The sequence below is a fragment of the Pleuronectes platessa genome, chromosome 7, assembly GCF_947347685.1.
Source record: "Pleuronectes platessa chromosome 7, fPlePla1.1, whole genome shotgun sequence".
NCBI classification, from domain to species: domain Eukaryota; kingdom Metazoa; phylum Chordata; class Actinopteri; order Pleuronectiformes; family Pleuronectidae; genus Pleuronectes; species Pleuronectes platessa.
The window spans coordinates 18,756,326-18,828,414 of record NC_070632.1 but is presented as its reverse complement, the minus strand read 5'-3'; the positions used below and the strand labels follow the sequence as shown (position 1 = coordinate 18,828,414).

Sequence of the window (72,089 nt, the reverse complement as noted above, 5' to 3'; positions counted from 1 at the left end):
ATTCTACACTCTCTTTAACTAGGCAAGTGCAGGGACATTTATGATGCCTGTCAGCAGGGCAACTATTTCAGTACATAGTTCAGGCACTGAAATTAGGCACTGAAATCTGTGTTGTAATTCTGTACTGTAGGTACCTGCTAGTTTGGGACTGTGTAGGATTTCAGTACCCAAACCTACTTTTGAACCATTGTGCAGACTTCATTACACAAATCCACTTGGCATGTGCCAATGCTGTGTGTGCAGAATACATTTCAAAGTAAGAGATTAGATACACACAGGCCACATTTTCCAGCATTCTCCATCTGTCGTGAGGTTGCTTGTGGAGCTTCTGAGGCCCCATGTATAATTCTGACAGGTACATTTCCCCATCCCACATGCAGCTGCCAATGAGCCCGTCAGCAAACAAAGGAGGAGTTGGCATATAAGAAAGAACAGCTGGTGAGTGCCCATATACCGGCCTGCTGATTTGCCAAGGCCTCTGTGGTACACATATGTACTCACATGGACACGCTCAACCTCAGACATCAGCCCCCACAGGACCTTCAGGCTGCATGCCGTCTTAATCCTAAATCTGGGTTCATATCACCACCACCTGTGTTGACATACTTTCATCCAAAGGGCAAATCAAGCAAAACATACAGCGAGAGCTTGCATGTAATTGGATGTTGATGGGTAACGTCAGGGAATAGTGTGTTATGACAAACATGTAAACTGAGTGGCTGTGGTCAATGTGAGCGGATTTTCCCTGACTTTAGGACTAAATGCTATACAATGAATAATTTTTTAACTGGCAGAGACAAAACTGCTCCACAAAAGTGAAGCTAAAGCATCATGATAGCCCCCTGGTGGCTGGCTTTAGTATAGGTCATGAACCTTGCCTCCTCCTTGTTTGTGGATGGGACATGGATTTAAAGAAAACATCAGTGAGTTGAAAGATACTAAATTTGCTGATGGGTTCTACTGGGTGAATTCTCTCTGCTTTTATCAACTGTCTAGACCTTTAATGTTAGACAAAAACATTGAGCTACTGTGTATTGATGAGTGCAGCTATAAATATGACTGTTGACAGTAGAAGTGACTGATATCTCGTAATAATTACCTGAAAAATAAGTGGTAATATCACAATCAATTACAAATTGAGGCTCAAATTGAGCAGCTCTCACAGTATTTCAGTCCTTGTTTAAACTGTATATCTCCATCAGTCACCTTCTGCTCCAGTTTTTCTCAGCCAAACACAAACTGTCAAAATCCCTCTGTATTCACTCCAACTGCCGGTCCCAGCCAGGTACACAATCCTGTGATGCCACATTAAAGCTGCCAGAGTCTGGGGATCTGGAAAAGAGACGGGGGAGCAGGAAGTAGGACACGCAACAAGAGGGTAAAATCAGCTTAGAGAATTCCCTCTAGGGGCTCTGAAGGTATCTTCACACAGGCAGTTGCCACACACTAGCCCACACACACGCTTACACACACGGATGCAAGGCACAATGGCTTTTGTGATCCATTAGAGGAATGATAAGAGGGGTGTGTGGCAGGGAGAACACTATAGATCTCAATGCAAATTCTGTGTCTCCTGACAGAATGAACAGACTATTCGTTAGGGGAAAGCATGCTGCTGCGGCGGTGCCGGGCGGCTTCACTGGGGCGAAAGAGGAAGACTAGTAAACAAGAATTAAATGATGCCGGGTGTGCACTGAGGCTGCCGGCATGACATTTCTGCTCCGTGAGATTAATAATGAAGGAGATTACAGGCACCTCGATGGGGACACACAAATGAGACAAAACCCAGGAAAATTATTAGAAGGCTGACAGCCCATGTCAAATAACACAGAGCCCCAGACAGCTGTTGTGAAATTAATATTTTATGGCCTTCCATCAAAGACCGCAAGGAAAGATCTTGATACTCACTACGTGGTTAACTTCTCTATATTGAACGTATGTTGTGGCTATCAGTTCTACCATCGTGTCAGAGAGATTTTACTGTAAAGGGCCGGTAGAGCGAGTTATATCAATTGTGAAGGATACAAAATGCTGCGGTGTTTTTGTAAGTCTCACTGCTTCAAGCTAATGTTTTGTGAATTAAATAGGACACCAGTCACCGAAGGAATCAAACAAGGCAAGGCAGCAACATCTGAGGAGACAGTGAAGGGGCAACTGTGGGTCAAGGTTTAAAAAGTTTTTCCTTTTAAATTAAATTTAAATCAGAATTAATGAGACTTTTTCCTCTTTTGCGGACTGTTCTCATGGAGTTCCTCCAGGATCCATTCTTGGACTAATCAAGTATTACATTGATTATTTGGCCTTGATTTGCTCAAAGGTCCACAGATGAAACCTTACATATACAGGTCATTTATACCTAATGCTCAAAAAGAGAGCTGCAGACTGCTGGTTAACTCATCATTGTCCTAAAACCATAATCCTTGGCATGAAATCTTTTATCAAAAAAAATCTGGAGAACCTGAATAACTGATGATTCTAGTTTGTAAGAGCGTAGAATTGAGTAATATTAGATACCAACTGCTCCTAGCCGTTGTTAAATGCTTTATACACTCAGGGAGCTCTTTTTGCATTTATCTCACTGTGCTACAAGCTGCACTCGGTCAGATGTGACAAAGCTAAAACCATTATACACTGTTTACAATCAGTCTGTGGAAATTCTTGAGCCGTCATTATTCAAAAGTAGACTTTACACTTTCCTTTGTTTTGCAGATAGGGGCCTGATGTATAAATCAAATAATGATCTTGTGTCACCAACACTTAAACAATATGTGTCACCCTGCAGAGACAGTGCCAGGGTATAGGGCATCAGTCAGAGGTGACTGCTCGATTAAAAAAAAAAGAAAAAATAAGCTTTTAGACAATCAGTATTCTCAGTCATAGAAGCAAAAAATAATGACTATGTCATGTATATTTTGTATGCTGTAATATCTGATGTGCTAAATCAGAAAAATGGTTGGAGGCATTACAAGTCTGGTTGCGTTTAAAAAAAATATTATTCTTATCATTTACAACTGGCTAAAGCAAACTAATTTGAACACAGACAGCATGCAGCGTTTATAGCCTTCGAAACAATGTGGTGATGAGGAATCTTGATGAAGACTGACAGGGGGAAAGAGTCAAACAGATATGGATGACAAGTGATTTTAATTTGCAAGTTTTAGCTTTGAGTGTTGATTTGGATTTCTGACAGACACACTGCACATTCCACTCCCATAAAAAGGTGGGGAAATAGCTCTCGATTGACATTTCATTGAACAGTTTTACCTCCCCTCTTCCACAAGAGGAGGCTTTGTTTAAGTTAAGCCCGAGCGGTGTCACAGCAGAACAGGGTAACTTGTTTGTTTTCCCCACTTTAGAAGACATTTGAAATACTGCACCAGCTAAATGGGTCTCCACAGTAAAATAATTGCCTCCTTTGCAGATCTGGCAATTCGCTATGATAGGGTCTGCTGAATTGTAAGCCATTACGGTCGCATGGCATCTCTGGCATTTGAGCGTGAGGCTAAATGTAAATAACTGATGACTGGCGGTGATACACGGTTATGTCAGGCTCCATTGCAGTGTAGCTGGAGGTCATTCAGCCTGGCAAGCATTGTTCATCACCCACTGTATTTGCGTTGTTACGACGGGAGATTGAATTCATTGCTTTTTATTTGTCAAATGCATTTCATCTCACCACACTATGAACCTAATAATGCATACAGCAATGCAGCAGGCTCTAGATGTGGCATGGTACAGAGTGTTAAGTATTACTGCACCAAACACAAAGGGGTTAGAAGTTAAATACATAATACAAGAAGCACTAAGTGTAGGTACGAAGGAAGAAGACAAGCAGATGGGGAAAAGGTTACAATTGTGAGGAACAAAAGGCCTACAGACATAGGCGATATTCTAAGTATTTCTGTTATTAAAGTACTACTACTGCATACTATTAGTTAGTATTTCATTACAGAGAGCACTCATATCATTGCTACACAAACAAATCTGAAAGTATTGGGTAAATTTAAAAACAAAACAGCCATCATCGACAGACACCTCTTGTCTATTAAACCTCCAAGTATTGTTGCTCGAGTTCCAAGATCTCTAATAGAACGCAAATTCTGGAAAGCCAATGAGTGGCAGCACTGGCTTTTGTACTACAGCTTGCCAGTTCTGAAAGGCATACTTCCACAGAGGTATCACTCTCATTGAGCATTACTGATAGAGGGCATAAGCATTCTGTTGGGGTCTGAATTAAATGCTGAGCTGATAAATCACGCACATGACGCATTAGTGTACTTTGTTCGAGGTGTGCAGTCACTGTATGGGAAAGAGCACATGACATTCAATGTTCATTCACTACTGCATTTAAGCAAAAGTGTTGTACACTGGGGTCCTCTGTGGGCTCTCTCAGCCTTCATGTTTGAAGATTTCAACGGGTGCCTCCTGAAACAAGTAAAAAGTAGTCAAGCTATTCCACAACAAATATGCAAACAAGTGGCATTATCCCGTGCTTTCCCCTGTTTAGCAAAGCAGGCAGATATTAAAGATTTCTGCAATTAAATGAGACAGGGAAACCAGCATGTCAAGAAGTATAAAAAGTTGACTGAGGTGACTGCCCTTGGTCCACCAAATGTGAGATTAATATCTCTTGGTGACCAAGCTGCTCTCCACACAGTGAGAGAGGTTCCCACAAACTCTGTGGTGAGTTACTACAAGAGAATTGCTGTAAATGGTGGTGTTGTTCATGGTGATACCTACAGCAAAATAAAACAAAGACACAACTCTGTTGTGCTTTTGAAGGATGGAAGTATTTGTACAGTCTCACACTTTATTGACATGGGTGATCAATGTGTATATGCCATAGGAAAATATGGCAATTGTACAGTGCAGAAGTTGGCCAGAGGTTCTATAATCAGAACTCAACTGAGCTACATGTCCACTGTTCACTTTCCCACAGGCTTTCACAAAGCCATAAATGCCACTCTGATAGTTAGACCATGTATGTACATACAGTGTCCACAGTCCCACTCGATCGTATGTCGGCTACTGAATGTGTATTACTGTAAATGATTGAGTGTTAATTGTGAAGGTGGAGTTATTGCTGTGGTGTTTCTGAGCAGAAAAGGAAATATTTGTCGAAATTACTATTGAAACAAATTAAATTCTAATTCTTATTCTAATGTAATCTGCTGATCTTGTGCAAAATTTAAAATATTTCTACAACAAGAATGGAATGAATATGATTGTATATAATTGCTCCTAAAATGTTAAACAATATTTTGCATGAAAACCTGCTTTTAGTCAACTCGTGATTTCCCTGTAATTTCATTGTCAAATCATGTTGTTTATTTGAATGTCTCACATTTGTGGCACCTCAAGTAAATTTTGTAAGTATTTTCTATAATGTTTGCAACAGTTCAGTTTCACTGATGATTGTCCAACTTATATAAGTTTGATATTATATTTTCCTACTAAGGATATTGTATGCAACATTACTGTCATATATTGTTCTTATAAATACCCAAATCATACAAGTTTCATTTTGTTCAAATTTACTAAGGATCTTATATCTGGTTTCACTGTTGTATACTTTACATACAAGTTTCAGACAGAAGACATACAAATTTTATAAGATTTATCTATGTCTTTTCCATATGGGTCATATCATTGCTACACAAAAAAATCAGAAAATATTGGATAAATTTGAACGTGGCCTCGGAAATCTCTGGATTTTGATTCATGGGAAGGTGTTGAGGAACTTTTAATAACCAAACAGGAAATATCTGTTTGCAATTTTGTATGTGCTGTTAGTGAATCTTATTTACAGAGCTTGGAGCTATTGTCACACAAAATCCGGAAGAACTAAACACATTTATTTCAATATTTGCATGAATTAGGATGCAGGAGTTGGGTAGAGGACTTTAACAACACTGTCATTGTGATGCTGGTAGAATGTGTCCGAGGGACAGTTGCAGGGGAAAGGACAGAGGGATGGAGAGGACGGACTGGTGAACTGTGTAAAAGTCTCTCTCTACTGGAAACAATTTGAATGATGTCATGTTGCAGAATGTAGTGCTGCTTCCAATTTTTGCAATATAGAGTTCTCAATTTTGGTTTCACAACGTGTTTCATCTGCATTGTGCATCTCTTCCTGTTAAGGTACATGTTGTCTAACAACGTGCACGGCAGAGATTCTGGGGTTCAAGAGTCTTATTGCTTATATTAACTCAAATAAGTTATCTGATCAAAACCTTCCCCAATACCATCATATGCTGAAAATCTTTTGTTTGCATTGTTTTTCTGACTCTCATCTAAAACTGCCAAAGCGGGGACCTGAACAGGATGAAATATTCTGCTCACTGGGATAATTAATGCAGTGCATTAGTCCAACAATATGACCACACATGAATGGCTATCAGGCCCCTGTGTGTGTCTGATCATCAAAAGAAATATTAGCCGAGCTATTCAGCACTCCACCGTTGAATGGAATCTAATATGCCTGCAAGACCTTTGTATAATAATGTGAGGTGAGCATGTGTGAGGAAGAGACAGAGGACTGTGCAGTAGAGAAAGAGGCTAGAATTCATATGCACACTACAATATTTGATCAAATGATATCATATTGAACAGCAAACAATGGCCATCTGTGCCATAAAGCCTGCAACGATACGACTGCTGGTCTTTAGTCTGAGTAGCTGCATGTTACGTCCATGTTAATGTTACCAGAAAAAAAACACGGACTAATAAAAAGGGTTTATATTGGTTGAAGTGCTAAAATTTTAGAATCCACTAAAGTAGATTTCCCTTTGTGTTTATAATATGAAAACCCTGGGGATTCATCGGTTTGAAAAGAGAAAACAAACAAAGGAAAGAACTCCTATCAGAGCCTGTCAATATATTTTAAATCACTTTATATTCAATACAAACAATGTTCTTTATCAAATCATGCAGTAATAGCATCTACAGTATTTTGAAGGCAGCCTGGCTTCATAATATTGCTGCTCTTCTTTCAACAACTCTTTATGGCTAGGTTAATGATATTGACTGATATCACAGACATATCTTTATGTGTGTTTATACTGGCCGGTATGCACCAGTATGAAAACTTTGATCTTTGAGAGTGAATGAAGAAACGATGTGCATTTATGTTTAAATTAAACATTAAAGTTTTTTTATTTTACATTCTATATATTTGGTTGTATTTTTGTTAGCTTTTTCTTTTTACTCATACATAATAAATTCTATGGTCAAACTGTAAAATATCAAGCTTCAGTTACATTTCCTCATCGTAACACCTTAGGAATCATTGGCAGTTATTTTTTAAATGCAATATGTAAAGTCGCCCACTAGGAATGAGATCATGGTAGTTGTTTTTCCATTTCTTTCCCCATAATCTACTTGGGTCATTGTGTTGTTGGGTTTTTCCTGTCTCATATGCTTCGCTCCAGAATAGCAGAGACGGACAAAGCCACGGGTGAAAAGGATGTGACCCAATATAAGGCAACCAAAATAAAATATCCACTTACCTCGAATAAAATCAGAGATTTCTCTGGGTTTAAAACATTGTTGGAAACACTTTGGATGATTCGGTGTTGGCATTGGCCTTCTAAAAATCCATATTTGTCGAGCTTCACTGTTTCCCACATCACAATATTTAGTTAGATGACTTGTTATTTCGAGAAATCCCATTAGAGAAGTGAGTCTGATGGAAGCAGGATTAAAAAGTTGGCTAATGTATTCACAAATGTTGGCCAGCTTTTTTGTTTTTGCTCCTGCCAGAAGTTTTCAGTTCGTCCTGCCTGTTGCAGTTTTAAGTTAAATGAAAACAGCCTTTTCTTTGAGCATCAATGTGCTGTGATTTATTAGTTAATAAGCAAACTGCCTTTGGAACAACATAAATTCTCAATTGGTCCATATAGCAACCATTTGCTGGCTAATACAGAATTAAAGTTTATTGAGAATATTGATTCTTGTCAAATTAAATCACCATCTCATAGGAAGCAGCAGAGAACAGAACACAATGTCAGACTGAATAATGGAAGGGTAATGAAATGACTCAATATAAATATCAGACTTGTCCATTGTAGGAAGAACAACTGACTTTTATCTGTGGCTGCGTTTAGATTTCATGAGGAAATGAGGTTATTAGTCACAGTTACACACCAAACCATATTACCTAAAGATGCCTGATCACTGCCTCCCTTATCTTTTCATATTGGCAAATAACAAATGTGCCCTGTTTCCTTAAAGTGCTGGCCTAAACAAAATCACATGCACTTCAGATAATTAAAACACCCTACTCTGTGATGGCTGTGTACACCACGCTCCCTATAACATGACAAATTCTGCACTCCACAAGCAAATTTAATTGATTACACTGCAGCACAGCAGTGCACTTTCATAACTATACTTACTTTATGAGAGTCTTTGTTCTTTCCGTGATCATATCCCCAGGTGCCTAAAGAGCAGGGGCCTAACCTGCGGAGTTTGGAGCTCAAGTGTTACCCATGTAATTATTCTCTCAATGAAAACAGAACCACCGCAGCAGAATACACCAGCCAATGACTTTAAGTGATATTTACATATTGTATTAAACCCACATAGCAAAATTGCTTTGGCCCAGATTTGGCCCACACTGCCACTCTGTCATCTGGCCCACATGCCGTGTGGAAGGTTGGCTCCTCCACTCCTGTTTCCCAGATCTGGGCCACATGTAAATCATTGCAATACTGCAAGTCAACCATAATGTAGGTGCTTAAGGTGGCCCCAATTTGTTTTGTGCTATTTAGGCCATAATCACCTTTCACCACATGGGCCACTTTTGGTCCACATCCAGGTTACACCTTGCCTAGAGCCTTGCATGTTTGTCGATAAAGGCCAAGGTTTGTTTTAGGATATTTTGGCCACCTTTGTTCTTTTACAAGATGACCACTTCAGGCTCTGAGCCGCAAGTAGGCCAGAATTGTCACATCATTGCCTGAAGTGGCCAACATCCGTTTGACATCTGGTAAAGTAAGTAAGTAAATGGTTCATGGACAAAAACAACTCAAAATCCAAAGGAAACATTGTCGAGATATTACACAAATGACTATAACCTAGTTTAACCAACAGAAAAACTATTATTGGGAACGTCTTGCTCATCTAACCTTTTTGGGTCCATGCATTCTATAGGTACCAGGTAAAGAATCAGTAATCCACCGGAGGCAAAACCTTTACTGCTCGTGTTCCAATGCAGATGGGATTTAAAAAAAAAAAAGGGAAGATGACAGTGATGTATAGTCTATTTGCTGCTGGGAGCACTGGTACATTTTGTGGTGTGTGTGTGTGTGTGTGTGTGTGTGTTTGTGTCGCCTTCACTAAGTATTCTACTGCTCCACTTTTGGAATCCGTAGCCCACTGTTAGTGTGATTGCAGGGGTTGATATCAAAACTTGCTGCAGACTGATCTGTGATGCATGTGTTGCTCCACATTACCTCAAATAATGACCTTTCCCAAAATGTAACGGGGGCGATGGATGGAGCCAAGAGACTGGACAGGGATGTAGTAACAGCATGCTGTGATATGGCATTCTGAAGCCCCTTTCTCTCAGTGTGTGTGCGTGTGTGTGTCTGTGTGTGTCTGTGTGTGTGTGCGTGCGAGTGCCAATGCAAGGCATTTATCGATGAAGTCTAAAAAAAAAAGCAGTCACCCTCATTGGCTTTATCCACTCTTCTCCATCACAGTATTTTTTTCATTATTAAACTCAGCACTGTCAAATGGTCTGCAAAGCAGTATGAAATCAGTGGCCATGAATCATCAGGCCTGCACAGAGTTCTGTAACCCACTGTAATAAAGTATAATGATGCACTCCAAACTCAAGGTCAGAGAGATTCTGCCGTGCAGTCAACTGCATCGACCTCCCCTTTAACTTCACTTAATCCTTCTGGTGTTCACTAACTTCGTGTCCACATCTTATTCAACTCGTGTCTAAGGCAGCGCACGTTATCACCTATAAGACCTGTCTTGTGTTCTCTTGTGATGTCAGTGATACTCAAAAGGATTTGACATTAAAACGATAAAATGGTGAATGCACATCTTAAAAGAGAGAAGAGTGGTTTGTGCATTAATGACTAAAACAGAGAGGATGTTTTGAGTCACAGAAGTGATTTTAGTTGATCTCATTGAGAGGCACTATTCAACTTTAATGTGCGCTACTTTTCCAAGTTCATCGAAAAAAGGCACCAGATGTGAAGCAGCAATTACCACTGACACATTAGAGAATCAGTGAAGCTATGACTTACAGATTTGTGAAGGTAGCCAGTAACGTTGGACAATAATGGCCTTTCCTAAAAACTAAATATATTCATAATTACAGAAGCATTAAAACCAAGCTGCACTGGGTAGCAGATTTAGAGGAGCTGAGCATAACACTCCTTGTAAATGTGACAGTGAGATTAACCCTTGTCTTTTGTGTAAAATATGATCGCCCACTAGATGTGTTATTAAAAATCAGTGTGCGCCGCCAGAAGCAGTTTAGTGACATCATGCTATGTTTGCACGATTGAGGTATTATTCATATTTGACATTCCTTTCACTGATGTTTGAGAAATTATATATTTGCAAAGTTAGTCAATGCATCTTAAGTAAGTGAACTTATTTGCTGTTTCTCAGTGAGCTGAAAGAGGCACAGTCTGGTGAGGTCATTACTCATTGGCTCGCTCGCTGCAGATGCTCTGTGTATCATCCCCAGCTTAACTCGCCTGTGGCGAAGCCTGGAAGTTGTAAAGAGCTGAGCTCTGACCAGCTGTAGGCCTCCTGGCAGGATTCTCATTACTCACAGTGCAGGTGTCCCATTACCCACAATGCAACGGAACAAGCAAAATCGCATGCCACCCGATGCCGCAGCGTATCGACCACTACAAACGGCAGAAGTCCAGAGATATGAGTTCACTTCACACGCTACATGCTACCATTTAATTAGGAAACACACTGGGAGCCAATTAAATCAATGTGAAGACAAGTCCAGTGATGAAATTCCTTCATGACAGGACTAAATGGTGAAATACACAAACTTTAACTGATGAGCTCAAAACAACCATCAAGTTTTTACCATCTTCTCAGAGGGGCAGACCTCATCATAACACCAGTGATTTCAGCTGTAGCTGAGGGCCTTTCCGCGACGGGCACTTCTCAGCAGTCAGACAGACCTCGGTCAACCCCCCCACCCACCGAGCTACTGCCACAGACTGGATCTAATTCTATGGGATACAGGGTGGCGTATGTTTATAATGTGAAACAGACCCTATGAACCTGCTACCAGACATTATTTATTAATTCTCAAGCTCAGCGAGGTAATCACAGACACAATTGTACAAGTCATTTCTATTGGACACAGCCGCTGACCCACAGGACATGAATACGGTAAACAGAAACTTTACTGAATGTTAATGGAATTCATAGAGACGATGAATGTGCGGCACGGAAATGTTATTTGTATACAACATAGAGTTTGCATGGTTGGCCGCACATGTCAATCAATTCCTACTTTGGAGACTGGTGAAAAGAGCAGTGTGAGAGACGCTCAGTTTCCCACTTTGGGGACGTATCATTCGGGCATGGTACTTAAAAATTAATTTACTAATTACTAGATAGCCTCTAAGTAATCAAGTATCAATTTTGTCTAGTACCCGTGGACCTTCATTAATCCCACATTAAAGCCTTGACGATTTCAATGGCTGAAAAGATAACGTGTAGTAAAATGATGCTGAAGCCTGGCTACAGTTTTGTTTGGTTGTTTGCAAAAACTGAAGTAAACCAGTTGTATAATTTGAGGAATTATTTGAGCTGAATGTTGCAGAGGGTTTTTTGTGTAAGCCATATTCAAGATCATCCGTTTGCAATATGGGTCTATGAATAATGTACGAGCATATCTCTGTTTACTTCTAGCAGAACTACAGTATTTTTTAGGAAATATTATACATAGTTTAATTGCAATCCAACTGCGTGTTTGAGACCATAGCAGTATGTGCAGCAGTTTGGTTCGCCCATTTTGTGAATAATGAATTGCAATTAGCGCACTAATTATGCTCTGAAATATTCCCAGGTTTTTGCCTAATAGGCCCCCTAATGTATTTGTTTGGGGTGAAAACGAAACAACAAATGACACATAAAACAGGGGGTGTGAAATAAAAAAACATGTCCAAATGGTCCACGGAAGAAATAACAGATCTCTGCCAGCAATGATTGCACTACCACATCCAGCAGAGAGTCTGAAGATGAGACATTAAGCAAATAGTGAGACAGCAGAAGATTAGACTTTTCATCTCATCCCCAAAACTATTTACTTGTGCAACTTTTGTGTTATGTTCACTGTGGGATGTTAACACTTGGCTATGAATCTGGTTTTATGGACGATGCTGCGATGCTGGAAATGATCTGAACGTGAAACAACAAACATGTGTGTATTTAATCAGAACTGAACAAGCAGTTGTTTCGACCCATGAAGTTTGCATTAGAGTTTTTCTGCACTGCCACAGACACGACATCGCTGTATGTTCTCTCCTGCTGTATTGTGAGGCTACGTGCTGTCGTCTGAGGTGATCAGCATTCACCGCTGCTTTCAGCTGCTCTGCCGTCCAGCGTCAGGCTCCAAAGTTCATAGTATATGCAAAGATTATCTGAGCAAAATATCACAGCTGAGTGTTTTACCTTGATTTACATTTAAGTTAAAAGGTCTCCCTAAGACAAACAGAGCAGCAATTTGGCTTTTAAACATTGTTCTTTCATAGAGCATAGCAGCTTGGCAGTACGGATAACAGGCAGCAAGGTAAGCTCTGTCAGAGAACACTATTACTATTATTATTATTAGTTAGTTAATGTAGTTAAAATGGTTTAGTCTTGCATAGATACACAGAATGGCGTTGCATGCTTTCCAAGAGATGGGGAACTGTCAGTAGATTTGACATGTCATCGTCAAAGAAGGATCAAAACCGAGAAGTGAGGCAACAGAAAGCTGAGAGGGAGAAATAGGGCCGGCAGTTAGTTCACAGCAGAAAACACTGTTCTAATGATCGTCCACCACAGTTTCACTGTTTCTTTGCTAAACAAAAGTCACAAACATACATGTTGCAACACTTCCTGTTCTCGTAAAAAAAAAGAGGCTGTAGTTAACGTAAAGAGCTTCAGGTGATGGGGAGTAGTCACTATCTCTCTCTCTTTCATACATCCATGGTCAATGACTGTAATTTTTGGTAAGAATTAGGTCATTCACACTACAATAGAGCTACCAGTCAACACATTACTAAGCTACGGGTGGTGAATTGGGTTTTTGTCGGCTGGTGGTGGGTGGTTCCTGGGGGACCTAAGCGTCTGGTTTGGCTTGTTATCGTATGGATTGATAAAGTTTTAATAACTTTCACAGTTAAATTAGAATTATGACTTATTAAACAACATTTCTAAAGTCTGGATTTAAAGTACCCCATTGAGTATGTAAAGAATTTCAGGGGAGGTGTTAAATGATTTCATGCACCATTATTCCCTATCAGCGGACCCACTATTGTCTTCTGCTTGATTAACCCATTAAGATGTAAAGCGCCCTAAGAGCGTTCTAAAACCCTGAGATTTTAGAAAACTTGATTTTCACAAAAACATATTCTTCTCAGCCTCTGAAGCAAAAAGAAACATGAAACCAAACAGCCTTTCAAGCCATAGGTTTTATTGTAAATCATTGGAACTTTGAAAGCTGGATGGGACTGGAAACAGCATACAAACATTTCAGCCCTGTTTGTTTATTTTTTTCTTCACCACTAGCTCAAAGTGATACTGCTGGCTCTTACTCGCCAAATCCTCTGCCTAACCCTCCGCCTCCTCAAACTCTCACTCTTAAGGCTGAAATATGCTTCTACGACTCCGTTACAGACGGACAGACGGACGGATACGACAGACTCTTTTATGGTTCTCTGAAGACTGTGGGTGCTGAAAACAATTCACCTTCAGCTTCCACACACAGTCAGCAGGGACTCCCGATACTAAATACTACCAAGTGTTTGGTTCTAACCTGACAGTATTTGAGAAACAGTGTCATGATAGGAATTAAAGTCGTGACAGCGGGTTTTTGCGCTGTTACCACCACTGTTAGCCGTGCTAACCATGCTAACTGTGGTGGTAAAAGCGCAAAATGTAAGGCCGTTAAAACTGTATGTGACCATACAAACATGCTGTTAGTGCTCTAACCAGCCACCATAAGCCGGACAACTCCGCTGGCTTTACACACTTGTCACATTAATCCTAGAAACGTAGAATTGTAGTTGTGTTTGGGTTTATTATGATATAGGGAATGAAACAGGAAGTTTGAGGTCCGGAAATGTGAGATTCCGGAAATGATGTCGTTCGGAAATGCTGTCATTAGCGGACCAATCACAGGCTATCCCTAGGCTCTCTGAAATGCCGACGTGTAGTCAGAAAAATCCGAGGTAAACGAAGAGCTCTCCGAGGTGCCCGGAGAGGGCTTTCCACGGCGGCTAAGCCGTTCCCATATGTCCGTCTCAGTCAAAACTGAAAAGCATATATCGGACTTAAGTCTTGGCAAGCGGGTCGTCCAAGTCCCGTCTTCCTTTAATGTGGTCTCTCTCGCTCAGGTCGTCAGCCATTGTTTGAAACTCAACTTTAAAAACAGTTTTGCGGACTAAGACTGCAGAAAAAATTAAACAGAAGGCCCCTTATCAAAAGGCCTTTTATCTTCCTCAGTGACTCAACAAACATATTACCGGTGGTTTGTCTTAAAAGCGACATAATTTATAACATGTTTGTCTCATCTGTCTCTAAATGGTGATGCGCGCAGACATTGCACCTGGTCTGAAGTGGAGAAGCACACTTCTGTTGCATCTGGCCTCACAGAAGCTTGCTCAGCAGTAGTGGTTTGTCTGTAGCCTGCACAACAGCACATCGGGTATTGAACCAATTACGACAACATATCAGTTATGATATCAAAGATCAAAGCTTCCATCAGTTTCTGAAGTGACATTGAGAGATGATCCGAGGCAATTAACAGTTCACATGCCTCTGAAATTAGGAGGGAGGGGGGCACTATGGAGTAGTTTGCACCATCATGTGTCAAGTGGATCAGTATGTCGATAAATATGGGCCTCGTTGGATGAATAATGAGAGAGAATTTGTAGTTTTTTCTGTTCAGGGAATCCTAAAGGTTATCCGCAAGCATAACAGAGACGATGCTTGTCTCTGTGTGTGTGTGTGTTTGTGTGTGAGAGAGAGAGAGAGAGAGAGAGAGAGAGAGAGAGAGAGAGAGAGAGAGAGAGAGAGAGAGAGAGAGAGAGAGAGAGAGAGAGAGAGAGAGGCCCTGGAGAGCAGATGAGCCACTGCTATCTGTTTGACATTTCTGTCAGTACCGGTATTTGAACTGCTGGGAAGCTCTGACAAATGCCATGGCTGTCACAGGCTCAATTTTAATTACACCTGACTGGGTCTTTTCTGGGACACGGGGATGAACTTAATTAGCTAGAAAGCACTCAGGCTAGTTCTGGCACTGGTTGGTACAACGCTCACAGCTTCTTCCTCGGTGGCTTTACATTGGCATTTTAATGGTCTCTGTCCACATGAGCCCAGAGAATTATCAAATGAGGGGAGAGCAAATGGTCTTGGAGGACGGCAGGAGTCGAGTTTCAACACCAGCTTGGATGCTTATGTTTGGTCGCTGTATAAACTGAGATACTTAAGTGCCACAGTCTGTAATGGAAATGCTGTAGAGTGCAACCTCAAAATCGAACTGAATGCAATACTGTGGCCCTGAAAAAAAGTTAATTGGTAGAGTATGGGATTATGAAGTGGTTTCATAGTGATAACGTGGACCAAAACAATGGCCCTTTTTAATTTTTAAAGGATTTGGATGGGGTTTGCACACATCAAGTGATTAGAACTAGGACAAACAAATTGTAAGAATAAACAAGAGAAAACCAATGAAAATAAAATGAAAGACTTTAAAAATAAAATTGTATCTGTATAGCTCCAAATCACAACATAAATTATCTCGAGGCACCTATCAGAGTAAGGGTAATCCCTTTTACTGTCATAATAATAGTAATGATAATGACAATAATAATAGTTGATTAGTAGTTTCATATCTGGATCTGTGAAGTCAGAGGTATTTTCAGAATAAGGACAGACAGGAAAAACTATGTGGGAGAGAAAAGACAAAGGTAATCACATTCAGTAATGTAATATATATATATGTGTGTGTGTATGTGGTATATTGAGAAAGAGTGAAGTGCTCAGAGCACCATCAGTGCAGGGATGGTGCCACTATACAGTACCCCTCTCCCTCCTAATCTCAGAGGGATGTGAACTGTTCATAACCTCGGATCATCTCGCAATGTTACCAAAATAAACTGCTGGAAGCTTTAGCCTACAGTAACATAACCCAGGGCTTGTTCAGGACTCACCTTTCCTACGGTTTGTTTAATATATGAGTCAATAGAATTCTGGTCAAGGTTCCTGAAGCACTGGAGGTCAAGTTAAAGCTAGGGTTGGTAATCCTGGGAAAAGCTAAAAGAGCAGGCTACAGTTTCTAAAAACGCTACCGATACATCATGACCCCTCCCATTGGCCCTCTTGTCAAAGCCACGCCCCCAAAACACATGAAGGTGCAATGACTGACCACTGCTAGAAGCAGCAAAGTTTTTTGTGATTCGCTCGTTAACTTCTGGTTATTGTCTTGTCTCTCGGGCTGAAGTCCCTGGTCATACATAGTGAAAGCATGAGCAGGGGAAGACACAGGCAGGTAGATCGATAAGTGACAGACACATACACCAGCCAATCATATCATTTTTAGATATGATATGACATATCAATGTTTTTCTGTTTGTGGTTAGGGTTGGTAACTGTGTATAGGGTTAATTACAGTGCCCTGATGTGATATATGGAATTTACACTACCCATGGTGTAGTTAACAGCTGAATCTTGCACTGAGGGGGAGTTTAGGTGTTAGTGGTTGTGCAGAGGGTCGACAGCTCTGCTCTCATACGTGTATAAGTCACCGCACTCCACTGGAATTCTAAGACAAAATGCCTATGCATAACAAGAACAATTTATATTATCAGCATGACTTGGGTCCCTGTACATTTTACTACTTCCTTGTAATGAAACAAGTTTTGAGTTCTTGTGGAAAGTACAGAACAGTCTTCAGGCAGTGCTGTATCCGTAACACTCCAATTTCAGCTATAGCACACTGACAACTTAAGATAATACAGAGTATCCCAGTAGCTATTCCTTTGCATGTGACAAAGCAATAGAGATGATGAAGTGGTTGGAACATTTTAATGAACACAGAGTCATCCAAGTGGAAGGTGGTTTTAATTAAAATCTCCTTGTGTTTAATATTTGAACACATTCACAAAGGGGAGAAAAAAGTAAGATATCTGAGGTGAGCATGTGTTCAGTGATCAAGTAAGTCTCCTTCACTTCACAAAACTGGGCTTATCCACAGTGATTTTCAATAGTCTTGTGATTTTTTTCTTTCGTGATGCGACGGCATTCCCAGACACTCCTGACCAGCGCTTCTTTATCCATTGTCTCCCAGCACCATCCTCAAACATCGGAGGAACAGCACAGACTGTAGCTCAGTTTCACACAGTTCACACTACTTCACTGAAAAGTGAAATATAAGAATAAATGTGTTAAACACCTACGACGCGTGCTGGAGCTTGCTGAGTTTGGCATCATGTTGGTTTTATATTAAAGGTTTGTCTGTATTGCGGATATTCATCTTACTTCACACTCCATGTAGCTTCAAGTCTCTGAATAATAAAAAAAACATGACTCAGTGCCATGTTATACCAAAAACCAATAATTTATTATCATTTCTTTTGCAAAGTTCACCATTATCACACATTTTACCTGGCTACAAATGTGCCAACTACACATTACTTGTAATGAGACCATCGGACATTTACTCCAAACAAATACAGGGGTTGGTTTAAATTCAAATTTACAATTTTTCAGTGAAAAATGAGGCATTTGGAAATATTATACTGTACATGTAACTGAACTATAATGTCTGCTGATAAATGGTAACCCATCATATTTCAACATTTTACTTTTTCCATTATCCAGTAGCTGTGTTCTGAGTCCTGCTCAGTGGCAATCATCCCAACACCAGTCCGTGACAGCAAACATAGTTCAGAAACCACTACAAAATATTTCAGTTACGAAAAACTCAAATTATACAATGTATGAATAAGGCTGAGTAATATCTCTCTGTCGCACAATGGTATAAAGAGAAGGTTTATTGTTCGAGTGTGAAATCAGGCTGCCACACCAGCGTATCATTCGGTTTATGCTGTTAAGGCTATGGAGTCAATATTATGCAAAAATACTGGCATGTAAAGCATATGAGCAGGTCCATCAGTTTTTGAACATGTAGAAAAACTATTACCGGAAAAAAAGTGAATACAAAATGATTTTTTTACCCAAAGCTGCAAACCAGACAAACACATATGAAGTGCTGGCGATGAGTCAGGACACATGAACAATTTGGACATTTGAGACATAATAAACTGAGAATGACAAAAGTAAACATTTGAATTGACCTCAGTCTGGCAGCTTCCTAAGTTTTGTTTGTATCTTTGTTGGAAGTGGCTGAAGATACAGAAGTTGAACACATTCAAAGTTTCCTGTAGGGTATCCAACTTTTAAAAGATGCTTTTATAAAATTGTTGATGCTCATAATACAAAAGTTTTCTGTTGACCAAAACCTTGTGTTCAGCAAGCTACAACCTCTAGATATGGCAGTGTGAGGTGAAACACTTCATACGTTTTAGGGAGTTTTCCCCTCTCATATCCCTGCAGAGTAACCCTGGGGTAGCACGTATGCGTTGGGACAACTCATTCACGTTGAATAAGTTTGTCATCATGCGCTGCCAAACTGCATCGCGTTGTGTTGCTTGTGAGGCATCAGCCAATCAACTCACGTTAATGTGGAAGAGGAGGCAGAGGCAGCTGGTGAACCTGGTGTGTCTTCATCTGGTTGTGGATTTTATTTCCTGTGCACTTCTCTTTAGCATTACACTGACTGAATCGCAGGGTAGTGTGAAAAATGGCTAGGTTGTGTGTCCCAAGTATGAAACTGTGATTTATTGTCATCATGACAATGGCAGCAGTACCAAGCGATTGGCATTCCCTCTGCCAAGCATTAACACAATGCATACGTGTGAGTCCAGTGTTACAGAGGAGATGCTCTGAAGATTGATGGCGGGATTGGAATGCATTTGTTATTACGTTATTTTGTATTTAATAACAGTAACAATTGGGTCAAATGTAGTTGTTGAATACATAAACATTTCATAACTGTATTATATTAGTTTGTTGGCGTAAATTCTTGACCAATGAAACTGTATTCAAAATTAAAATGTCTTGAAATTCAGTAGGTTTTACAGATTAAACAAACTGTCATAGTTAAACTCAGCGTAACTGAAACCATTTAAGCCATCATATATTGTTATACCTGTGTGTCTGACTGTCTTGACAGGTTGGAGTTCTGAGCTGCGTCAATGCACTGATAGCTTGATATGTAATTTCAACTAACTCTTGACTTTGTGATTTCAGATTTAAAGGAAGGGTCGATCGTACCCAGATATTCCCTGCGTTTTGCAATTGGCATGTGAAGGTAACACACAAAGAAGATGTTCACACAACTTTCAGGTATATGGTTACAACATAAATATGAAAATAGAATTGAAAAGTTTGAAAAGATAAATGTATAGTGTGAAGTAATAAAATAATTGTATAGTCATAATTTCATAGAAAAATGTTTTTTTTTCTTCACGCAGAGTGATGTGAAAAACAATAGTGGAAAAAGCATGAAGAAAATGCCATGACACCACTGATAAATTCTTTACAAAATGCTTTTTTGGGTTACAAAGTGTGAAAAATATTCATATTGTCCTCCATAAAAACGCCACATTGAACGAGGCAAGTATATTATACCGCATGGGGTAGAATGTGTGTGTTTTTTATACAGTAGTGACTGATAGGAAGGCGTTGTGCACCTTGGCTCCCTCAGGGGCCTTAGTACCATGAGTCATCAGCTCCTGGATGGTCATCCAGTTGTCAAGGATCTTCTTGTTGCGTTTCTTCATCATCTTCTTGTGGCTGAGCTCTATGATGCTGACTTCCTTGCGACCCTCGCTGCTGCTCTGGGGATTTTCCTTCAAGCTTTCCAGTCGACTACGCTGCATGAACTCCCGTCTTTGCCTCTGTTCTTTTGCCCTGACCAGGTGCTGCTTCCTTTCCTCTTTACTCCAGTACCTTCCCATCTTCATTTCACTCATTGCATCGTCATCTGTAGTCATCCCACCGCTACGCTCCTCTTTAATCTTCAGGGCTCGCTCCCTCAGGATCTTGTCTCTCACCGGCCTCTTAGTGATGTAGCGGGTTCCATCACTGCGGATCTTGACCTTCCACTCCATCTTGGGCTCATTAATGGGCCGCTGAGGCTCTTTGCACACACTGAGCAGGCTGAGCTGGCTCTGAGCATATTCCACAGCTGAGCGCTGCTGGATCAGCTGCATGTAGCTCTGGTAGTGACGGGCATGAGCTGGGATGTTGGTCTGCCTCTGCTGGGAACTGTGGGATGGAGAGAAGTAAGGAATCTGGCAAGCATTTGTCTTTAGTGTCCCTTTGCCCTCCTCCTCAGCCTGAGGTGTATGCTCCGACTCAGATGGATTGCTGTGGTCGGGGCTGCTGCTTATGCCTTGGACTGGAGCACGGCACACAGGGATGGGGCTGGAGCTAAGAGAGTGGGCAGAGGCAAGGCTGCTGCAGAGGTTCCTCTGGTTGGTGAGACTCACCATCCTCTGGAGCGAATGCTCTGGGGAGCGGTCCATTGCCAGAGGGGTACTGCGTGAGCTCTCCGCTGTGTTATAGGCACTGGAGCTGTCCTTGTCCGATTTCTCCAGCCTCCCATGAATGTCTGTCAGCTTACCCTTTGTGGGCTCCCCGTGGTGGAGGCTTTGGTTTTTGATGGAGGGGGCAGAGTGGCCCGTTGAGGGAGACAGCTGTCCCTTACGAAGCTTGTGGGCCTGCATGATGTTCTGACATTCAAGTTCGATGCTGCACAGCTCCTCGTTGAGCAGACGCAGCTCGTGCTGTACGCCGCCCGGCTCCCCCACGCTGCACTCGATGGTGCTGCGGCGGCTGTAGAACAGGTCGTACTCACCGCTGTTACGGATCTGACACTTAAGCTCCAACAGCTGTTGGAATCGATCACCCTCCATCTCATCATCGTCCTCGTCGTCTTTGTCCTCTAGCCGCGTGGAGCCGATGGTACAGTGTGTGTCCCGGTTGTCTCTCAGGCACTGGGACAGACGTCTCTGGATCTGAGCCAGGACATTATGCTCCGAGCTTTCCATTCTGTCCTTTATTCTCAGTACGCTGCTCTTGTGATGAGGAAGTGTTGAGCAGGTGGGCTTATCATCCTCTGCTTGCTGAAAGGAACAAACAAAACCAACTTTAAATACCCAGATATGCAAATATGTGACACACACAAATGTAAATTTGTTTAATCATCCACATGAGGATTATTATTATTTTGTATCACTTTCTGATCACACTCACTGGAAGTCTGTAATATGTAAGTAAGCATCTATGTATTTAAGCAGGAACAAATGTTAACATGCAATATGTTTTAATATGTTAAATATACCGTATTTACAAATATGGTTATATAGTTACAATTTGCTGCACATCCGCAAATATCTCTGAGTGAGAGATTTGTTGTGTTGAAGTCACAAAACCTGTCAACCAGCCAAGTTTTCGGAGTATCCTGCTCTTCAAATGAATAGGCAAAAACAGGGGGCATTTACAGGCAGTCTTGCCAACTTTTTGACGCGAGATTCACCGACCTGTTCAAAACTTTTCTTAAAAACGCGCCTAGCAGCACATCCTGCAACCTTTTGCACCTTAGTTACTTTCCATAAAAGACAGTTGGCATTCCTGCCCTGTGAGAAAATGGCACACTCTCTCCATGTCAAATGTCAGTGAACGGCAGAGAGGCTGAGCAGCAGTGTGTTTCCCAGAAGGAGGATGTGCGCTGTGTGAGAGACAAAAAGCTGCTTTCACATATGTACTGCTACCCTGAACTTTTCAAGACAATAACCCCAAGGAGCTGTATGTGTGAATGCAAATGCCTCTACTGGACAATAAAATGACTTCACCCGGATGCTCTCCAGTTCACCTTATGTACAATTGAGCTCATGTGCAAATGGATAAAGGCTGAAACCAGCTGACACTAGGGAGATTGCAACTGCAGCACAATGACGCCATGAACTTATTGGACTACTGCGGTTCTACAGCAGTTAACAGTATAGCCGTATACTGGGTTGTGGCTATGGCCTTGTTGTAGAGTAGTTTACTTTCTTACTTTCCTCATAGAATGAGAACAAAAAGTCAACATAAAAAAATACACAAATATTCAGAGTTCAGTGAATGCAACGCCTATCTGCATTTTCCTGAAGGATTGCATTCTGTTTGCTGTTGTGCATAACTCTCTTCGACAGTTCGGATACTTCAGGGATTGTTTCCTCTGTGCTGTGCCTTTTGAAGTCCAAATTATATGGATTTTTGTAGTACGCTATCCATCCAACAAAACAGAATTTTAAATTATTATTACTTATGTTTGGAATTTAAATGGTTCAACGGTCTCCTACCATAAATATTCATAATAATTATTTTGTATTCATATTTCAAAGGGGCAACGGATGGTTTTCACTCAGCTTTGTGAGAAAAGTCGATGAAGAGTTAGATTCCATCGCTGCCATCGGCTAGATCTTTAGTAATTTCGAGGAAAAGGTTAATATTGACTGTGATTGATGACCTAATACTGTTGAGGCAATTAATGGTCAGTGTGATGGTATGGTGTTCTTAATAATGTGGGTACTACAGTCTGTCAATAAGTGGGAAGATGCCTTAGACCTATTGCTATTGCTCTCACTTGTTTTAGTGGGTTTTGTCTTATTAAAAGCAAATAAAAAGGAACAATTTCCCATGGTTTCTTAAAGCCAGATAACAAATCATGTCATTGATTTGCAATTGCACAAAGTGTGTGTGTTGTTGTTGTTGTTGTCTGACCTGTTCAGTCTCCTGCTCCTCCTGTAAGGCAGCTAATTCCATCTCCTCTCTCTGCTGCTCCTCCAACATTTCCATCTTCAGCTGCTCCAGGAACTCGCTGTGCTCATCATCCAGCCAGGCCTCCTCCAGCTAAAAGTGAACCAAGAGGGAAGGCATATCGAGAGAGAGAGAGAGAGAGAGAGAGAGAGAGAGAGAGAGAGAGAGAGAAAGAGCGAAAGAGAGAGAGCGGGAGGTGAGTGGTGTTATTTGTCAAGTCCTAAAGCTTGTGGCCACACACTCTCAAAATAAATAGTTGGGTGTTCCAAATGGGTGCCCTAATGGGATTTTCTGCAAAAATTCACAGCATGGTTTTGAAATAAGAAACCTCCAGCATCGTTAGGCTCTTTCCTATTTCTCAAAAAACAAAAACAACTCCCCTCATCTTTAAAACATGTATTCTAATCTTGAAATCAAGCCAATGCAATTTAATGGACATCGGACTGCCACCTTTGACCCATTTGGTGCACGCCATCCATCATCTGTTTGTCTGTTTGATGCGAGTCAAATGGGATCCATAACTGAAGACTTCAGATTTAGTACTTAGACACATTTAATTATAAAGAGTCCACGATTGCTCCTGGCTCATCTGCACTGCGGCAGAGTCCTTCCACTTATTTGCCATCGGCCTTGGGCCTGAACTCACTCCACATTAGCATGCCATTAGCTTTTACGGCTTAGTGTTGGAAGTCAATTACAGTGGCGCTACATAAAAATAAAACATGAGGTGTCTCCGTGGTGGCCTCCATTTGGGAGTGGCTGTTGGGAGGGGAGAGAGTCGTCTACCCCAGAGTACTAAGGTTTGCCCTGAGTGATTATCCTGTGAACGACAAAAGTTCAGAGCTGTATTTTGCCAACTGTGTGTTTCCTTTCCTCATGTTAGCCTAACAGTGGATTCATGCCAGGGTGTGGTTGATCCTGACCTGCATCTCAGGTCTGGCAACCAGCAGCACGATGTTCCGACACTCGTCATTGGAGAGTGCAGCCATTGCTTCTTCTCGGTCTTGTACATCCTGGCCATTAATCTGAAGATGACATACAAACATGATTAACACACTCATTATCAAATCAAACACAAGCAAGCAAACATGTATTGTGTACACAGATGCAAACATTCGAATGCAGTCATATAAACACAAGTGCACGGATGCCAGCTTTATCTACTCCAATACAAAAGCCCTTAAGAAAAACAAACTACAACAATAAAAGTGGAAGGTGTAAACACTCTGGAATATGAAGCAGGACTCAGCTGGTGTTATGAATGGGACAGTGGCCGTGGACCAACGGAGCTATTGTATCCGGCAGCGTACATACATCTAGCCGTACAATTAACTGGCCTCTGACAGGGGGCGTCCATCTTTTCTGCAGGCAGACTAATGGCCCTGTCACTGGCGGATAATAGTGCCAGAGTAGTGGTCGGCCTCACAAATATACACCCCCTCTCTTGGCCTAAATCAGGCACACAACACATGGTGGACACTGGTACACAATTAGACCAACAGTGCTTATGCGTCTGCCCCCTCCATCTCCTAATTGCAGTGTTATTTGCAGAGATTACTTGACTTTATTCCTGTTTCCGCTCTCATAATACTCTATTGTAGAAAATGAGACTGAATTCAATTTCATCCTCTTGCACCCATTCATCATCTGTGTTCTGCAAACATCCCCAATTTGTGGCATCTTAATGACCACTACCTGGGACCAACCTCAAAGCTGTAGTAATCAATATACAGCTATTTCATACTAACCATGGATCAATTACTTTATCTCAACCCAAAATGTATTGCTCCTCTTTGAGCTTGCTGCTTCGGTTTTTCAGGCAATCTCCACAGTCATCCGCTTAAAGCAGAGGCCCATGTTTTCAGTAAAAAAGCAGTGAAAACCTAGAAGGCTAAAGAACCAGAGATTTCCCTCAAGATTAACAGGTACAAGTTTAGTATATTTTTTTAGGAAAAAATAAATAATTTAGGTGATCTGACCACTTTGGTTTTTCTTCGATAAGAATTTGACAATGATGGTGGATTGTTGGGTTTCTTTGTGGAGGTATGTGCTCCACTGGGAATCCAAGATGGCGCCACGAACGGCTGCCACGGTGTGTTGGTGCGCACTTCTGTGTTTGTTTTTAGTATTTAATTCTGTTAATTGCGACCCAACTCGGATTACTTTCACGATGGACGAGCTTCTTAACATCAGGGACACAACACCATCTGATTTATGTCCCAACTTTCTCGCATCTTCCGTGGATCTAGTTGATTTACTGGTCAAAGGTGCGGTGCTCCTCGGCCACGCAGCGAGACTGAGGCGGAGACGGAGAGGAAAGCGCGCTGGGGCTCTGGTGCGCTTCAGGGAGAGAGGATTTCGCTCATCACTCCCGTGCATTCTCCTCTCTAATGTCCGCTCGCTGTGCAATAAGATGGACGAACTGCGCCTTCTCATCCGGACAAATAGAGACTTCTCCCTCTCTTCTGTATTCTGTTTTACTGAATCGTGGCTGACCGAAGCCACACCGGACTCCGCCGCACAGCTGACCGGCTTTCAGCTGTTACGCGCGGACCGCGACCCGATCCTCTCACGCAAGGCAAAAGGCGGAGGGATTTGTTTTTATATAAACCAGGGCTGGTGCAGCGACGTGAAAGTCATTTTACAGTCCTGTTCTCCGGACCTGGAAACTTTTTTCATCACCTGCAGACCGTTCTACTCTCCCCGGGAATTCACCTCTTTCATCCTGGCTGGAGTCTACATCCCCCCGCAAGCTGACGTGCGCGAGGCTCAACGACAACTCGCTGAGCAGATACTGGGAGTGGAGAGAAGGAGAGAGAACACATATTCCCCCGTTATTGTCCTTGGGGACTTTAATAAGGGGAACTTATCTCAGGAGCTCCCAAAATATAAACAGTTAATTAAATGCCCGACCAGGGGGGAGAACACCCTGGATCACTGCTACAGCACCATCAGCAAGGCTTATCATGCAGTCTCCCGCGCTGCCCTGGGTCTGTCCGACCACGCTCTCATTCACCTGATCCCGGCTTACAGACAGAAACTCAAGATTTCTAAACCTGCTGTGCTGAGATCAAAGAACTGGAGCAGCAGAGAAGCTGTGGAGGAGCTGCGTGACTGCCTTGAAAACACAGACTGGGACATTTTTAGAACTGCCACTTACAGCCTGGACGAATATACAGATGCTGTGACGTCCTACATCAGCTTCTGTGAAGACCGATGTATTCCAACACGCACCAGGGTGTGTTATAACAACGACAAGCCCTGGTTCACAGCAAAACTCAAACAGCTTCGTTTGGAGAAAGAGGTGGCCTTCAAGAGTGGGGACATGGATAGGTTCAGACTAATTAAATACTCGTTTGGCAAGGAGATTAAGGAGGCCAAACGACTGTATTCAAAGAAGCTGGAACAACAGTTTGCAGCCAACGACTCCTCGTCAGTCTGGAAAGGCCTTCGGGTGATCACCGGCTGCAAGACCAAATCCCCCCACTCTGTGGAAGACTTGAGACTTGCCAACGATCTGAATGACTTTTATTGTAGATTCGATAGACCCTCTCAAACCCCCCCCCGCATCTATCACACCTCTTCTCCCCAGCCTGGACAAAGACACTAGCCCCCCCCACAAAATGGCCCCAGACTGCCCCATCACCTCCATCCCCCCCTTCACACCTCTCTCAATTCAGGAGAGAGATGTAAATAAGCTCCTGAAGAAACTGAACCCCCGCAAGGCAGCTGGACCAGACGCTGTCTCCCCCTCTACACTGAGGCACTGTGCGGATCAGCTTTCTCCATTGTTCACGGACATTTTCAACACCTCACTGGCTGAATGTGTTGTACCCGCCTGCCTGAAAACATCCACCATCATCCCCGTTCCCAAGAAGCAGAGGATCACAGGCCTTAATGACTACAGACCAGTCGCCCTGACCTCTGTAGTAATGAAGACCTTCGAGCGACTCGTGCTGACCCACCTCAAAACTATAACCAACCACCTCCTCGACCCGCTGCAGTTTGCCTACAGAGCCAACAGGTCCGTAGACGATGCAGTCAACATGGGACTCCACTTCATCCTCCAGCACCTCGACTCCCCCAGCACCTACGCCAGGATCTTGTTTGTGGACTTCAGCTCCGCATTCAACACCATCTCTCCAGCTCTTCTCCGGGACAAGCTGACCCAGCTGAGCGTGCCTGACCCCACCTGCAGGTGGATCACCAACTTCCTGACCGACAGGAAGCAGCGCGTGAGGCTGGGGAAGCTTGTCTCTGACACCCGGACCATCAGCACTGGAGCCCCTCAAGGTTGTGTGCTCTCTCCTCTCCTCTTCTCCCTCTACACCAACAACTGCACCTCCAGCCATCCCTCTGTCAAACTCCTGAAGTTTGCCGACGACACCACCCTTATTGGATTAATTTCCAATGGGGACGAGGCCGCCTACAGAGAGGAAGTTAACAGCCTGGCTTCCTGGTGCAGCCAGAACCACCTGGAGCTGAACGCTTCAAAAACTGTAGAGATGGTGGCAGACTTCAGGAGGAGCCCAGCCCAAACCGCCCCCCTCACCATGTGCGACTCCCCAGTTAAAACAGTGGAGTCATTCAGATTCCTGGGGACGATCATAGCACAGGACCTGAGGTGGACGGAGAACATCACCTCCATCACCAAGAAGGCCCAGCAGAGGATGTTCTTCCTGCGGCAACTGAGGAAATTCAGCATGCCGCGGAAAGTGATGGTTGAGTTCTACACAGCCATCATTGAGTCCATCCTCACCTCATCCATCACCGTTTGGTTCGCTGCCTCCACTGCCAAGGACAAGGGCAGACTGCAGCGGATCATTCGGTCAGCTGAGAAGGTCATCGGCTGTGACCTGCCGGCTCTCCTAGACCTGTTCCACTCCAGGACCAGAAAGAGAGCAGGCAAGATCATCGCTGATCCTTCCCATCCCGGTCACCACCTGTTCCAGAGACTTCCATCTGGGAAAAGGTTCCGGGCCGTCAGGACTAAAACCTCGCGTCACCTGAACAGCTTTTTCCCCATGGCAGTGGGGCTCACAAACAAGCCCCCCCCATCACACTGACTCTGCTGACCCCCCCCCCCCCCCCCCACCCTCGCACATAATTTATAACACTACATTATTGGCACTACCACCAATCTTTGCACCTTAAAACCGCACAAAACACATTTACTGTATATATTATTTTTTCGATATTGTTGTTTTTTATATTGATGTTTATATTGCTCTATATTGTTGTTTTTATATTGTTGTTTGTAAAGTGCACCAACCACACCAAGGCAATTTCCTGTATGTGAAAATATACAAGGCAATAAAAAGAATTCTGATTCTGATTCTGATTCTGATTCTGAGTGCCCTTCGAGTTTTAAACATGTTTCGCTGCCTTTAAGTGGTTAAAACGACAGAAGTAAAGCAAGAGTGCAACCTTGACAAAAACAATAATCACCCACCTAAACGACAGAGGCAGTGTTATCCAACCCACAGCCCTGAGACATGCAGCTTATTGTCAGGTGCTGAACGCCTCCTGCAGATCTCAGCCTGAAGCTGAAGCTGGAGGCTATTAACAGTCTTAGCCTCCCAGCCATCCCAGAGGAGACCTCCAAAGCTGCAGCACAGCGCCCTCCTGAACCAGAACTCTTAGAAACCCGTGTCGATGCTGAGTTGGTAACTAAAACAGCCAGGGGGGGGGGCACTTCTCCCGCTCTAACATTCACAGCGGGGGCGAGTTCCCCCTTTAATGAACTGCCATTAATAATGAATGGACTCTTGTGCGGGGGTACAGCGGTTGTGTGTGCGACAAAATGCTTGTGTCCTACTGTACCTGCAAAATGCGATCCCCCTCTCGGATGCGTCCGTCTTTGGCAGCGATGCTGTTTGGACAGATCTGTAAAAGTAGAGGAAAATGAATAATGAACAGTGGCTGAAATTTTTTTTTAACTCATTCTAAAGACATCACCCAGCTAGACTGTCTAGACTTGTATTAACAATATGAGCAACACACTAGGTTTGCTGCCCTAGTTTCCAATGGTTTTCCTGTTGTTGCCAGGTCAGTTTTCAAAGGCCTTTCAGCCAAGAGGAACAAACTCAGTTATCACCTTCATCATTTAACTCCTCAATTGCATGCACCTCAGTTGCCATATGCTGACAGGATGACAGAGCACGGGCCTCTTCAAATAGCAACTACATTCTATAAATCAACCCCAGTACATGATGCACCTGCTCCTCCTATAACTAATGTTAGTGGATAAGGGGGCAGGACACTCTTTCATCGGCCAATCAATCGGCGTCTGGGGCCATTCGTTTCACTCTCTCCTATCAGGTAGCATCTCTGGAGATGGTGAGGTGCTGTGGCACTCCATCTTCATGATGGTCCACTCCTACACAGAGGACCACTCATTACACTGGGGGAGGTCACCAAACAGAAATGGGGGTAGGAGTGGAGGGGAAACTGGAGGTAATCTTTCTGAAGGTATGCGGAGAGCACCTACACCCAGAAGAAACTGAAATACAAAGATCTGTGGCTGTGGTTAGTTTCCCAGAGAGCAAAAACACTTGAGTGAGCTTTGGACCTTTCTCTGAGAAGTTTGCTCCTCTCACTGTGTTTGAATTCTTGGGAGCCGGCAAGGCAAGTTTATTTGTAAAGAATATTTCATAAATTAAAATATAAACGGCATCATGACAAATTGTATAAGACATTTAAAAATGTTGCATTTAAAATGAAATTAGAAGAGTCACATAAAGAGTAAAAAAAACTGATTGAAAAAGAAATTAAAGAGTGAAAGTAACAGTGTAAGAAATGATTAAGTATTTGATTTAATAAATAAAACTAGTTGTTGCAGCAGACCTGCTGTTCTCTGGGAACTCAGAAATGTGAACACTGCTGCTTCATGTTTTGTGTTGACTCCGGGGACAGAGAGCAGACTTGTCCCACATGACCTGAGGGGTCTGGATGGTTCAGCCATCATGGTGACAAACTCCGACAGAGATCTGCTAAAATACCCAAGACCACTGAGGCAGCTCCTGCCACAGTGATCCACAAATGCAGAACCAAATTTTTCCATGATGGAAAACACACGCAGACTCACAAATCCTGCCATGCAGTCGTGGCTACTGACAAAGAGTTGGCAGGTAGAGTGCAATCTCTGAAAACTGCCCATTTGAATCCTAATGCCTGTCTTGAGTCTGCTGTAGACGTGAAGGATGGATCTCATATCAACGTCACCACCTGCACCGCCTACTTCCATCTCCGTAACATAAATCGCCTCCGTCCCTCCCTCACCCCCCATACCACCTCTATTCTTGTACATAGCCTTGTCACCTCCCGTATCGACTACTGTAATTCTCTCCTCTTTGGTCTCCCCAAGAAATCCCTCCATAAGCTCCAACTGGTCCAGAACTCAGCTGCCCGTATCATCTCCCTCACCCCCTCTTTCCACCACATCACCCCCATCCTACAGCAACTCCACTGGCTTCCAATTCACTTCCGTATCAACTTTAAAATTCTTCTTCATACTTTTAAAGCCATCCACAACCTTGCCCCTCCCTACCTGTCTGACCTCCTTCACACTGCCACCTCCACCCGCTCCCTCAGATCCTCCTCTTCCATCCATCTAACTGTCCCCTCTGCCCGGCTTACCACCATGGGGAGCAGAGCTTTCAGCCGCTCTGCTCCCAAACTCTGGAACTCACTCCCACCTGACATCCGAAACATTGACTCCTTCCCTCAGTTCAAATCCTCTCTCAAAACCCACCTTTTCAGGATTGCATTCTCACTGTAGTTGCCATGCTGTTTTTACTTGCACTTTTAATTTTAATTGTTTTGTTATTCGTTTGCTCCTGTTTTAAATTGTAAAGCGTCCTTGAGTGACATGAAAGGCGCTGTGAAATAAAATGTATTATTATTATTATTATTACCCTGCCCTATGCACAATGGGATAGACTCAAGCCTCTGAATAGAAAGGAATAGGCGTAGAAAAATGGATGGAGCGTTGGATGAAGGAAATGTATTTTTCTGCTGTTGGTGACCACTGTTCTGTGCAAGGCAACTGAAACGAATATGACTAATATGGCTGTTCAATGGGAGCTGCAAAACTGGAAAATTAAGTCGGTTTTAAAATGACCTTGCATCTTTTTTCCTTTGCAATGATGTGCTCTCACTATTTATGCAAGATCAAAGCACATACCACCACATCAAACACCGTCCTGTGCACTGTGACATTTAGTCACCTCATCTAAATGCGGCACGCTCCTCTTAGCACAACTTCTTTTTTTTGCAGTGTGAACACTCGATGTTGCTGCCAGCAGCCACAGACCTCAGTGATTTATATTCCACTCGGCTCTCAAAGCGAACACCTTGCAGGGTCAGAGGCGACTTCAAACGAATCGGGGAGAAAGTTAAGCAGAACGGAGAACAGTCTATCTTTTTATGCTACCAACAAGTGGGTGAAAATCGGAGGGCAAGAGTCTATTTGCTAACACGTATCACACAGCCTGCTCGTTAATGTCTGCTCTAGTGAAAGGACAACTCCTGTGGCTCGGGGGGGAACAAGAAGGTCTGTGGTTTGATTCTCGGCTCCACTTGCATTCCGAAGTGTCCTTGGGCAAGACACCGAACCCTAAATTGTACCTGATGGCTTAGCTGACAGTGTATGAATGTTCTGTGACAGGAAAAACTCTGGAGAGCTGTGTGAATGAATGTGTCAATAAGACTGGAGATGTGCAATTTAAATACAGTCCATTTACCATTTACACTAGACCTGTGAGTATTTCTTGTTCAAATTTTTTTCCAGTCTTGGCAGTAATTTCATGTTGGCAACTGAAATTGTAATCATGCAGTTAGCACACTGCCAAACTGTTCAATAATGTCATTTATGTTTAATAAAAAAAAGTTCAATTTAAAAATTATTATATACCCGGCAGAGAATCTTGCTTTGCTCACAAATACTGAATTAAATCATAAATTGGAATATGAATATTAAATGTCAGAACTAATTTAGTCAATAAAAATACAGCTTTCCCATTTTACTGAGACAGTCTAATCGAGCAGTAATAATTGTCTGTTTCTACAACAGTGTAATATGCAAATGTGAGACTTCAAAGCAATGAAATAGAAAGAATATGTAGAATATGCATATCCCTTTTACCCCTAGAGGTTAATACTTAAATTTTTCTAACAGAAGGGATGATGCATTTTTACAGTATCTCCCGGAGCAAGGCAGACGGGGAGAAGATAAAGATTCAGTGTTTCTCGAGTGAAAAACTTAAATATGAAAATGAAGCACTTTATCATGGCAAACTAAGTTAACAGATGGAACGCTCACAGTCTTGTATTAATGGAAAGTAATTTAAGTCCTCCATCTTGAAGGGGCAAGATATCTACTCACCTCACTGACATAGATAGCGACATCTTCCTCTTCGTCCGTCCTGTAGCACAGAGTCAATCCCAACTTCTCTTGGCTGTTGAGTCGATACAATTCCACTTCCTGGATATAACGTAAAAAACAGGAGAAACACAGCTGCTTTGAGTGACATACTAACATTTTGATGTTCAACATCTTATTTTAGCATGATAGCGTGCTAACACTCGCTGATTAGTGCTAAACAAAGAGAAGCCAAGGCTGATGAGGACTTCTTAGTTTTATGGGGTTTGAAGGGCCCTGGAAAGTCTGCACTGAATGGCCCTGTGTGTGTGTGTGTGTGTGTGTGTGTGTGTGTGTGTGTGTGTGTGTGTGGGTGTGTGTGTGTGTGTGTGTGTGTGTGTGTGTGTGCGTGCGATTGGTAATGGCAGTCCATTTAATTGTTATCGAGAAATTTCACAAATAACAAATGTCAACCCGATGGCAGCACTAAAGGAAAAGTCAGGGGATCAACAAAGCTATTGGATTTCATCCTCTGGGGACCATGAATGTCACTAATCCATTCAGTAGTTTTTGACATATTTCAATGCGGAGCAAAGTGGTCGACCGACCAACCAACAGCAAGACATCGTTATCCCTGGAGCAAGGGCAAGTTAGGCGTTAACGGATATAGAGGCACACTCTGAAAACCTCACACTACAGTTTCCATTTAGTAACTGCTCTGGAATCTGATCACATCACACAGACTCTCCCTGGATTTACTTTGACCAATTGTCCTTAAATTGCAGACGGTCAAATTTCCCTTTTTAACACTTTAAGCAAAAAAAGGAAGGGAAATCCTTCAAGTCCTAAAAAGGTGCAATCTTTTTTCGAACTCCAGGGCAAAATGAAGATCAAATGATGTTATTGAAACCTATGGCAGAGTTCCTATACCACTAAAGTAAATTGACCTTGGGGTATTGTTTTGTTCACAATAGATGACGTATCAGTTCTAAAAGATTTCTGCCTCTGTTCACCTTGACTCAAAAACTCTACAACCTCTAAAAAAGAAAAAAAAACAGATCTAAGACACAGAATAAATTCTTTATTCTTACATAAAACTAAACTGGCTACAATGGCTGCACAAACACTAAGGATCTGCTTCACTGAAGATCAAATAACAAAGTTTTTCTCACAAAAACTCAACTTGTTATTTGAAAATTGCCAACTCCCGTCTGAGGTTTTTGAGTCTTGAAGTGTTTGATCATGAAAGACGTTCTCAGTTCGCACAGTTTGGCTTTGATGAATGTCAGAGGACCTCAAGTGTTTTCAAGTGTTTTTCAAGCTGTTGCCAAGTTATAGACTGTTAGACTATAAATAAACTATAAATATGCTAATACTACAAGATATTCATATTTGCGTATTCCTCATCTTCCCGTGGGGAAAGCTCAACAAACTGTTGACTTACAAATCAATGGTTGTCAAATTTCCCATGAGCCTCTTGGAACATAACTTAGTACCCTGGTGTCTGAATTTTCACACTTACCAATGCACAAGAAGTGAGATTGGATTAACCCCACCCAGAACTTTTGTTGAGTACCACATTCCCCCTTTAAATTATATCAAAATCAACCAAACACAACTTCTAATTTCCACATTTTCACATAAACAACTTCACGCTCTCAGTTTCCCTACAACACAGGCGCAGCCAAACACCAAACTGCAAAGGCCTGTGCTCCATCTCCAAATGCTGAAACATATCAAGGGTGTTGGAGGGAATCAAGTGTGAAATGGCCTCTCCTCCCAAGGTCTTCATTAGAGCAGAAACGCACCAACTCTCAGCAGCAGGAGTGACTTGGTAGAGGGAGGGGAGTGGGGGGGGGGGCAGAGAGCAATGAGGCGGTAGCAAGGGCTATGGTGGGGCTCAGAGGGGTCTCACGCGGAAACAGAGAGATTCATTTCCTCTGTGACAAGTGTGGGTTGGCTTGTTACATGTGTCAGATGTGGCAGGGCTTGGGAAGCTGACAAAAAGGGGGGATGATGTCCATGGTGGGACGAGATGAGGGGAAGAAGGGAAAAGGGCCAGTACGCCTGCCACCTGGTGCCCCTGGCTACCCCTTTCTTTCTATTTATGACCCACTCCACTTCCCCGCGTACACATATAAACAGACCTTATGGCTCAATTCTCATTTCCCCCTTCTCCCCTGTCAGTCATTTCCTCTACCTCTGCCTCTCTCACATATTGACCGATTGACGTGTGTTTGGACCATGCAGTCGCACGCTGCTGCCAGGTTGCACCCGCCCACCCCCCATACACAGTCATACTCAAAAGAACAATTCCCGAGTCCCTGCAAAAACCCTCTGCTTACACAAACAAGTATACTCAGCAGGGCACACACATTAGCACAGACACAAAAAGAGAGCTGAGGAAAAACGACATCGTCTCAGCTTTGTCGTTTTATCTTTCTCAACCGCTTCCACCTGACAAGGAGCTCAGATCTTTAATTGACTGCCTCGGAAGCGATGACAGCTTCAAATCCCCGGCTGATATGAAAAGATACAAAGCGAAAGACGGAGGAGGCTCCGGTGCCGTCTACCTGAACAAAGTAAGATGCAAAAAATCAGTCATTAGCTATATTAAAAATGTTACTAATGAGCTTCTCCATTATTGTTGGTAGCAATATTATTAGTGGCACATCTCCTGATGCAACGGAGCAGTCATGGAGGTAATGGGAGCTACAGAGACAGGGCACATCTTGCATGCTAATATGATGTGAGGGATATCTGTGGGAAATACTGAAATCTCTAGCAATGTCTTGGAGACGTGAATCTAAAAATAAACCACACAGATTAATTGCAAAGACTGAGGCAAAGCAGAGGTGTGAGTAGAGACTACATCATCTTTATCTAGCTCTGTGAATCAGGTTAATTATGACTAATAAATGTGCGGTAGACTTATGATCAGAGAAAATTGTAATCTACAATTACGGCATGTGGGATGAAACATCAAACCTGCGTGTGTGTGTATATGTGTGTGCAGCACAAACATGTAACCCTTTGCCATTACTAGATTTTTTTCTTCTTCTTGTTTTACGACAATACTGTGTAGAAAGAACACCCACTCATGCTCAGAAGCCTCCGTGAAAGAAGGCTATCTCCTTATCTATCGAACACACATTCACCAGTCTCCGTCTCCCCTCTTTCCTTTTGATTTTTTCCCTCCATCTTCCTGGCGAGCTCTCTGCCTCTCAGGCATGAGATTGCAGCGTGGCACAGGGACGAGAGCTGACAGTAAATTAATGACTGCGATGGCGTGATTAGGGAGAAGATTGGCGCCTACCATCAAAGCACACTGGGTGCTGTCGTAATAATGGCGCCTTTGATTACCAGTAATAGAAAAAGCAGTCACAAATGCTTGGATGGAAGAGTCGGAGGACTCTCTGAGCTTGGAGTACCGGTACTTTTTTCTTTGTGTTGCCAGAACTCAATGAAACTAATCAAAGGAATGATTAGGAACATGCTGCAGCTCCATATACAAATCAAGGGATCCAAGGAAATGTATTGTTTTCTTGTGTGTGAAATTCTATCTATGAGGGACGACCTGTTTTCAAACATAAAAAATGACAGAAACCTTATAATCTCCTGTACAGCATTTGTTTGGTTAGTTAGTTAATGATAAGCTGTCATAAATTGTGAGATTGTTATACCACAAAAAAAAGTGTTTTTGATCACCCAGCCATATTTTAAAGATATATAAAAATTTGGTTTCAAAATCATGCATAACTAAACAGTATTCTCTGCTCTGAAATGCTGGGGCTCTGCCCCATGGCTTGATTGGTAGATTTCATACTGACCCAAATGAAGCATACTACGAGTGAGTCCATTTTATCTGAACTAAACAGATTGGGTGTGAAAACACAATGCTCACTCCCAACCCTTTAAACAAGTTTTTTGTTATTGTAATGTCACACAACTAAAAAAGCACCTGTTTAGTGAGTGGTGGATGTCAATGTCCATTTTACTTTAACTGACAAACTTTAAATATATAGAACAAGCTAATTTTGGCATGAAAGTGAAGATAGCTGGTAAACTGTAGCTGTCCTAGGTGTAGAAACTGATCCACTGATGCTACTGTACTTTAGTTTTTTATAATGTTGTCCTGTTAGGAGAGGGATTTTGGCTCCAGTGTGTGATCAAGCCATGTTGTCTGGCTCCAAAACCCTGCCAGTACATATTGAGTACATGCGCAGTGCAGAATGAAAGGTTACTATAGAAAGAATCACACTGAAGTAGCATTTCTCCACCCTACCCTTGAACAGTGTCAGTGAAGGCTGGTTAAATGTGTAAAAATGTGTCTTGTGTGGTGAGAGCTTTAAATTGAGAATGTGACTGACTTTCACAGGCAGTCTAATGGAGTCTAGCTGGAAACAGAGATAATAACAGTGGTGAAACAGAAGCTGCATTCAGTTCAGCAAAGAATTAATAAAAAGACCTAGCTCAACTTTTTCCACAATGCAATAAAAACATCATTTTGACAATTAAGCTGCTTTCAGACACACACTGAACTCTTGCTCCAGAAGGGGGCACATGTGTGAATGCAAATGTGAGAGTGAGAGCCTCCAGATTATCTGCCTAGTGTAAAGACTGCAGAAGACACAGTCGAAGATGTCAAGAGAGTTGGTGGCAATTAGAGCCGACACTTGTGTCTGTGTGTTGTCACGAAAATCACGTCATCTCCGAGCAGAATATTATACACTACTTTGTGCCTCCGTCTGCTACACCCGGCTGCTCCACCTCTCACCTGAATATTAAGGAGGATTTGTTGGTGTTGTGAACACGTCTGTGGATAGAACCTCCCGCTGCATTGTGCATGTGTGAAAGAAAAGTGTGGATAAAGTCCGGACCCAATTCTCCGGACTTTATCTGCAGGTCATGTCGGAAAATTACTTTAGTAACTAGACTGTTTCAGCCTCCATGCTGTAATTTGTATTCTCTCTCTTCTCGGCAGCACCAGGAAAAATCAGTCAAAACATCCACAAAGTTTTTACCATCTTCACGGACTGTCCTCATCATAGCTTCGGCTATAGGTTTGCATGTTCCTGCAAGGTTCATGGAGTTCTCATTTGGTCTCTGTTGCACATGAAAATGAACTTTCATGTTCCCTCACATGCAAGCAGATACTGCCACAGATTGAGCTAATTCTGTGGGAGACAGCGAACATCATCCAGAAAAAGCAATAACTATTTGCAAGCCCACATAGTACATTACTAAAACTACTGCACCATAATGCATATGTCACATTTGTACGTTTTACCTTGCAATCGTTGAAATGAAAAATTTTGAAATTATGTTTAATTAAACAATCTTGCATGACCTCCTACTCAGCCAGCCTTCTTCAGTTGTATTTCATGTCTCCTCTGTACCTGAAGTAACACAACGCACCAGTGCAGCCTCTTGATGCATTGACACTGGGCTGTTTTTGGTCTCAAAGCCCACACCTACCAAAACAATTGGCAAAAATATGCTAAATTGGGTGATAATTCTCTGAGGGTTTATCGCTATGAGTGACACATTACATTAGACAAACATCAGTGGGATATGGACATCGCTATGTCAAAATCAAACTATCACACTTCTTTTATTAATCCTCACAACCTACAAGTATAACAAATACTATGGATGTGTATTTCAGTGGCATGTGGCATCCCCCACCTCAACAGCCACTGTGCTCCAGGACTGTTGATTACTCTAACAGAAACATCAATATCCCGGGGGTATTAGAAATTAGATTTAGATGGTTCCTCTGTGATGTTAAAGCATACTGCTCACTCCAGCTGTGCATTTTCATCCAACAAAGGTAATTTTAAGAAATGTCTTTCCTTCACTCGAGCTTCGTCCCTGTCAGCAGGGGGTTAGGGATTGGGTCGACCCTGAAAGCTTTTCAGGTTTTGTCTACTCCCCCTGCCCCCTTGTGGCATTTTTCAGCTGACATACAGTAAGTAGGGCTGCATTAGTGGGTATCTAACCCCCAGAGCATGAAATAGAAAAAATGCAGCGAGCTACAAAGCATACACAGTATAATAGGATTTGTTAATAGCAATGAGGCATAAACAGAGGATTTCATACATTATATTTATTACGATTTGACACCAGGGCCTCTGCGATCCAAGTGGGTGCACAAATCTCTTCAGATGTGGAAAAACAGCTCGAGCTCAGTGGGTGGAGGCATTCAGAACAAATTCAAATGAAACAAATAGGGGGAGGGAGGGGGGAGCAATCATCATACATCAGGCTACTCTGAGGGCTCGTGCTGCCACCTCAGTGACTCCGAAATAAAGGATATTGGACCGATGCAGGGAGGGGCGACAGACTCTTGTTTACCTCCTCCCATCACCGTGGAGAAACCTGTGCATCTGCATGGAAATCTGCATCGGATCACCTGCAGCTGCTTGTTACTTACAGCCGAGTAAAGATGCAGCAGCAAAGAAATGTGTTTCCATATTTGTTTTTCCTCTACCAGCCCTGCCACACAAACACACCTCACTTAATTGTCTTCGATTGAGCTCAGAGTCGACCTGCTTGCTAGCGCTTTCTTCCGGAGTTGCGGAAACAATTAACAAATTTCAGGTAACACTGTCGCTGTCTGGAGCCTTTCTGCTTTCTCTTTTTTTGCTTTGTAGGGAAATAAAAGCGAAAACACATGGAGGTGTGTCATCATTACCAGGGGAAGCGAGGGATTTTTCAAGCTGTCTGCAACGTGGCTGATCATCTGTTACCACTGTGCCCCTGGGATCTGTCTGTCGAGTCAATTAGTGTTAGCACCCTTCCACCAATTGATAAGCATCACTAAATATCGAGTGTTGACCGAATGTGTGTCCGTTTGTTGCAGGGGTTAGGAAGGTGTGTCGTGTTTGCACATGTGTGTGACTCTGTATTAATGCTTTTGCTGTGTGTTTGCAGTCATTGCACCGATTCAGCCTTTTCACGGTCAACGCTGAAACAAATATTTGAAGGTTTTCTACTTTCTACAATTTCACAGTGACATCAAGACACCCAGAAGACACTGTGCTTGGACAAAAGTACACAACTCATGATGAAACCAACAGGGTTATGTTTTCATATTTGGTTTCTTTGTTGGGCAGAAGGTCTTCGTTAAAACGTATTCCATGAAACTTAGTGGGAGGATGGGTCAAGGCCTAAACTTTGGCACTGATCCATACAAAGGGGCGGATCCAGGAATTTTACGTTCTTTAATATTTCTTTCACATTTTCACCGATTTCCAAGGTGAAAACGTGGATCTCTGTAAATAGGACAATACCAGGCATATTTGGGGCACTGAGATTAATGAGTGTGTGCAATTTGGTGCAGTTCAAATAAAATGTGGTTAAAACTCGTTGGTCCTCGGGGGTTTGAACTCTTCCGAGTGCTATTCCAGTATTTATATGTTTCTATTTGTGTGTAGATGACAGAGTGAGACTAAGCTAAGTTATCTGGCTATAGCCTCATGTTTCATGAACAAATATTAAGTTGATATTCATTTCCATCCCAGAATGAAAGCGGATTCAACCTAATTGCTCCGTCTATTTTTGGAACTTCTGACCCACATGTTTTTTTTTTTACGTATCAACATGTGGTTTAATATTTATCTGCTACAATTACCAACAATATCAGCCATGCCAATATATCTAACATGCTGAAGTCAGCAGCGACGTCATGGGCAATTCTTACCTCGTATTCAAACTCCTCTGTCCTCTCTCCATCAGCAGGAATAGGGGAGAGGTAGTCTGTCCCTTCATAGAAATCCTGATCCATTGTATGGAGTGAGTGACAGCTGTCAGTGGAGACAGAAAGAGAGGGAGAGACAGACAGGGTGGGAGGAAGAGAAAGAGGTGGAGAGGTGGGCGTTAGCAAGATCCTACCCCCTCGTTTTTTCCTTTAAACATGTCAATACTTGGAAGTGACAGGATTCCCTCGCCTTTGTCTTCGCTGGAATCTGAAGAATAAACGATTTGTCGAGAGCTTTCACTGCCACAGACGTGCGTGTGATAAAAGTACAGCCCTGGGTTAATAACAGCATATCCACATCATTTGCTTCCTGCTCTTGACAGACAAAACCCCCCACATTGTACAGTGTCATTCTTTTATGCTTCCCTCACTCACTGAACAAAGCCGCATTGTGGGGTTCTAACAAGACGAGCCCCCTCAGTGCCACACATGATAATCGTCCTGGAGAAAAACTTCGAAAAAGACGCTGTGTTTGAAACATGTTGCACAGTGATGTGTTCAAATGCCGTCTGACTCTCTGCCCAGCACTGGAAAACTGTCTCGCCTCAACCGTCCAGTCACACAAGCGGGCTGGGAAACATCTGAATGATTTACACTCAGATCCCTCAATATTACACATATAACAACATTTGGCTCTGAGTGCACAGAACACAATTACAGTTTTTACCGTCGAGCCTCAGACGTCAGAGTGATAAGCATTTGCTGTATCTATAAAATCTGCTGTGTATTGAACTGTGCACCTGATCTGAGATGAAGGGAAGAAATTGTGAGTTTTACGGGACACATTGATTACACTTGGGTTCGGCCTCAGGCTGTAAGTATCCCACAAGCACACGTTGCACAGTGTTGCCTGGTTTTTTATTAGCCCATTTGCTTTAATCACCTTCCATGAGCCAAAATGGATACGCCAAGTAGCTCCAATTATGGCGAGAAGGCCCTGTGGGGAATAGTATGGTGATACTGTGAGATATATACACATGGCAATGATTTTGATGAAGTCATGTTACGGTGTTTTATACCTTGCTTGTAACCTCGACAATAACACAGAGGTTTGATGATGTTTGTAATAATGATGGAAGAGCCGACTGAAACTCCGTCTCAGAACGTGTGAGCAAGTCTCCAGTGACAGATGACGACGGAAACTCAGGATGTTTACCATTGTTGGAATTAATTAACTACTGTACTGAACACACTTGGTTCACAGAGATAGTCCTGACACCCCGGCTCTGTGCTAAGACGCTATTATTTCATTGTTTCAGTCCCAAGAGCTGAAACCCAGATCTTGCTTTGTGCTAAACTATTTTTGTTCTCAGAGTACTTCTCCTTTGAGATGAAAAGAATATTCATGAAAATGAAAGAAGAGGAGATAATGAACCTCTTCTTCTTGTGTTAGTTCTCAGGAAAACCTCCAGTTGATTCTCAAAATACTTTTAGACATTCTTCATTTTTCACAGTCACTTGAGGCTGTGACGGTTTTGGATGAATATGAATTATGTAAAAATACTATCACCTTCTTCCTTTCCATTCATCTACTTGAGGATACATTTAAAATGAATACTTTATGCAAAACATTGAAATACTGGGCACATTTTACAAATACATTTTGCATTGATAATCAACTATAATCTTTCATTAGTCCCACGAAGGGGATATTTGCTGTGTTGCAGCAGCAAAGAGTATTGTCAAAAAACAAACATCTCTAAAAGTATAAATAAGAAATCTGCAGTATAAACACAAGGAAATACAAAAATATATATAGAATATAAATAATATACACACTGTAAACAGAATATATAATTTGTTCTCTATAACGTTGTGAAGGTCACTGAGAACAAACTAATCTACATTTGTGAGAATCAACTATGCAACGGATTAGAAACTTCATTTATATTTTACAGGCGTTATGCATAATGCTAATTCTTTGAACACTGATATTTCTGCTTCATAGCTCGATGCCACCTCTCACTTATTTGTATTCCTTCTAATTACCATCAGTCAAAGTCAAAACAAGGTCACAACTACAAACTCTTTGTGGCAATGAACAAAAACAATTTGTAGTAATTTCATCTTCAAGTAAAAAATACTTTTTTTGAAAACAACTTTTTTGTATCGTATTTTTTACCCAAGAAAGTAGAAGTCACAATCGTATTTAGGAGTGCTAATTTACAGAGATGTAAAATACACATGTAATCTGTATTGACATCCAGTTTAGTAAAATAAGACATTTCCTCCTGTACTAACCTGTCGGAGAGCAGGAAGGGACAGACGTCAGGCACAGGAGGAGTCGAAGGCCGCAGCTTTGCCAGCGCCACGATGTGTTCAAAGGTGATGTCGGTCTGAGTGCACACATCCACCACATGGATCTCCTGGAGGGGGCCGTGGGGCCGGCCGCTGGGCGTCCGCCTGATGACCTGCACCACGACGGGTTCCTTGGCACCACAGAAGGCCTCCAAGGTCGCCTCATGATTGGACTTGGACAGCTCCTTTCCATTCACCTGAGGAAGACAAGGAAACATTTGTGTGAGCACTTTTATCAAAAACCTATATATGATGCCTTTTTGCAATAGGCAGAGTTGCTATGGGGGCAGACAATCTTACTGGTTAAGATGGGCAGAAGTAAAGAACCACAGTTTTCTTGGTGACTGACATAACCTGACAGTAGTTATTTATATGTTATACATGTGTACATCAAATATCTAATATAACTGATTGAGTCTCCCTACAAATACTGTGAGTTAAACTTGTTAATTTTTTACACTGCATCTCCTGCATCAGCCCTCACAAAAACCTCTCATAACATATGAAGAGATCATTGGGCCCTCAGGGCCATTTCACCACACTGCTCCACACAGCTCTGCAATGTCTTCTGGACCGATGATCAAAAGGAAAATCTTTGTGGATACAATATTAGAAGTCATACGCACAAAATTGCAGTCTGATGCAACATTATCAGTGTGTTAGTTCAAAGCCCAGATGACCTCTGTTCTCTCGCTCTATCTTTAACCTCATCTTCACAGAATGAACAGGGTTTTTCAGGCAGATTGAAAACAATTTGCACAGCTGGCTTATAAAGGAAATAATTGCTTCATTAAGCAGCATTCATTTCTGTAAAGGACACCCCATGGAGGTGGAATACCTCCGGAATGGGCCTTGGTGCAAACGCTGAAAGTACAGATTATAATTTAGATAACCGCAAAAAAAAGGGTTCGACAGAGAATAATCACGCTTGTAATTGCATTTAAATGTGGTTTTGGAATGTGGCATTTTGCTCGCGAGGCAAAATGAAATGAGTTTCAATGATAACTAGACGAGTAAAAGAGAGCATTCATATTCACAAGTGTCAGCTGTGGAGAAATAGGAGCAGGGCGGACACAGTGAATCACAGCCTCTCTTCAGAATGAAACATACAAACCAAACACGTCGCCTACAGTACCGTATATAACCTAAATTCTTCAGCAGTCGACACTTTCAAGTAACGCTGGCTGTGTATGTGCGCCGCCTCTAAATGAACATTAAAGGCACAGAGGCCAACAGGGAATCCTTCCAGAGAAAGATTACATTTTTAACCCCAGATATTCCTCCACTCACTCTTCATCTTTGCGTAAGGCAAATCTGATATCGATTCAAAGAAAATCCCCTGATTGATCTTTTAATGTATGCTTTTTGCAGTCTATGGGCTTTCCCTATAGACAAGTTAAGCTTTGATGCCATTACTGTAGCATGGCTCGCTGCGTGTGGTCTCTCTGACCACGCCAGGGACAGAAAACATGGAGGGCGCAACGCTAATAAAGACACCGCCAAGACTAAAGGGAGATGTCAGGCTGCATTTTGGATTTAAAAACTATAACGACATGAAAAAAGCAAAGCCACAAGCGGGGAGCAGACTACAAACTGAATCCTATACACCTCTTATAATCACCTCTTATAAATCTGGAAGCGCTGAACATTTCTCTAACTTTACACTCACTGGAGTCCCTCGAATTTATTATTCCAATTTAAGGTCCCCCACAAAGCTAATATCATTACCTGCTACCAGAACACACATAAAATATATTTATAATGTTATAATGGATATATAACCCAATAATAGTATTGTGTGTTTTTCTCATTCCTGGTTCGTTCCTGTGTGTGTGTGTGTGTGTGTGTGTGTGTGTGGGTGTGTGTGTGTGTGTGTGTGTGCGTTTTCCTGCACATGCCTCTGGAGACTTAGTGATGCCCTACAAAACTACAAACAACTTATTTTCACTACCATAACAGTAGCAATATCAAACTCCCTTAGCTCTTGTTGTGCTCCGACCTGCTCCCCTGCCTCCTGACGTGACCTTTGTTTGCAGCAATGTTGCATTAATCACCTGAGCGGGAGATAAACTGGGTCAACACAGCTCCTGAGGAACTGCAGGGCAATTTGGAGGAGAGAATAAAAACCCACCATGCAGTTCCCCTCATCCCTCCGTCCCTCGCAACCGCTTTATTTGGCCACTCAGCACATTTAATACTCCAGCATGTACATTAGACTTTAAGTAGTGTATTAAAGAAACATGGAGCACTTTCATAATTAGCTTCTATAGTTCTTTTTGCTGTCTCTGTCTCTCTCTGGTCTTATTTTGCTGCTTGTCTCCCGCTCCGCAGCCTAATCCTGGAACAGGCAGCCGAGTGGAAACAAAGGAGTTGGACCAGACAAATGAGGCTGCCTATGGCGTATGACAGTCCCAGAGAAAAATGATCAAATTTCCCAGCTCTCCCTATGGTACAGCCTGTCCAGCCCTGGCTCCCCCTCCTCTTTCTCTTCCTAGCCTCGCTGTTTGCTGTAGTCATACTCTATGACCACAGTGAAACAATGAAATGAGTCATGAGGAGATGAAATACCCCCCTGGTGAACCCAAAATATCAAAGGGGTTACGACTTCACTACTTGATTAACACAACTGTGAAGTTTCTGAAACATAATAATTGCAGACCGGTGGATGCAGGGATGGAGGGAAGGATGGATTCGCAGATAACTATACCCCCTCGCAGTATGTACCAGGGGAGAGTAAAAAAGGAAGAGAGAAAGGAGTGTTGTTCTTCTATTCTCATCAGTGGTTTTCATGAGAGCCAGATGGAACAATTAATTCCCAATCAACAGGGGAATATTAAGTAGCCTTAACTCGTGCATGAGGGATTTTTCCATCCTCTTTGTGTCCTCTTTGGCTGATGTCTCTCCGGCTTAACACACGTATTCAGTCGGTCGTGTGGACCCATAGTCACATCTGACAGATGGGACAGGCTTCTATGAGACTGGCTGCAGCTTCCGAGATAATCGCAGATATTTTCGCTGAAGATCTTCCATCAGCACAGTCCTCGAGATGTCTAGTTACAGCTTAAGACTCTACAAAGTGAGCTAGGATACACCACGAGGCTAAACAAGACATTAAAGAGTAAAACTTTAAGTTTTAGTTTTTGCTAAATTAAACATTATTTCTAGTTGCAGTGACATCCTCCAAGCTGTAACCTCTTAAAGTTTCACCACACATATTGTTATGTAATTATTCATGCATAAACTATTCTCTTCAATCGCACAAATACATATTCATCCACGAGCACCTGTCGGCGAACAATATCTGCAACAAATAATTTAGCAGCTGTAGAGTTTGTTGAGTCCAGCATATGCAACTCCGCAGACGCTTCATGGCCACAACTGTTCCATAAGGAATTCTTTCATTGGTCTGAAGCAAATCGATGGGGATTATTCACGAGAGATCATTTGTTGGACAATTGTGCATGAAGATGATCAGGAAGAGTTGGGAGAAAAACGTTTGCAGGGATGGAGGAGCTGGACCAAGACACATCTGCTGGCTGTTTGCTCATGGATATGCTGTAGCCCAGAAGAGAAATTTGTTTTCATTCAAAGCCCCCCCGAGACAACCACAAGCTTTCTCTAAACAAATGTAGCAAACCAGCTTAGTCGAGTGTAACTAAAGGATGAAAAGTCTTTCTCTTTTTCCCTCACACTCTCCGTGGCAGGGTCCCATATTGACAAAGATATTGGGAAATTGTGTACTTGTGACGCAGCCGAGTGCTTAAAGTCTCCACTTTGGTAAATATCTCACGTCACTTTAAGCTGTTCACAGCCGCTTTCAGGAAAACAAACTTCACCAAAAGGGGCTGTTCTTTTAAAATACGAGCCTGCAGCAAAGCTCAGTCGTGAACATTCTCTCGTCCGTGTCCCATCTTATCATTGTTCCTGCAGGTATATGAGGAAGAGGAGGAGAGAACAAACATGCGGCAGCTTCGCCGGACTCCTCAGGCGTCTCCTCTGTCACTGCTTTTTTTCTCATTGACTGCTGCCTCCCATCAATATCTCAGAAGACCGAGGGCAGGATATAGTGACAGTGGTAGTAAAGCGGGGGCCAGTTTATCTGTTAAGACGTCAACTTCAGCCACATGCGATGCCGCTTCTGCTGTGGGACCACGTCTGTGGCAGGAGACAAAGACACCGCCGGCAGCTTGCAGGGGATTACTGATATAAGTGATTGATGTACCTCCTCTGTAAGGAGAAAAGGCAGCCTCGGGCAGTACACTCTAATAGTCCATTAGCTTTTTTATGCTTTCGAATTAACCGCACACATTGCTTTATGACTTGCATGTGGCCCTTTGAATCTTAATGAAATGTTTTTGCATTCAATTTTATGGAGTTTACGCGGCACACTGGGAGAAAATGTTTGTCTTCCCTCGTATCGTGGTTTAACTGGAAATGTGGCAAAATGAATGAAGCAAGGTCGTTCTTTCTACTTCAGCTGCACAGACAAGCAGATAAGGCTTTCAAGCTAAAGGTAGAAAGAGCAATCACATGCTGTTATTTAACCAGTGCATCTAACCTTGGGTGTTGAGTGCAAAGGGATGTGTTATGCTCAGATTCCACAACAGCATGCATCACAGTTTAGAAATGTCAGTATGTAGCTCAAACTTTCTGATAGCAGCCTCTCTGTTGAACCTCTGACTGAAACAATAAATTGTATCTTCTTAAAATAAGTATTGTTTGGCTAAACACTTGGAAAGCTCCCAAGGGCCTGAACACCCAGCCCTGGTGAGCACTTCCTCTTAGCAGAGTGGAGGTTGTGAGAACAAACTGTAGAAACTTTGCAACAATTAACTAAAACTAACTAGGTAACAACCCAACTGATTGGATATAGCAGCTTTTCAAATCGATCTGTACATGTTGAAGTTTGATTCTGGTCCATTAGACATTTGTAGCAACAGAGATTACAGCAGGACGTCTCTGTTAACAGTCTACATATATACATATAAAGTTCCACTTTCTATCAGCGACTGGCTGGTGATTCAAATTTAACATTTCGTACATTTGCTCATATACTCATTTAACTGAAAGCAAATAAGAAAATTTCCCAGAATGTTGAACTGTTCTTCTTCCACAGGTTTTTTAGATGAGGTAGCTGCAGAGCAACTTTACATCCCTGGTCGAATGTTTCATCTCTGAAGTCGTAGGTTTACGGTGGCCTTTATGGTTTTATATGCCAGAGAGTGGTGTGAAGACTTGAATTGGCCCCTTTTATCACGGCCCATGCTCTGAACTCTGTCACCAGAGCACCACTTGAAAGTTGTGGCTGGTTTCTTTCTTGCTCGTCTTTTGTACTTAAAATGTATGCCCATCAAAAATCAGAAATGCATGACCTACTACTATCTTACCATCATCTATGCAGAGAATGAACGAGACTTCCAGGACCCTGAATGTCAAAAATAAATCTTTCTTCACTTACTCGACTCTTTATTGATTTTCCCAACTGTAACAATACAGCTGAAGACAGTGAGGCAGGTGCTGCTCACTGCTGACTGACTGCTGGATCTTCTACGCTGCAGCTACTTCATCAGCATGATGCAATTCTGCCTCACGGCATGTGAACCTCGATATGAATTTTCATGAATAAAAAAAAGAACTATACAAGTGGAAATGGCATTAAATACTTCCTGAGGTGATTCCCAAAGCAGGAAGAATGTGAGCATGGCTGCTACCTCGTCGTCTCGGTGAGCAAAATAGGCTTCAGTTCACTTTAACACCCAAATGTCTCATTTCAATAATAAGTGTCAGAATAAAATATGGGCCAAGGTCCGCTAAAGTACAGCCCTTATGACTGCATAAATCACTGGCAGACAGTCAGCGCTACTGTCTGAGCAACTCAGGCACCGCTCCGGTGGCAGGGAACTGGGAGCGAGAGAGAGGTGGAGAGAGAGAGAGAGAGAGAGAGAGAGAGAGAGAGAGAGAGAGAATGCCACTGGGGAAATCTGACAATGCCCTCAACATCTATACATGAACCAATGGAACGCCTCCTTGAACCCCTCCAACCACATAAAACACAACGCACAAGGCCCTGGGCTATTTTTCACATTTAAGGCCCCGCACTCTGCTGTGGAGTTTTTATGCCTGTAGAACATTTGATGAATTCTGCCAATTTTCTTCTCTGAGCACCAATCTCTGTTGGAGCACTCCCTTTATTGCGCAACTCGTTCAAAGTGTATCACCTCTTTTAATCCGCCTTGGAATTCATTGTCCGTCTAGCTACATACGTTTATTATCCAATTTCTTGCCGTAATCTCTCAGTGCAAGGACACCTATTACAAAAAAGGACAAAAACAGAAAAGAACTTTAGCGAACATTCAATGTCAAATGTGTTGAGGAGCAGATGTGGTGATTGAGGTGAAGTTGATGCATGGAACTTGTAGCGTCACCATCTACTACCCGCACCATGTCTCTCACTTCCCTTTATACACTTGTGCTGGTCTGCTGTGTTGGGCAGTAAGTAAGGTAGTATTGTGAGATAATTGTCCTCTCCTAGTTGGGCTGGATTATGAAATTCTGCGGTGGATTCTGGGACTGGTGAAGGCGGCTGGGTGCTAAATTAATCAGCTTGTTCAAGGTTAATGGTACATGCCAAGTATATTTGTTAAAGGGATTTAGAAATGCACAGTTAATCTCTGTGCTTAACTTTAAGATCTTGCCATCTTGGAGTGAGTTTTAATGTAAAACGGAGAGAGAAATTGAATTAGAGTGAAAACGGCTCTTGGGTGGATGAAGAACTAATGGATGAACAGCCTCCTCCTCTGTGATAACTAGTAATTGGTTTGGGGGGACCAGAGGGGAGGGGGGAGCTGAATTCTTTGTGCTTTGCAGATCAGCAAAATGGCCTGACTAGTGTGAAAAGAGGGTTGTAAGGAGTAATGGTGCCATCCATATGCTGACTGAATAAAATCAAGTGGGTACTGCCATGGAACACTCTTCATGCACTGAGGGTGAGCATGAAAGCAAGAACAGCAAAGAGTAGAGTTTTTATTCCACATTTAAGGAGACATATAATCCTGATATTCAGGTTTATCATTTTAATCTGGGTTATTACTTGAAAACGTGTACACAGTGTTCCTCAAACTCAGACAAAAGTGTCTCTTTAAGGCCCCTCTCCCGATTAAGCCCAGTCGTCTCTGATTGGCCAGCTGGCCCACTCTGTTGTGATTGGTCAATCGCCTCCAGCACTTGTAGAAAATGTCAGCCTTTGCTCTTGCTTTACGTGGATCTGTTAGGTGACGTGCCAGACTAGCTGCTAGGCCCTGATCATGCAAATGTGGGGAATTGTGAAGTTGCATGGCAGCACAATGATACAAAGGTATCGGCCGGAGTGGAGACGAGGTGTTTCACGAGCTTCAGAGTGTTTTCGGTGGGCGAGAGGGACTGCCTTCACTCCGTTTTTTTAACTTTATAGAGCTTTACACACCCCAAAAGAACCTATAACACGGTAGAGGAGAGAAGAACTGGAAAAGCATGATGCATTTCATCTAAAAATGCACAAAAAACAAACCAAAACATTCAAAAGCACCACAAACGTTCTTCGGCCCCTTTCTACTCCCGACAAGAAATGGAGCCAATGAAATTGGATCAATCAAGTTTATGACGACTCTGGTCTGAGATTTGGTTATAATTTCTATCAGTAATGATAATTGTCCACACCAAAGCAATAGCTAACATCTGGTGATGCGGCAACATGAGTCCAGCAAAGTGTGATGGAGCAAAAAATATAGCCATGTGGATAATTAGACAGGTTGTAAACAAGCCGTTTTGGGAAATGGGGTAATTTGGTTTGAGAAAAATGAAACCACTCTACTCTCTGCCATTTAAATATGAAGCCACAGTCATTCTCCTTCTAGCCCAGCTAAGAAATAGACGGGCATCACAAAAACATTTTTACACAATTTTTGTAAAGCTTAAACAATGAATTCAAGGTGGTGGCACCCAACATATAAATTATAATCCTTTATTACACAGGCCAACAGTGTGTGCATACAGCTATGACAGGATGCGATGCAATGTAGGATGCAGGTGGGTTGGCACAGTAGCAGATTCCACTAGTGATGCCATTGAAAACCAGGCCCAGTCTTATTCTGTGAGACTTTGAACTTGGTAAATTGTTTCCTTCACATTATAAACGCCATTTCTGGCAGCAGAGGCAATTAGCACTGGATAAGCACTATTTACATAATGCCAGACAGACTCGTGATCACAACAAAGGCGTCTCGTCCGACTTCCCCTTCCCTCCCCTCTCCAACTGGCTTTGTCTGCCAGGCTGTTGCACGGTCGCTGGGTGTGAGAGTGAGAGTGGAGGTCAGATGGTGGCATGTGGAGCTTTGACAGGGCAAATAATAAACTGGGAGGGTTTGAAAGGTCAGTCAGGACCCCCGCGGCTGGCCACTGATCTGCCTGTTAGCCATTAACTGGCTGCCAGTTCAGGTGGGGTCTCAGGGAAGGTAGAAAAGGAACAAAAAGGAAGACAGGGAAATTGGAAAAGAGGAGAAAGATAAAACAAATAGCTAGAAGGCATTTCAAATTCTTCAACACGGTAGCTCCTGGAGGTACAATCGACATTGTGTGTGTGTTTTGTGCATGAGGCTGATGGTTTCAACACTTTCCTCCAAGGCAAATAGAGTATTTGGTGTCCCATCACAAACCCCAACAAAGGACTTAACAAGAGAGAAGGCTGGTAAAATCAAGACTGCCTCAGCGAGCAGGGTCTGTCAATTCTGCCGATGTCAAAGTGAACAAAAGGACAGGATTACTGATGATAGCATGAGGCTGCGAGGGCTGAACTCTCATTAAAGCTTTCTTTGAACCAAACCTCTGCTCAAATCTTCAAACCTAATTCAAACACACACAAAAAGGTGGAGAGAAAGCAAAGCTGGGTGGATGTGTGGCAGGTAAATGGCTGGTGTTTTTAGATGAAATGTCAGGTCCATGGATTTACAGGATTATAAGGCCTCTCTGGTGAACCAAATGAGTAAATGCAAGGTTATTGACTTCAGAGCACTCAGCAGAGCACAACACCACAGGGATCAAGCTAACATACTGCAAATACTGCCAAATCTTTGATTTTACAAAGAGCAATTTCAGAAGTACCGTAATTATGTTCCCGTGGTAAACAACAATCCAAACTCCAGCAGTAACACTCTGTAATTGTGCCTCTTAGAAGTGAAGACCACAAATTAAACATTTCTGTGTGACAGAGAATACAGCACATGGCACAGAAGACAGCAAAAGACAATTAGAATTACCACACTGCAGTTGTATGCCTTCGCTAACCAGTTCAGCTTCCACATACAGTTTTCTTCTAGACTCATGATCTCACCATGACCTTGGACCACTCAAATCTAACCAGTGTCTGAATGTGTTTCGTTAGGTCAAAGTGACCTTGACATTTGACATTTGACAACCAAAATCGATTCACTTCATCCTTGAGTCCAACAGAACCTTTGTACAAAATATGAAGAAATTCCCTCAAGGCATTCTTGAGATAATGTGTTCAAAACAACAGGACGATGGATGAAAAACCCCAAAACAAAATGCTTCTGCGCTATGGCTGTGCACAAAGGCATAAAAAAAACACCTTGAAAAAGTGTTCCAAGCTGAAGGACAAAGCAGTAAATAAGAGTCAAACTTCCAATGAAAGCAGAGCTGTCCAATTAGGACGGCATTTACAATGAGACAGTGATGAAGTTGCTGATGATAATCTTATCCTTGTAAAGAGCAGAGGCACAATGCATGATTAAAAGGAGGGACATTATCTCAGAAGAGTGATCACAAGTGTAATCAATCTACTCCTTGGCTCCCCGCTGCGTTGCTCATGGCACCGCGAAACAAGTGCAAGCAAGAGGTGGGGAAAGTCGATGTCTGTGGTTTTCTGTCAAGCCACTCGACTCTCACTCCTTCTCACATCAATAGACAAAAGGAACTCAAAGCTTCCCTCTGTGTCCTGATTAAACAGCTGGAACAGGGGGAAACAGAAAAGACAGGAGCTACTGGGTACGTCGACCAGAGATACAGGGAAAGATATGAAACTCTCATGACTCAAACTGGCCCAGTTAATCCTTCACAGAAACAAGTCCGACCCTTCAGTTCTTTTGGGTCATATCAGATCAAAATTGCATCACGTGTGGCAGTAAGTTTATGGGTATTTTCACATTGAAGCCCACATTTGCATTTTTGACGATATATTTCATCCATTTCTTAACTTCATTTTGATTTAAGTTGTTCACTGCTGCCGTTTCCCCATAACAAGATAACGCGCAGCTCTACAAGCCAATAAGAATTGGATCAGGTTTCTCCGTCAAAACTGGATAACCAATAGTTGGCCAGAAGCGGAGTTTTCTGTGGAAGGGTAAGAGTGTTAAATAACTTGTGTTGGTAACTGTAAGTTAAAGGCAAGTTTTCCTCATAGTTGTTTTGAAGAGCAGGGACTTCTTTGGGACCATGTGTGTGGGTTTGACAGTTATATGAGCCACCAGTGTGAGTGAGGAAGCAGCAGTGTGGCTGCCAACACAGACAGATGTGTGCTGATCTGGGTGAGGAGTAAAACCTGTGACAGCAGATGCATGCACATCATGATACATATTTTGCAGGTTTGGACTCCAGGCTGGTGGACTATGTGCTGCACATTACTCCCCGACCCTCTCCATACGTTTCCTTTCTGGCGCTACTGTTACCTAAATTCCAAAAAGCAAAACGCTTCTTTGAGCGCTACATCCCCTTACTTCAACATGGTGCCAAGGTTGTTTATTCACAGATTTCCAAATGTGATGTTCTGGCTTTGGTGCCTTATTTTGGTCAAATTTAGTTGTAGCCTCTCAGCGTCAGCCGGTGTATTTGGAAAGGAATGAAACACCTGTCAAAACATGTTTAAATGACCTGAAGCTCTGCACCGCAAATGAGCTGTAACATTACTTTGCTCTTGATGGAGAATACATTAATGAAACAGTAGTCCACCTGGCAATTTTAATGTATGCACAAAAAAGAAAAGAAAGGGGAAACAAACCCATCTTGATTAAGAACACCTGGCGCTGCTGTTGTTTGTCGAGAGGAACGATTCAGAGGGAAAGTTCCTGATTAATGACTCTGCCATCGATAGAAGTTTCTCCAAATGAGGGAAGAGAAAATGTGTTGATGAACATATTGAGGTGGTGGACGAGCTCCAGAGACGCACTTATTAGCTGGCACTTCAGAAATATTTTGAGTTCGCAGATGACTGCACTGTATCCACTGATTGTGCAAATAGACGGGGGGCTGGAAATGTGGTAATGGTATGCGAGCGAGGTGGTGGCGATGGTGGTGGTTGGGAAAGGGGGGGGGGGGGGGGGTCTTCGCACTGCCATGGAAACCATAAGTAGGCCATGTGTGTGCCGTGTGTTTGGTGTCACCCGCTTCATAAGGCCTGTGCTCCTTTGGCTAATGGGTGTAATAAAGGATTGTTCATGCCGGAGTCCGCTCATTTATTCTCATTCCTGAGAATGCGAGGGGAGTGCTGCAGCAATCTGCCCCTTAACACTGGTTAATTCCACAGCAGATCTATAGTCCAACTGTGTCAACTGATGTCCCACTGAGGTACACACACACACAGACGTAGAATAAACCGCAGTAGTATCTGTACAACAAGATTAAAATATAATCAGCTAGCAAGTGCAATCCCAGTCATGGATTTGGTTCCCAATGAAGCTTATACCCAGAGCCCACACCTGGACCACCCAGGCTGCAGAGGGGCTGTCATCTTTCCTGGCTCGGAGACAGGAACAGGTCACTTGTGGCTGCGGTGGCGAGGAGAGACACTCCTGCCAAACAGAAATGACAGCTGCTTGGCCTCCCCAGCACAGAGTGTGCGGTGTGAGGGGTAATGAAGCCAGGAGAAGGATACTGGAGGAAGAGAACAGCCATCTTCATGGGTTCTGGTTTTATTTCCACTGCTCTGGTGGTCTCGGCACACATCAGTGAGACGTTTTTCTGGAATTATATTATGGCCGTAATTTGTTCATCATTTTTCCAAGATCCACATACATTTACGCGGTGCTAGCACTGCTGTTTATGATAACACGTCCAGTAAATGTATAAACTACTGTCATGTCTGTGGTACTGTATCAAAACAAACAACTGGATTATGCACAAGGTCCAATCAGAGGTTCAATCTTTGTTACATTTACATCTGATCCAGTTAGCTGAGCAATTTAGGGAGCATGCTGAAGAATTTAGTATAACATATGTCCTGTCCTAATCACTTACATGGGCTGGGTCTACCTATGTACCAATTACAGGCACAGTTATTCAAACGCGCAAAATTAACGTCTTCGTCCTTCAAACCTTATATCGACGTAGACAAAGACTGCCAGTATTCCTAAGGGCCTGAGCAAGTCACCCGCTTATTTTTCTTCTTCTATTGTTTAAAGTTGTCTCAACTTCAAGTGGTCTGAAAATCGGATCCATCCAATCACACTGCAAATGAACCGGGCCATTGTTCAGTTCGATCTGGACCAAGACCACTTCTTTTGGTCAAACTAAATTTTGGTCCACTGCATGTGACGCAGACAGAAACTACTACAACAAAGCCATTTAATGAGCTTGAAGCTCTTTTTGAGCACCAACAGTTTTGCTCCTCGAAGGTCTGAAACATGAAGGTAATTATTTTATGCAATAACTTGTAACAGTCTCATTTTCTCCATCTCCCCTTCTTGCTCTTCCCTATTGTACATTCGCCTTATTTCTCTCCCGCCACTGACAGATGCCTAATTGTGGCACAGCACTGCCAAGTGCAAGGCGCAAGGACGCTGAAGCTATTAGTCATACGAAGGCAGCGCTGCATCCTCTGACCCCATCACACTCCCTGCTGCAGACACAAGCTCCAAAGCTAGACACCTCGAGCAGAGGAAGTCTAAGAAGTGAGCTACAGCAGCGGGGTGCTGCCCAACACACTGAAGTGGACTTTTTTTTTGTTCTCGTCTGCCGGACGGTGTGTGGTGTTGGCAAGCGATTAGGTTCATTTATACCACGGCAGCCGTTTGGCAAGGATCCCTGCTCCATGTGGAGCCAATGTAACACTAGAATGAAACCAAATGGCTCTCTCTATTGGAAGGCCGAGGAGGGGGGGCTGTTGGTGGAGGGCATCTGCTCAACATTTACCTAGTGTTTTATAATTAGATGAGCGCAACTGCTTGGTAGCAAAGCGTCTTTTCCACTGTGATTCTCTGATAACAATTCTATGAGTTGGAAACAGGCGGAGGAGGCCTGGAAGCCGAGACAATTAGTGAAGCAAATAAAAAATGAACCATATTGCGAGAGAAGGGAAATCGGTGTTCAAAACATACTAACTGGTGGCAGGGTGAGAGTTGGTCATGACAAATGCTAATTGGTCCTAAGCAGCAGTAGGGCAACCTGTTTAAGCCTGCTCACATCTGGCACTCTGGGATTCCTCTTCCAATCTGTTTCACGCATTTCATTTTCTGCCAAAGGATAAAAGCTCAGTGGGCGCAGAAATAGAGAAATAGAATTATTCTAGACAACAAAAACTACAATACAAACTACCCCACCTCCATCCCACTGGTTTGTGGAAGTGCTTCAGTCACAGTTTAGGATCAGCTGACAGTTGCAGGAAAACAGGTTGAACTGTTTACATTAATTAATGATGGCTCGCTTTAATTCAGGTGCGACAGTAAATCAGTGGAAAGTGTCAGCATGCATAAAAGATGTCCACAAAGATAAGTGTTGACAGTTTAGCATCTTTACGAGCAACTCCATGTTCCACAAGCAACACATAATGGTCTATAAAATATCTAAAGCTGCTGCGGCCATACTTCAATTATGGCTGAGATTAGAGCCTGACAGATATGGATTTCAACTGTCTGACTCCTTAGACGTCATATGAAATGCTTATGGCAAAGAAATATCATTGAGACATATATTGTTTTCCATTTTAACCATAAATCTACTGATAAATAACAAAAAATTTAAAGAAAAAAAGGATATAATCAAAGTATAGAACTAATGATAAATATTTGTTCACATACAATGTAAATATGTCTTCCGTTTATATCCTGTATAATAAAAGTTTTCATATCTGAGTATTTCTGCAAAAATTAACCCAGATACCAATGGGTGTTTGAGGGGCTTATATTGTCAGATTATATTGATCAATCGATAAATCGGTCAGGCTCCAAGTTTACCATGCGTCAGTTCAGCAGTTTAATCTTCATGACTTTGTTTAAAGCCTTTTATATTTTCTGTTTGGTTTAACATTTTGTTAAAAAGTGTTTTCTTTCCTGCCATGAGTTGAGCACCGGCACATTTATCTCAGTAAAAAGACTTAAAGCAGCAGAAACATTTGGTCTGGATCTTTTTTTTTAATAAAAAGAGTCACAGGCAGTTTCTTGACCTTTAGTTTCCCCTCTCACATTTATTTCTGCAGAAGGATTAAAGTAATACAATCTCATGTGTAAAGTAATATTTAATGGCTCTTGCTTTATATTTCCCATAGACATGAGCATCTAACCTCTTATCTAACCTATTTCACAAATTATAGACCTGTACTTGACTTTACTGCTCCATTTTATGAAAGGAAACTGAGCAGCAGGTTTTCTGGATGGAGTTTAATTCTCCAGAATCCGCTAAAATGCAGTTCCCTAATGGAAAACAGCACACCGCAATTTATGGTCCTCGGCTAATGGACATTTAGCACTTATGAGTAGAATATATTTAGCAAGGGGAACTGTGAATGAACCAACCTGTGCATCCTGCGGATAATCATTAATAGATATGCTGCTTTAGCAATTTCACACACTCGTGCTACAGTCAGGATTTGTCTCTTCAGAGATGCTAGAACTCTTCTCTCAGCTTATTTCTTATTTGAAGTCACCTAAACTGTGACTTACTGTGCTGTAAGTGCTGCCGGGGAAGATCCATGTGTGATAATCTCACAGATGGTTGGTTTTCACAATTCATCCAAACATTGTTCCATAAAGAGGCTAAACATGAATGCCAGTCTTTCTATTTATAACCAAAGTGAACTGCATTCCAAGCATACATTTTAGCTTTATCCATTGACTGTGTATAAACAATGGATGTGCATGTGTCAGGAATGTGAAGCCAATGCAAAAGATGGTGACTCCACTTGTTGCAAGAAGAGGGACATTTCTATAGAAGTGTATGAGAAGATGACTTTAGTTTATTGTCTCAATTATTATAGTTTCAAGTCTTCTTCGCTACAGCATTATGTTCCTTTATTAACTAAATCGTTCAGAGTAAAATTGACAATAAAACGTGGATTGCACTGGGGTAAATTTTAGCAATTTAGCTAACCCTAACCCTTATCCGAAACACATTTAGTAAATTCTGTCCGAACTAAGCCTAATGTTTTCCCAAAGTACAGGCACAAGCAGAGGACAGCAAACCCGCCCACATGACCGAAACCCGAACCGAGTCCGAATGTCATTTCCATTTGATCTTAACCCAGCCAGACCAGGTCAGGTATCAACACTCTGATAACAAATGCCATACGTATCTTTATAGCAGCAGATAAGCAGCCACACTGAAAATGGTGAGAATGCCAAACTTGAGGCTTCAAAACGGCAGCTCACAAACCAATGGGTTACAGTGGGCTTCCACTTAGTTTGCTCCTACATTATATTACACAATGATATTGCTTCCTTTTAGTTAATATATATTTCTGTTGAGTAGGCTAATCATTTCAGTGAACACAACCACCATGCAATCTCTGTATTAATTAACATTTTATGTACAAGACATAGGACCTTTGCAGGCATAAGAAGACCTGGAAGAATATGTTAGATTCACCCGGGGGCCGTCACTGAGCTGCAGACTTGTCAGACAAAGGCAGAGAGGAAAACTACCAAATTCATTCCCAAAAGCAAACAAACAAGTGTGATAGATTTTCCCCAAGCAACTGGGATATTTCCAGACGCCGTGTTTCCTGAAATACAACCGTCTCCCTGGAGCTGGGAAATCTAGTGCTGAGACACGCACTGTGGCTCCCCTCCCGAGACTACACAAACACATAAACACATAGAAGTGTCAAGTGGGAGCTCTCTCCTTGCTCCTTGTCCTTTTTCTAAACACAGCATTCTGTCAGTTCCCCGATGAATCGCAGGCCTCAGGTGAAGGAGGTATCCCATCCTCATCCCACCCCCTTTCTCCCTCTCTCTCTTAAAACATGCTCGGCTATTGATTAATTCACAAACTAAAATGCACTCGGTGTATAAAAACAGACATTCGTGTATTGATTACTCCTCAGCTATTCCCTCAGGCTGCTTCAGTTCCGAGGCACGCCTCTGAGGAAAGCGCTGTTTTTAAATCAAATTCACTTTTCTCCTGAGTCAATATCAGACCTTTCAATGTGACCAGATGCAGTGTATATAACTTACATGAATCACAAACCTTGTTCACGGTGAAATAAAAGTGTAATTTTCCTGATGAGTGTGTTTGGCGGCAGCTTTAACATTTCAGCGCATTTCTCTGTGTGTCTGTGTCATGACAGCAGCCGCTCCCACCTCCCATTTGACAAGCGACGGAGAGAAAGTGACACGGACCGATGACACTTGGAGTAAGTGACACTAATAGACTACCACTCAGCGCGCCCCTGACATTATGCAGTCTTTGTCTTGTCTTTCTTGATCCGTGTGTCTCTCACAGACAAGTTGCACCACAGGACCTGAAATAAGAGCCTCAAACTTTATCTACTGTTACTTTTTAGCACATTAAGAGTCATAAAGAATGTTTTACACATGTTAAAAAAATGCTTTATATATATTTCGTATTCAATAGGGGCATCCAAAATCAAAACTTTAAAACGAATCAGTTTATTTATTAATTCATGACTCCAACACAAAAATACAAAATAGCTTGTTTTTATACTTTTGTTTTTATGTGAAAATCCAAAATAGGAAATGAAAAAGATCAAATTTGTCAGCAGAAGGTAACACTGAAAAAATAAGAATGTTTCATGAAAAACTGCTCCTGTGGCGCAAGTTAACCTTTCCATATCGCCTAGTTGATCTCCATCGCTAGTTTTAAGTTTTATTCAACACAGCATGATGTTTATTTATTAAATTATGATCACATTTAGAGTCCAATAGGAGATAAAGCACAGTATAGGATATAGGGGTCAGTTCAAAAATTTGAAATGAGGCAAACCCATTATGAATAATTAATGGGAGGTAAAAGCTTCCCTTCTTAGTCCGCAACTCTGTATGACTTCAGCCCAAACTGGGAATTTGGTTTGCACAAGGGCATTTTCAGGCTTTATTTAATCACGATGCCTCATAATGAGTCCAAAGCAACACATTTTCAAGCTGAGTCTGTATGTGAATGAGGCAGGTGGCCCCCCCCTCAGTGTGTCAGTGTGCCTGCGAGTGTTGAGGCTGTGAGGAAGGAGGCCTGGCTGGGAGAGGATCTGGGTTGTGTAGGAGGCGCTGGGATGACTCCAGTGCTGCGGGGGAGAGGGAGCGCGGCCACCGTTCCAGCCTCACAAAGAAGGCATCCACTTCCTTCTGTGAACTTCTGCTAGCTGCTGTTTCACAACAATGGGCTGTGTTGTAAAAGTGTGTTTGAAAATAGAACTTCCAAGGTGTCTCTAAGGAGCGTTAACATTTAACAAGCTCCTCCATTAAATGAATCAACCCACTGACGTGCTTACCTCAAATTCCAATCAGACTGGACCTTTAAATAGACTGCAATCCAATGAAATGACATTAACAGTGAGGTGTCGTGCCACATTGATGAGGCATTGATTTCATTTGAGAGAGGCTGCAGGTTTTTAAAAAGCCATTGTGATGCACTCATTGCAGAAACAGCTCATTAAAAGCCGGGGCCTTTGAAACTGTGTTAGTGTGTCAGTGTGACAGTGGCAGCGACAACAGAGCCCAGGTGCCGCTCGCCACGGTGGACTTGAACACATCGCCACATCACAACCTGAAAAACGGAAACACAATCTTCATTAATGAAAAGCTTAGGGCTTGTTGTCCGGCTAATAACAGGCTTCCTGACACGACTAAGTTTTGGATTCGTGCCCTCAGGATTGACTGTTAGATCGCTAATGTGACTGCAGCGGCCACACTCACGGAGCATCTCATCGCTTCCCCTCCCCAGGGTCTGGCCCTGCAGGCCGCCGAGGAGCAGGGAGGTGTGAGCGTGTCGGCCTCCCCATCAAACGGCTGTCAGGCCAGGGCTTATCAGTGGAGCGGCAGGGGGTGCCGGCTGACCTGTGGAGTGACACGCACCATGGCTGCCTCACCCGGGGGGCTCTGTGTCACCCTGATACCCACCCCCTCCTCCACCCCCTACACACTGATCTCCTGACCCATGCCAGCATCAGTCACCCTCGCTCTCTCTCTCTCTCTCTCTCTCTCTCTCTCTCTCACACGCCTGTCACAGACGATCATCACCTCGAGGACTCGTGCAAAGGTTGAAGTATAAAAGTGAGAGTGAGGTAAGAAAAGGAGGGCGGAGGAGTAAAAGGACAGACAAACAGTGAAAGGGGGCTGTCACTGAAAGGGTCCACCGCGGGAACCCGAGGCTTTGTCACCGGTTTCTTATCGAGTATATATCACGCAGGCAGCTCCTGCCCTGACACCATCCTATTTCTCCAAATGTCAGCGTGGATGTCGGAGCCGGTATCTCACGGATGAGAGGAGACTGGACGCTGAACACATTGTAGGGTGCAGATAAGGGAAAGTCAGGGCTTTTTTTTGTCGGGTTCTCGCTCACTTCCCCAGCTGTAGTAGAGCAGCTTTGTTTTTGTCACCATCCAGCAGCAGCACTGAGACACTCAATGATGCTGATCTCAAATTCATGAATAGAGACAATATGAACCGTTATTAAAAGTGACTTGTTTTTGTTTACCTTTCCAGTTGGTCTGCTGAAGCTAGCGAGTTCTAGGATATGATTAACCTCCACCTCCCTGTTTTTTTTGTTGTTTGTTTGTATTCTGGATTTTGCAAAAACTACTGAACAGACTTCCATGAGAATTGTAGTATTGGTGGGACATGGGTTAAGAAATAACCCAATAAGTTTTGGCACATATCCAGACAGAAGGGCAGATATATACGATATCACTTTCTTTAACATTGTGAGATTGAGAACGTTTTCAACAGTTCCACAGAAAATAATTCATTTCAGAGCTTTGCTGTATGTGGACTGTGTGGGTGTGGTTTGTTGAGATTTGATTGACACTGCCCCCTCCCTGATTAAGTTCTCTAGAAAAAAAAAATGTACACTGCTGAATGTTAAGAAGAAGGGAATTGATCTAATATGAACTTGTCAGTAGATGAGAAAGGAAAAAGAAAAGAAAAGGGAAATGTTTTTTGGATAACCATTCAGATTTTATTTCAAGGTTTGGAAAATTCTAATTGTTTCCCCCCCATTGGAGCCCTCACTTCTTCAATTACTGAGATCAACAACAAAGAAAGAAATCTCCGAATTGACAATTTGAGCTTTGGTAGAAAGTTGAGGGTGTACGTGAGATCACATTATTCAATACAAGCTTTGTGGGAAAAATTAAGCTCTCAAAGCCTTTGAATATCAGAGGTGCATAACTTTTTATAGCTGTTATGGCTGCTACATTTATAGAATATTTTTCTGAGCTGAAATCCTCCTTCTTCTCTGAATTACAATCGCCCACTAATTGGGAAGAGAAGGGAAGATGTGTTCTCATGAATGGCAATAAATTAATGAGGGCCCTTCTGTCAGCTTAAACAAAGATAATCAGCTAAGAGGCACCCGGGATGCAGCTGCACAGCCCTCTGTGTCGATCCCACAGTTCTTTGTTTTTAACCAGTGTTTGTAGTGAAAACCACAAGCTGTCAGGACTGTTAGCACTCCACGAACACAAACACACACACACACACACACACACACACACACACACACACACACACACACACACACACACACACACACACACACACACACACACACACACACACACACACAGAATTGGAAAGCAGGAACAGTCCAAAGTATCCCATCACACACTCACACATATGCACAACATTTTTAAAGCAATTAAGCACTGACACCAGCCCGTTTAGACAGCAACACAAATTCTGTCCACACACAGTTATACTTCCATGAACAGTCATGTAAGCACAGAGCTGAATTTTGTGTTGTGTTGTGTGTGTGTGTGTGTGTGTGTGTGTGTGTGTGGGTGTGTGTGTGTGTGTGTGTGTATAAAGGGATGAAATAGGCCTGCTTTAAAATGCATAATGTCAAGTTGTGAGTCACACTGGGGGAAACAAGTCATGGCTAATAATGAGGGGGGCAGTAAAATATGCCTCCTTTGTCCTTTGTTTACTGGCAAATAGACAGTGACAAACAAAAAGACCAGGACGGAAAATACTTTGGTATTAACCAAGTCCCACACAGTAACATGTAGCCAGATATTAATACACACACACACACACACACACACACACACACAGACACACACACACACGTACGCCAACTGAGTCATCTTACACAGGGTTTCATTCATTAAATAGATGCTCTGGTTCACTGGGGATCAGCATCGAGATACTCAGGCATGTAGTTCATTTCCCTCGTCCCTGCAGCGGTCTGATTGAAGTCGACGGCTTTTGATCATGACGAGCATGTGAAAGTAAAACACGCACTAAGACCAGGCTCAATATTACTCATGGATGACACCACGCTGATGTCATCCTCATTCGCCAAATTGAGACTTACCCAGAGTGAGATTATCCCCATGAGTTAATGAGGTGATGGGAATTTTATTTACCTCCACCAAGAAGGTTGTGTTTTTCGTCTGCCTGTCTGTTCGCTGTAATGCTCAAAAACCACCAGATGAAGAAATCTGAAATTAGGTTTAAAATATGTCTTTTTGTCCTATGGGTCGGGGAAGATCCCTTTACATTTTGGTGCAGATTAATATTTCCACTCTTTTTGACACTGTGAGACTCTTTCATCACTATCATTAATTTCTCAGAGAATAATTCTTGGATCTTGATGAAGGGAATAAGAATACATGAGTGTGTGAAATTTGGTGTAGATCCAAATGAAAATCCAGATCTAGTGAATTTAAATGTGGTTTCATAAGGGGACTGTCGGGCCTTGGCGGAGGCTTAAACTGTGTCATTCTTTTTTTTTTTAAAGAAGAAGAAAGGATAGGTGTGTGAGTATGAAAACATCTGGGACTTTACTTTCTTTTACAATTGGGTTCATCTTTATGCGTACATTAGAAAACAACCTCCATTCACCACCTTTGCCTCAGAGCAGAAAAACTCCAAACTACACTGAACACACAGGTGGGAGATGTGGAGAAATTCTCTGATAAACAGATTTGTTTCCTTAGGGAAAATGGTATCTCCTGGTTTTGTTTGTATGCATCTCCTTCTGCGCACATAGGTGAGATGAAACAAATTTTGAAGAGCAATGCTCCCGTCGGGTTGGAAAGATGTGACTAGACGCGGGGGTCTGGAGTTGATGCGTTGGCTGAAAAGGTCAGCTGGGTTCTTAGTGAGATAAGACACAGATGAAAAGGGAAAGGTCAATTCATCAGCTCCCTCTTAAATCCCCTCTGATCCTTCATAGCTGAGATTAAGTGGGCTGACTGATAAAACCCATTGACTTCATGTCTTGTGGCAAACGTGGCATCATCTGTATCAGAGCAGTGCAGCAGCAGCACCACACGTCTCCAATTCAAAACGAGTGATCTTGACGAAAATCCATTTTTTATCGAACTTCATTCTGGATTTCCCCTCATCTTACATTAACATTGCATTTAAAAACAAACCATTTCAATCAAGGAGCAGTGAAGCGATCAAATGTGTGATTCACACAAAATTAGATAATGAAATCTCCGATTATACAGTCAGCGTGACGCAGTTATGCAACACACAAATATGGAAATAGCTTCAGTTGCCAAGAGAGGGGAGCTATAGAGTAAAGGAGGAGGTGTATAAACTGCTTATTAGTGAACAGCCAGTGGAAAAAGATCATCTCAGCATATTTAGATCCCACTGTTAGCAGGAGGCAGCGACCCTCAAAGAGCTGGAGCTGGCCACTGGAGTGAGGCTGACACAGAAGTATGGTTCTTTATACCACACTGCCAAGGCAGAAAGAGAATCGGTCAATGTATGAATCTAATCTTGACTTTCTGTGCCTGTTGAAAATAATTAAAGTGGCAAAGAAAATCTAGATTATTCATCAGGCTAATATTTCCTGGGTGGACACATGATCAATCAAGCAGCGTGTCTCTCCCTCTCCTCCCCCTCTGTCTTCACTCCTATCAATTTTAATGGCTGAGGGACATCCTTCAAAAAAAAAAAAAAAACGTAATGGGACAAGAAGATGGATGAGAACATTTGCAGCCGACTGTCTCTGCCTCAGTGGTGAGGACGGGTTGAGGCGGGAGGGTGATAGCAAGGTTCAATAGCCTTAATGTACCGTCATGACATCACAGCCACATGCAAACTCATAAGGGTATTTATGTTTCTTCCCATTTCCATTTCCATTTCACATGGGCCTGCAACATTTTTTGTTGAATCAACAGGGAAGAGGTTCCCCGCTTAGTTTATATTAGGAATAAAAACATTGATTATGCAGTAGAGGTGGTGTAATATGTGGTATACTGGTATTTATGATAACCAGGACAGTTAAATAATCAAATGTTTACATTAGGTTATACAGAATATGTAGGCTTATTAATCACGGACCTTTTACATAATTCACCCAATCAACATAGTCGGGTTTAGTGTCTGTAATATATTGAGTCTAATTCATTTGCTAAAAAACAGAATTTTTTTTCAAACTTTGTATAGACATTGTGATATCTAATTATTGTCAATTCTTTTGATAAGATTGTCGAACAAAACCTGGTATGATGACAGCTCAAATGTACTGTACAGAATATTCCAAGTTTTAACCAAATTAAACCAAATGTTTGCTTTTGAACAAAAGTACAAAAAGAAACAAACGTCTCAGTCTTTGAGAAGTTCAACTACTGAAGGTCAACTAAGAGTGTCCAAATGTGCAGAAAACTTTCAAAGCACTGTTTGACTAAAATAAACATTTTCTCACTTTGTATACCTACAAACTACATTCATACCTAATGCCCTTTCTTACACAAATGTAGTCTTTCTGTGTGTGATCCATGAAGCCCAGACGAGCCTGCCAACATGCGTCTGAGCGCCTGGACCCTGGGATAGCTGCTCAACCTTTTATTGAATGCATATCCATTACACACATGGCCAGTGGTGTCGCAGACGCGGCAGCAAGTCAGCCTTGTCCTCCTTAGACCGTCTCTGGTCCACAGGTTTCACATCTGGTGCTGCTACAAAGAAAAGACTATCCGGCCCACAACAGCAGGACCGAACCCCTGGGAACCACCTTCCACCCCTGTGAACAAATTAATTCCAGATCGGCTTCATTTCACTTCTGTCCCTCCCGTCCAGTCAACCTGGTGACATCGCTCAACACGACGCGGCTAAAACCCTCAGATTCCATTACCGTCGACCTCATGAGCGCTGTCTGGAATTCATGAACACAGCTTTCTGGTTTCATAGCTGGAATTTCCACTGTGTTTTTGTTTCCTGCGGACGTGTATGTCTGTGTGTACACACTGTGGGTGCTTCATTCTCATTCATATGCAACAGCAAGTTATCAGGGACTGCTGTGCCTCATTGAGCTGGGAATTGCTGCTTTCCATTTATTTCTCAAATTCAGCGGAGAGTGACTCTGCTCCTGTCTAATACAAACTTAAAAAAACTGGTTGTGCTACTTTCCAAACATGAAGCAACAGAACAGAAACCCTGGCTTATTGGAAAATTACAGTACAGGATAAAGACATATGGAGTTTTGTGCTGCACGTGGAGAATGAAATTCATTAGCCAACAACATAAACAGAAGCTGTCTGCTACTGTAGCCCAGCGCCGGCTTAGCATCATCGCTAACTGTTGAGTTTTGACACCCATCGCAGTCCCTTTGGGTCTTTTTGTTTTGATCGCAATTTGCAAAGAAAGTTTTTGTCAAAACACATTTAATTAATGCATCAACAGACACACACACTTAGAAAAAAACCTCATCCTGAACCACATAACTAAGCTTCGGTGCGTTGTTCCTCTCATCAACATCTGCCATCCTGCTAATTAGCCCCCAAAAGCCACACATCACTGGGTTTCAGTGGTGCACGGACAATGTGTGACACTCACAAGGAAAAGGGGGGTGCTCACAGACACAATGGGAATTTCAAAGCCCTGCCAGATGACAGGTCAAATCAGATACAGAATGTTATTGTCTGCAGGAATGGCCTCTGCAGTCTGGAGGAGGAGGCAACGAGTCTGACTGACCGCAGTGGAGGAGCTGTTTAATCTCAGGTCAACGAGGCTTCATCTTTATTAACCAGCGATGAAAAAAAACGGATTTTCCTACTTCTTCTCCTCCGAACAGAGGGGAATCATTGGAAGGTTAACATGGAAGGGATCCAGCTGAGAGCAGCCTGGAGCAAAGGTTGAAAAAAATGTAGTCAAAGGAGATGAGCGATCAGAGGAATCAAAAAGGAGAAAGAGAAACAGATGGAAGGATAAAGTCAGAGTGCATAACCCCGCAAAGCCCCAATAGTCCCCTCATGAACCCACTATAACGAGATCTTTATTTAGATTTTAGACGGAATCACACCCACTCACAAGGCTGAGTTTTTTGCCTCAAAATCCATGAGAATTTTGAAAAACAACCTGTCTTGGAATGTTCAAAAAGTGAAAGAAAAGTTCCTGGATTCATACAAACATTAATGGGTTCTTCCCTGACCCATATCGTAGGTCCTAAGTTTCGTGGTTCTCCATCCGGTAGTTTTTGTGTATTCCTGCCAACATTCCAAATACCAAACACACAAATACCAATGGAAATATAACCACCTTTAGCAAAGAAAGTAGGAGTCTGCAAAGTGAGAAAAAGAAATAGGCTAAAGGAAAAGCGAAGAAAACTGATTCAATAACGAAAGGAAGCACAGTCGTGTGAGATAGCTTTGCAGCCCAGCTGAGGAAGGTGAGAGCACATTTCCATGCAGAACACCAGCAGCTGTGAGAACAGAGAGAAAATGAGGTAGAGAGACAGAGATAAAAGGAGCTAGAGAGAGAGAGAGACAGAGAGAGAGAGACAGTCATAAATCTCCCACAGCTACTGGGGTCAGGCAGACGGGGGAGAGTGTCAAAATTGTTTCTGGGCTGTGAAAGGGAAAAGGGGGAGGAAGGTTTCTAACCAACCGCTGTGACCGAGTCCCGCTCCTCGAATCAACCTGCAGGAAGGGCAGATCAGTCGCACTGTGAGAACGGCACAACCATTACTACGTTTTATTTTGAAATTGCATCAACTCCGCTATTTGGACTTGTAGCGGCCGTCAATATAAGTTTTGATATGCTGCTGGCCCCAATTTTAGTTCGAAATCCGAGGCTGCCTTCTGGTCTGTATGTTTGGAAACAATGAAACAGTTGATGTGGCTCCACTCATCTGTGGTGGCTCCTCTGCTGCTGCCAACAGGTGAGCTCACAGATTGCATGTTACAAAGATGACGTTGATCTTTGATGGTTACTTTGCTGTCCACGGAATTAGAATCTAAATTACTTCTCAGAAGCTCTGGTGATATGACTGTCTGTTGAGGACGCCTTTGCTTACTAGCGAACTCTATTTTCGTAGAAAAGCAACGTATTATTTCTGGCTTACTTTACTCATAGGTCAGGTAATAGGTCAAGCTGACAGTGAGCGCCCTCCGCTGGATCATAAGACATACTACTTCACACGGGCTGATGCTCTTCTCGACTGCATATTTAGAGTTCAAACGGGTCATTATCGATCCAATACAAACTTTTCCCCTCACCTTCAAATGAATGTTCGAATTTTGAATAAAAAAGTGACAGCCCTCGTAGACACTGCTTTCGATTTGGTCTATTTGGGCAGGACGTAGCCTTCGCTTATCTGTCAGGGTCCAATCACAGGACCCCCTTCAACATGTATAATCAATCAATCGATTGTTATCTTTGCTAACATCTGATGTGTAGTTAATATCTGCATTTTCCAATGATACAACCGCTTACGTGTAGGAAATGTGCTATTATTTAAGCAATCTGCAACAATCAAGTCCAGCAGGAGACACATGCCTTCCTGTGTACATCTGCACGTGCCCAGTGAATGCAAGTGTCATGTGATATGTGTTTCAGAAGTGTTAGTATAGACGGGGATTAAAATTGATACTGAGCCAGAACGCTTGTGTGGACACATATCGTTTTAGTTTGAAAATGGATGGAGCCTCAGAGTAGAGAATGCGTGTGTGTGTGTATATATATATATATATATATCTGTATAATAGACAGTAAAAAGAGCAGAGCCAGGAGGAGCTGAGCACGTTAGACAGATGAAAGCGTGCATGTAAAGGAGAGGGATTGGTTGGTGTTGAGTGGTGCTGCCGTCACAACACACGTCTCCTGACCACACAGACACAGTGACACACTTCTGTAGCTTCAAGGCAAACGCCACCTCTTGAGGGAGACTCTTCTTCTTATTTCTACCAGCCGTGTGCTGTTACTGAACGGTGCCTCTCTTCTGTGTTCTGTGTGCTCAGCAGACATGTGCGTTCAGGAATGTGTGATCGCAGGACTAAGAATTGATGTTGTTTTAATTGCTGGAGGATCCTGTTAAACCCAACAATATCCATTCCTCTTAATCCTCTCTCCGTCCTCTTTGTTCCTCTCCCTGTATTAATGATTTTTTTCACTTATTTCCTCCTTCCCTTAATTTCCCCTTTACCCTCCTCCACTCCCTATAGCTCCTTTCCGCCAAATGCATCTTTAACGGCATCCTCTCTATTCCCATCCCGGTCTTTATCCTCCACGCTCTTCATCCTTCCCGCCTTCCCTCCCACAGCGGTGATCAGAACGTTGGTGCTGATGCTGCAGCTCCTGCCTCAACCAGCTCACTGTGTAAGTGGGTGGACAGACGTGTCGGAGAGCTCCTGTCAACAGCAAAGTGCGCCCTGGAGACCGACCCACTTGGAGGATGTACTGATCCTCCTTTTCGCTAAACAAAGAGAAAATAGTCGATGCGAATCTTAAAAAAATAAATAAAACAAATGCTGAGAGAGGTAAAAAAAATAGAAAAGATAGGCACCAACACAGCACTTTATTTTTTATGGTTCTTCTGAGACAGACGCTGCTGCGGTGGCAGACCCTTCGTGGTCTCTTGACAATCCTGGCCGTTTCCTGACATTAAACCAACCATTAGGAGAATTCAGCCTTGCTCTCTGCTGATCTCCAAGCTGGCAGCGACAGCTCCTCTCAAAATCTGACTGGCGCCGTCCGTCAGCAGAGTTTGAGAGAGAGTCTCGAAAGTTACACGTGATGAGCTGAAAGCATCAGTGGTTAAACCGGGCTCTAGTTTACCTCCCCCCCGCCGCTTCTTCCTCATGCCGTCACCTCACAAGGGTAAAGGGAGACATCCCACGTCTAATTAATGCTCAGGATGGTTGTTTAAAACGGCTAATGAGGCTGTGATCATGGCGCCGTGAAGACAGGCGCTACTGGAAAGGGGGAAACGAGCAAGACTCCGCTTCCGGAGAGACACATCGAGGTTCACAGTTATCACTGTCACAGGAAGAGGGGCTGCAGGTGGGTAGGTGACATTTTATCTGATCTGCTTCCCCTCAGCATATGACACCTATTGTCTTCTGCTTGGCTCTCTGTTAACTCGCTAAATATCCTGAATACATTGCAGAGACCTGGTTTCTTATAAAATGCTAAATACTCCTGCAGATGCATCCGTCATCTTAAGCAGCATGACTGAATCCTGAACCTTGTGATGCAAAATGGTGATTTGTGAATATGGGCTATACAAATATAATCAGGTTATTGATCTGAAGCTATTGCAGAAACGTTTTGTGTGTTTACTTGCTGAGATCAATAACCTTTAAGACCAACGTGTTCTGCTGCCACGTCACTGAACTCTCTCCAGGAGCACCGAAAGAAAACTTTGAACGAAACACCAAATAGGTTCAACGACACATTCTCAACTTCGTCACGTGAACGCCTCAGAAGTTCGTACAGATTTACCACGTGCAATATTCTGCGTGTTCTCAGGTGCTTGTATTCTAAAGGAGAAACTTGCTCCCTCAGCAGGATGAATGAGCCACACACACACACACACTCTAGCTTCTCTCTACGCAACTGCTCGTTACTCAAAACACATCTGCTCGTGAGTAACAAGCCTCTCTCTCCAATACGCTGCCTCACATTCATTCTGTGTATCCATCCCTCATTCATCCCTTCTTCCGTCAGCTCCCTGAAACGACCCCAACCAGGCTTCTCTCTCCTCTTTCCCCAAAACAAACAGCAGCATCCTCTCTGCGTAACACACGTGATGGATTCACACACAAACACGCACAATCGATTGCCAGAGTTTGGCCGAGCCTCACCTGTGCAATCTCATACAGCAGCTTGTAGTGTTCCTCTCGTTTCTGTAAAGTGCACAGATTGCAGCCCATTATAGTAGTCGTGGCAACGCCAGGCGTCCAGTTCTCTCCCCCGAGCAGTGGCGTGTACGGACACAGGGGGTCACCCTCCACACCGGAGCGCCGGTTCTCATCAGTCACCCCCTCAGCAGAGCATCTCCTTCAGGCATCCCATTCACACATTCAGTCAGTCGCCTCAGATGAAGGCAGAGCTCCAGCTGAGTCTCACTGAGGAAGGTTCAGATGAGGATGATGGGGATGCAGCAGTGGCACAAGTAGCAGCGGACGCCTCGGCCAGTGAGCGTGTGTGTGTCTCGTCTCTCCTCTCCCCGCTGCCGCTATCTCACAGACTCACACACATGCACACACACTCGCACGCCGGAGTTGTGACTCTCGCTCACTGAGACACTCCCCCCTTTTTCTCTTCAGCAGCCTCGGCGCCACATGACTACACCGATACCAGCTCATGAATAATGAGAGGGAGCGCGGCCATATTCATGAGGGGGAGGCGGACGTAGGGGAGGGGACAGGGTGAGAGGGAGGAGTGCAGTAGAGAGCGCGGGAGAGCTGGTTCATTAAAAGTGAGACAGTGACACAATGAGCTCTTTTGTGTGAGCAGCTCCTGCGAGGAGCTCGGACAGGGAGGACGAGGGGGAGACGGCACACTGCGGCCGGGGGAGGTTGTTCCAGGGCTGATGGGCGACCTTCCAGCATCTGATGCATTTCATTGAGTGTTCATACGCGGACGTGGATGTGGTGTCTACTTCTGATGGAAATAAATCCCATCGCTTAAGGAGAGATTGAGCTGTGAAGACAATTAAAGGACATAAAGACAATAGGTTTGTAATCACATGTCAATTAAGACAGTGGCTGATACACAAAATGTAAATGTAATACCTAACAATATTAATACTAAACAATATTCACATTTTCTGGTTTGCTGCTTCCTAAATTAGATTATTTTCAATAGTCTATATAATTGTATAAAAATATAAAACATTGTTATGACAAAATATACGATATCA

At 42.8% G+C, this 72,089-nt stretch overlaps 1 protein-coding gene across 1 annotated transcript; it reads right to left on the bottom strand.

Annotated features, from left to right (window-relative positions):
• Window positions 1-17,798: 17,798 nt before the first annotated feature.
• Window positions 17,799-71,097, bottom strand: LOC128444870 (PDZ domain-containing RING finger protein 4). The gene is made up of 8 exons (XM_053427543.1): window positions 71,029-71,097; window positions 42,498-42,751; window positions 40,200-40,302; window positions 32,519-32,617; window positions 28,957-29,019; window positions 24,057-24,158; window positions 23,098-23,226; window positions 17,799-21,455 (listed from the first exon to the last, which is right to left on the bottom strand). The coding sequence occupies exons 1-8, from the start codon at window positions 71,095-71,097 to the stop codon at window positions 19,983-19,985; spliced, it is 2,292 nt and encodes a 763-aa protein (XP_053283518.1). The 3' UTR covers window positions 17,799-19,982.
• Between the last annotated feature and the right edge of the window lie 992 nt (window positions 71,098-72,089).

What these genes read in the sequence shown, in the direction of transcription:
- LOC128444870 (XM_053427543.1), bottom strand. Translation starts at nt 71,097, where the DNA reads ATGGGCTGCAATCTGTGCACTTTACAGAAACGAGAGGAACACTACAAG. An exon ending in AGGGGGATCGCATTTTGCAG is followed by an intron (nt 24,159 to 28,956) that starts GTACAGTAGGAC and finishes TGTCATCTTCAG; the next exon opens with ATTAATGGCCAGGATGTACA. An exon ending in TTGCCAGACCTGAGATGCAG is followed by an intron (nt 23,227 to 24,056) that starts GTCAGGATCAAC and finishes GTTCACTTTTAG; the next exon opens with CTGGAGGAGGCCTGGCTGGA.